General features: G+C 39.8%; 4 protein-coding genes across 5 annotated transcripts in view; 2 read left to right on the top strand and 2 right to left on the bottom strand.

Annotated features, from left to right (window-relative positions):
* Positions 1-4,515, top strand: part of LOC133545315 (oocyte zinc finger protein XlCOF22-like) — a 7,818-nt gene extending 3,303 nt beyond the window's left edge. The window contains exon 2 of the mRNA XM_061890773.1: positions 1,891-4,515. Coding sequence (XP_061746757.1) covers positions 1,929-3,575 — 1,647 coding nt within the window. The 5' untranslated portion in view covers positions 1,891-1,928 and the 3' untranslated portion in view covers positions 3,576-4,515. The remainder of the gene's footprint in view (positions 1-1,890) is intronic.
* Positions 4,516-24,175: 19,660 nt separating this feature from the next.
* Positions 24,176-34,082, top strand: LOC133545312 (zinc finger protein 391-like). Its single transcript, XM_061890771.1, has 3 exons — positions 24,176-24,382; positions 27,206-27,428; positions 32,562-34,082. Exons 1-3 carry the CDS (start codon positions 24,227-24,229, stop codon positions 33,884-33,886), a joined length of 1,704 nt encoding a protein of 567 aa, XP_061746755.1. The 5' UTR covers positions 24,176-24,226; the 3' UTR covers positions 33,887-34,082.
* A 7,772-nt stretch (positions 34,083-41,854) lies between these two features.
* LOC133545231 (gastrula zinc finger protein XlCGF17.1-like) lies at positions 41,855-52,697 on the bottom strand. Of its 2 annotated transcripts, none has more exons than XM_061890623.1 (2): positions 52,040-52,697; positions 41,855-44,646 (listed from the first exon to the last, which is right to left on the bottom strand). In XM_061890623.1, the coding sequence occupies exon 2, from the start codon at positions 44,429-44,431 to the stop codon at positions 43,460-43,462; it is 972 nt and encodes a 323-aa protein (XP_061746607.1). In that variant the 5' UTR covers positions 44,432-44,646; positions 52,040-52,697; the 3' UTR covers positions 41,855-43,459. The 2 variants fall into 2 exon arrangements, with proteins under 2 accessions (XP_061746607.1, XP_061746608.1); XM_061890624.1 differs by having other exon boundaries at positions 52,638-52,695.
* A 1,473-nt stretch (positions 52,698-54,170) lies between these two features.
* On the bottom strand, positions 54,171-70,724 carry LOC133545346 (gastrula zinc finger protein xFG20-1-like). The gene is made up of 2 exons (XM_061890838.1): positions 67,176-70,724; positions 54,171-56,777 (listed from the first exon to the last, which is right to left on the bottom strand). Exons 1-2 carry the CDS (start codon positions 67,297-67,299, stop codon positions 55,576-55,578), a joined length of 1,326 nt encoding a protein of 441 aa, XP_061746822.1. The 5' UTR covers positions 67,300-70,724; the 3' UTR covers positions 54,171-55,575.
* Between the last annotated feature and the right edge of the window lie 1,365 nt (positions 70,725-72,089).

The following is a 72,089-nucleotide window of genomic DNA, read 5'->3' as shown; positions in this document are numbered from 1 at the left end:
GTCTGGTGATAATATTCCCCTTTAATGGGTCCCGTTTTTATAGTCTTTGGTATGACTCGGCCCGGGTTTGAACTCACGACTTTCCAGTTTCAGGGCAGACACTCTAACCACAAGGCCACTGAGCAGCTCAATGGTTAATGCATCCTAAATAGAAAATAAACCTTAGGAAAAGTTAGCTAACAATTGAGTCATTGGTAGACAATCTATTCTGCCTATAAAGTCTTCTAAATAACATCCTAAAACCCCCTTCAACATTTTAAATACACACTGTAAGTATACATGTAATGTAATAACACTTTTAATAACATGTCATATTTAGATATCTTGCTCATTTTAAGCATACAATGTCTGCTCTCACTGGGATGCTGGCTGATGGGATGTTCAAATCTTCCTGTTTAGATGAAGAATTAATCCTCACAAAGGCTTAAAAAGGGTGGGCGTAAAAGAGCGTATTTTCTTGTCTTTCTTGCCATCTCCAGGTCTAAGTTGGATGTCAAAGTTGACCAAGTTCTCGGTTTATGTCCACAACCTTCTATTACATAAGTGAGAAGCATGATTTATAGGCTATAATTAGCTTTCACCAACTTAGAGGCGAGAAAGCAGCTCAGTATGTCAATATAGCAGCATAAGCTAGTTACTTCTGTGATCAATGCACCGCTAAAAGTAGGTCCTTAGCATTAGTGCGTAATGCTTATAATAACAATATCACTAATACTTGGTTAATATTCAGGTCACAAAATGTAAATGGAGTATTGTTGGCAGTTTTTGGAGGGTTATTCGGAGTACTTTCTGGGTCTAATAGAGTAGCTCCTATTGACTCCAATGTTAGCTGAGTTTTGCTCACATTTTTTTATGAAATACAATTCATAAAAATTTAAAACATATGTCTTACATAAGGATTGTGAATGATTGGCAACATTTTAAAAAAGTGGTGTTTCCTTCGAATTTGTCAGATAAGTAAACAACACTTCAAATTAAAGATGAAAAACAATTGAGGTTGTTTAGAGATATTATCCACAATGAAGTTACAGTAAAACTAAGCACACAAGGGAAAGTACATTCAAATACACATGAATTACACATATGTGTACGAATAGTGTTACCACCAAAATATTATATTATATTAAAATATTGTTTATCCTTTGTTGAGCTGACCTTATTGTCACACCCTTAGTTAAAAGCACACCATCCCCATGACAAGACACTTCCACGTGGAAGTACAGGAGTACAACATTTTAAACATACACACACATCTGAAGAATATAAAACAAATATAATTGGTGGGCCAAACAAAATGACTCGGCGAACCAATGTTTGGTATGGGTGATATGATCTAAAAACTATATCCTAATAACATTATATGTCACAATATATAATTTGGTATATGATTGATTATAGAATAATTTTAAAACAGGTTACAAAAGCTCCTAATTTGGCAGCTGACATATGCAGTAACATATTGTGTCATTTGTTATTGTATTATTTCGTCAAACAATTTTTATTAATGTACTTGTTTATTTACTGTTATTATCTGGTTACCGGTACTTTATTTAGGAAAATAATACTGGAAATGATGTAATATTTTACTGCATATTTCAGCAACTAAATTAGGAGCCTTTGTAGCCTGTTTTGAAATGGTTCTGTTAATAATTCAATATGAAATAATATATCGCAAAATCAATTTTAAACCATATCGTCTATCCATAGTAAAGTCCTGTCGTCCTGGTTTGTGTTTCTTTTCCTGTGAATAATGTTGTAAAGAGCAGCGTGATTTGTGCGTCACTGAGATTTCAAGACAGTTCATACGATAACTTGTTTTTCCTAAGTCCATGTAAAAGTACTGAATGCATTGTGTGACTGAGCAGAGATGGTGTGTTTGTCTCTTTGAAGAAAATCTTCACCCTGAGCAACAGAAGTGGAGCTTCAAGATGCGGTTTGAGGAGCCACAGCCCTCCCACATTAGGAAGGAAGCGGAATACCCATTGATCCCCCATTTTAAAAAGGAAGAGGGGGACCCACAGACTCCCCCTTTTAAAGAGAAAGAGGAGGACCCACTGACACCCCATTTTAAAGAGGAAGCGGTGGATCCACTGAGCCCTCATATTAAGGAGGAAGAGGTGGATCCACTGACACTCTTTTTTAAAGAGGAAGAGGAGGACCCACTGACACCCCGTTTTAAAGAAGAAGCGGTGGAGCCACTGAGCTCTCACATTAAGGAGGAAGAGGTGGATCCACTGACACCCTTTTTTAAAGAAGAAGAGGAGGACCCACTGACACCCCATTTTAGGGAAGTAGCGGTAGAGCCACTTAGCTCTCACATTAAGGAAGAAGAGGTGGACCCACTGATTCCTCATTTAAAAGAGGAAGAGGAGGACCCACCGACACCCCAATTTAAAGAGGAAGTGGTGGATCCACTGAGCCCTCACCTTAAGGAGGAAGAGGTGGATTCACTGATCCCTCATATTAAGGATGAAGAGGAGGACCCACTGACCCCTCACATTAAAGAGGAAGAAGAGGAACACAGCAGCAGTCAGCAGGGAGAGCATCTTGAAGGACTGGAGGAGGTTGATGTCACCAAGATGCCAGTGACTGGTGTCCCTGTGAAGAGTGAAGATGATGAGGTCAAAGGTGAAAGTGAGGAGAGGGGAGGGGCGGAGCCTCCAAGCAGCAGCTCAACACAACACATGACAACAGAAGCTGATGGAGACCACTGTGGAGGATCACAAGCAGACAAGCTCTTAGCTCCACTATCAGATAGTGAGGACACAACGTCACACTCTCCTGACACTGATGATGAAGACTCTAAAGATGATAAGACATGTCACACTGACAACACTCACTTTACATGTTCTCTCTGTGACAAAACCTTTAAATATCCTAGTGATTTTAAAATACACATGAGAATACACACTGGAGAAAAACCGTTTTCGTGCTCAGAATGTGGTAGAGATTTTAGACTCAAACAAATGATGAAAGAACACATGAAAACTCACACTGGAGAAAAACCTTTTTCATGTTCAATCTGCGGTAAAGATTTTACTCAAAGACAACATTTGAAAGTACACATGAGAACACACACTGGAGAAAAACCTTTTCCATGTTCAATCTGTGGTAAAGATTTTACTCAAAGCTCAAATTTGAAAGTACACATGAGAACACACACTGGAGAAAAACCTTTTACATGTTCAATCTGTAGTAAAGATTTTACTGGAAAGGAATATTTCAAGGCACACATGAGAATACACACTGGAGAAAAACCTTTTTCCTGCTCAGAATGTGGCAAAAGTTTTGCAATAAATCAAAGGTTAAAAGCACACATGAGAATACACACTGGAGAAAAACCTTTTTCCTGCTCAGAATGTGGTAAATGTTTTGCAATAAATCAAAGTTTAAAAATACACTTGAGAACACACACTGGGGAAAAACCTTTTTCATGTTCAATCTGTGGTAAAGATTTTACTCAGAGGCCACATTTGAAAGTACACATGAGAACACACACTGGAGAAAAAACTGTTTTTTATTTTCAATCTCCGGTAAATATTTTACTCATAGGCCCCCTTTCAAATCACACATGAGAATGCACTCTGGTGAAACACCATACTACTGTTCAAGCTGCAACAAAAGTTTATGTCACCTAAGATCTATTAAAGTGCACGTGAGATCACACACAGGAGAAAAAGTGTTGAGTTGCAGTGTGTGTGGTGAAAGATTCTCTTCTAAGTATCAGTGTAAGAAACACACGTGTGCTGGTGAGAACAGCAGCAGCAAATGAAGATGCAGGATTTGAAATAAATTGTCAAAACTTTAAGTTTGACTTTCTAACAACATCAGCACATGTAACATGTGTGACATCATTGTTGTGTGTGTAACACAATCGTGTTAATATGATTCTAACATTTATAGATTAGACACTTCAGATTAGTGCTTTTATTTCAGTCAAGTACATGAGTTAATATAGACATTTGCGTACTTTAAAATGAACACAACAATTTGACTGAAAAGGTGAGAATAGACAGTACATAAAATATGGTACATACAATAAACATTTAATGTTTAGATATTCATAATTCATTTTTATCCTTATTCATAATAGTGTTTTATTGTGTTTTATTGAATAATGAAGTGTTACATATTTTAATGTCTAATTGTAGATGATTCCATAGATGAACTCCTTTATATGATGTACATATTTGTTTTACATGTTGTCATACCTTTGCTTTTGAGTACACATAAATCTCTTTTAGTTCATATTTACTGGTTCACATCTGAAACATCTTCTGGACCACTTCTGGAAGCATATTATTATTTACTTTATACACCATTTCAGCAGTTGTCTTTTATACAAGATTATTTACTTTTAAAATGTGTGACATTATGAATCATTTGTTGGGTCTCTATCATCCTTTCTATTAATTGCCTTTATTTCTTTCTTTTGTAATATGAATATTGTTGTGTGATTGTTTTATATGTATGTATATCCCCAGACTTTTAAGCAATAAAAAATGTATGTTTCAACTGGAATTGGGTACAATAATTATAGTTAATATTTGTAAGTGTGTATTTTATTGTATTTCGTATTGCACTCCATTTTTTTCTGTTTTCTTTATAATATTTACATGTAGTGTCCAGCTTACTTCATCATCCATATTAACTCCTAAAAATGTGATTACCTTTATTCCTTTAATTGCAATATTATCCCTCATAATTTGGGTTTTACATTTTTACAACCTCTAAATATGATATATTTAGTTTCATTAATGTTTAGTGACAGTTTATTGATGTGCAGCCAACTTTTTTATGGTCAAGTTATCTCTGGATAAAATAAGATGAGAGTTAAATCAAGTGGTAATGAAAGTGAAGAATGGAAGATTATTATATACATAATTATACATAGTTACACTAAGTAGTGACAATTAAAGACACTTTCATCCTGTTCATTTGAGCAGATAAAAAGAGTAAAGTGTAATGTTCTAAACAATAGAAGAATATTAATATCAGCAGTCAATTATCCAACATTGTGAAGCTGAGCTATGGTAAAAAACATATTCAGTTTTAAAGGCTTTGTGAGAGTGATGCAATTATCAGAATCAGAAATACTTTATTAATAATCCCCGGGGGGAAATAAACATTTTCAGCACTGTTATAAACATGTGAATATTCAATGTATTAATTTATGATATAAATACCATAATAAAGTTGTACGTTTGGGGACGTGTAATGTTGTTTGTATGAACATCCTGAATGGTTTTGTGCTAGAAGTGTTTGAATTAGTAGAGTGTGAAAAAAATAAGGCAGTAATGATAATAATGGTTTGTTTTAAGCCTGTTTATGAATTATTAAAAATAATTAAAATACCAAAATGGAGCTTACATCCTCAGTGAGCTGAACTCCAGCTGTAAAAATGAGATAAATAATGTGAAAAGGTCAGAAGTCAAATGTTTCTTATGGTAATACATGGAGCCTCTGCTGCCACCAAGCGACCGTTGGAAAAAATGCATTCATTTTGTTTTGACGTCCCAAACCCGAAACCCACTACTACCGACCACGCAGTCTGATAGTTTATATATCAATGATGAAATATTAACATTGCAACACATGCCAATACGGCATTTTTAGTTTACTCAATTGCAATTTTAAATTTCCCGGGAGTTTCTTGTTGAAAACGTTGTTGAATGATGACGTGTCCGCGTGACGTCACGGACTGTAAGGAAATATTAGCGCTGCGCACACACACAGCTAAAATTTGTCTGCTTTAACCGTATAAATACAAAGTATTTTGGACATATGTGTTGCTGAATCTTTTACATTTTGTTCAATTAATAATGGAGAAGTCAAAGTAAAAAGATGGAGTTGGGAAGCTTTAGCCTTTAGCCACACAAACACACGGTGATTCCTTGTTTAAAATTCCCGGAGGTGAAGTTTTCCTATGGATCAGAGCGGATATGGATACCGACCAAATGTCAACCAGCAGTTTTCGGTGAGAAAATTGTGGTAAAAAGTCCCCACTTACCGGTGATCAGCTGAGCTTGTGCCGTCTATACAGCTGCCGTCGACTTCCATCAGACACTGGCCTCAAGACACCCATGGACACACCCTCCTGACTATCAGGTACTATTAAACTCACTAAAACACTAGCAACACAATAGAACTATAAGGGATTTCCCATGATCATCCTTGTAAATGTGTCTAAAAACATCTGAATCCGTCCCAATGCAATCTCGTATTTTTTTTTTTAACTTGATTTTTATTTATTTTTTCTAGTCCGTCGCTATCAATATCCTCAAACACAAATCTATCATCTTCGCTCAAATTAATGGGGAAATTGTCGTTTTCTTGGTCCGAATAGCTCGTTTTGTTGGATGCTCCCATTATAAACAATGTGAGGATGTGAGGAGCCATCAACGGGTGACGTCATCGTCTGCGACTTCCGGTAAAGGCAGGGCTTTTCTGTTAGCTACCAAAAGTTGCAAACTTTATCGTCAATGTTCTCTACTAAATCCTTTTAGCAAATATATGGTAATATCGGGAAATTATCAAGTATGACACATAGAATGGACGTGCTATCCCTGTTTAAAAAAGAAAATATCATTTTAGTAGGCCTTTAAAGCTGCTTTTTACTTTCTGTCCTGTTTATGTCCAAGTCTGCCATGTGGGACATAGGGCAGAAGGTGGACATTCTGTTAATAACCTGTGGAAGGCAGCAATACACCGAAGATGTTCTACTAGTTTACTGGAAATAGAAAGAAGACATACGTAATAAACTGTACAGAACAGGCAAGAAATAAGAGAGAGAAGATCAAAATAATCCTCAGAGCAGCAGCAAAGTTTTTAAATGTAAAACAATTATCGTGGGTACAGGTGCAAGGTGAACTACAGAGAGGAGACGAAACGGAGTCATGTGACCACAATCCAACGCCATGTTGATTGTTCAGGGTAATGCCAGAAGTCTAATAGCAAACGGACAGGAATTAAAGGGATATGTAGGAGCCAAATTTCCTTATTTGTTTATATATATATTTTACAAATATACTAGAATGAGTATCATTTTTACTGGTAGCTAATAATTCGACATTCAATAAAACTAAATACATCATATTTGGAGATTGTAAAAATGTAAAACACAAATTATGATGTATAATATTGAAATGAAAGGAATTAAGGTAATCACATGTTTAGGAGTTAGTATAGATGATGATGTAAGCTGGACACTAAATGTAAGTCATATAAAGAAAACAATGAAAAAATGGAGTGCAATACTAAATAGAATAAAAAACATACTTACAAATATTAACTACAATTATTGTACCCAACTTCAGTTGAAACATTCATTATTTGATGCATAAAGGTCTGGGGAAATACATATAAAACAATCACAAAACAATATTCATATTACAAAAGAGAGTAATAAAGATAATTAGTAGAATGGATTCTAGAGACCCAACAAATGATTCATAAAGTCACACATTTTAAAAGTAAATGATTTTGTATAAAAGACAACTGTTCAAATGATGTATAAAGTAAATAATAATATGCTTCCAGAAGTGGTCCAGAAGATGTTTCAGATGTGAACCAGTAAATATGAACTAAGAGGGATTTATGTGTACTCAAAAGCAAAGGTATGAACACATGTAAAACAAATATGTACATCATATAAAGGAGTTCATCTATGGAATCAAGTACAATTAGAAAATTAAATATGTAACACTTCATTAATCAAAAAACATATACAACCCTATTATGAGTAAGTATAAAAGTAAATTATGAATATCTACTCAGAATGTTTATTGTATGTAACATATTTTATGTACTGTTTATTCTCAGTTTTTCAAATTGTTCTGTTCATTTTAAAGTACACAAACGTGTATATTAACTCATGTACTTGACTGAAATAAAAGCACTAATCTGAAGTGTCTAATCTAAAAATGTTAGAATCATATTAACAAGATTGTGTTACACACACAACAATGATGTCACACATGATATATGTGCTGATGTTGTTAGAAAGTCAAAGTTAAAGTCTTGAGAGTTTATTTCAAATCCTGCAGTTTCATTTGCTGCTGCTGTTCTCACCAGCACACTTGTGTTTCTTACACTGGTACTTAGAAGAGAATCTTTCACCACACACACTGCAACTCAACACTTTCTCTCCTGTGTGTCTTTTCATGTGTACTGTACAAGATTGTCGGTGACAAAAGCTTTTGTTGCAGCTTCGACAGCAGTATGTTTTTTCACCAAAGTGCTTTATCATATGTAATTTTAATTGTCGTCTTACTATATAACTTTTACCACATACTGAAAATATAAACGTTTTTTTCTCCAGTGTGTGTTCTCTTGTGTACTTTTAAACTTTGATTTATTACAAAACTTTTACCACATTCTGAGCAGGAAAAAATATTTTCTCCAGTGTGTATTCTCATGTGTGCTTTTAAATGGGGCTTTTGAGTAAAATATTTACCGAAGATTGAACATGAAAAAGCTTTTTCTCCAGTGTATTGTCATGTGTGTTTTCAAATTTTGCCTTTGAGTAAAATTTCTACCACAGTTTGAACATGAAAATAGTTTTTCTCCAGTGTGTATTTTCAAATTTTGCCTTTGAGTATAATGTTTACCACATTCTGAGCAAGAAAAAGGTTTTTCTCCAGTGTGTATTCTCATGTGTACTTTCAAATGTGACCTGTGAGTAAAATCTTTACCGCAGATTGAACATGAAAAAGGTTTTTCTGCGGTGTGAATTCTAATGTGTTCTTTTATCATTTGTTTTAGTCTAAAATCTCTACCACATTCTGAGCATGAAAAGGGTTTTTCTCCAGTGTGTATTCTCATGTGTCTTTTCAAATCACCAGAATATTTAAAAGTTTTGTCACAGAGAGAACATGTGAAGTGAGTGTTGTCAGTGTGACATGTCTTATCATCTTTAGAGTCTTCATCATCAGTGTCAGGAGAGTGTGACGTTGTGTCCTCACTATCTGATAGTGGAGCTAAGAGCTTGTCTGCTTGTGATCCTCCACAGTGGTCTCCATCAGCTTCTGTTGTCATGTGTTGTGTTGAGCTGCTGCTTGGAGGCTCCCCCCTCCCTTCTCCTCACTTTCACCTTTGACCTCATCACCTTCACTCTTCACAGGGACACCAGTCACTGGCATCTTGGTGACATCAACCTCCTCCAGTCCTTCAAGATGCTCTCCCTGCTGACTGATGGTGTGTTCTTCCTCTTCCTCTTTAATGTGAGGGGTCAGTGGGTCCTCCTCTTCGTCCTTAATGCGAGGGGACAGTGGATCCACCGATTCCTCTATAAAATGGGGTGTCAGTGGGTCATCCTCTTCCTCTTTAAAATGGGGTGTAGGTGGATCCATTTCTTCCTCCTTTATGTACGGACTCAGTGGATCCACCGCTTTCTCTTTAAAATGGGGTGTCAGTGGATCCACTTTTTCCTCCTTAATGTGAGGGCTCAGTGGATCCACCACTTCCTCTTTAAAATGGGGTGTCAGTGGGTCCTCCTCTTCCTCTTTGATGTGAGGGGTCAGTGGGTATTCCTTTTCCTTCTTAATGTGGGAGAGCTGTGGCTCCTCCGTCCGCTTCCTGAAGCTCCACTTCTGTTGCTCAGGTTAAAGATCTTCTTCACAGACGTCTGCAAGACAAACACACCATCTCTGCTCAGTAACACAATGTATTCAGTACTTTAACATGCACTTGGGAAAAACAAGTTATCAAATAAACTGTCTTTAAATCTCAGTGACGCACAAACACGCTGCTCTTTACAACATTTTTCACCGGAAAAGAAAAACAAATCAGGACGACAGGACTTTTTACATGGTTTAAAATTGATTTTGCGATACATAATTTCAAATAGAATTACTAATAGAACCATTTTAAAACAGGCTACACAGGCTCCGAATTTAGTTGCTGAAATATGCAGTAAAATATTACATCATTTCCAGTAATTTTTTCTCAAATAAATAACCAGATATTAACAGTAAATAAACAAGTACATTAATAAGAATAATTATTTCTACAAAATAATACATTTAGAAATTACACTATATGTTACTGCATATTTCAGCTGTCAAATTAGGAGCCTTTGTAACCCGCTTTGAAATTCTTCTATTATCATTCATATACCAAATGATACATCGTGACATATATTGTTATTAGGATATAGATTGGAGGTCATATCACCCATACCAAACATTGGTTCGCAGAGTGATTTTGTTTGGCTCACCAAATATATTTATTTTTTATATTCTTCAGATGTGTGTGTATGTTTAAAAAGTTGTACTCCTGTACTTCCACGTGGAAGTGTCATGTCATAGGGTTGGTGTGCTTTTAATTAAGGGTGTGACGATGCGGTCAGCCCACCAAAAGATACCCGATATAGGCTTTAGGAGAACAAGACGATATTTTGGTGGTTAACATGATTCTTACACATATGTGTACGTCATGTGTATTTGAATGTACTTTCCCTTGTGTGCTTAGTTTTACTGTAACTTCATAGTGGATAATATCTATAAAAAAACCTCAATTGTTTTACATCTTTAATTTGAAGGACTGTTTACTTATCCGACAAATTCAAAGCAAACTGCACATTTTTAAAATATCGCTGATCATTCACAATCCTTATGTAAGACATATTATTTAGACTTTTATTAATTTTAATTAGTAAATAAACGTGAGCAAAAATCAGCTAACATTGGAGTCAATTAGAGCTCCTCTATTAGACCCACAAAGTCCTCCAAGAAACATCCAAAAACTGCCAACAATACTCCATTTACATTTTGTGACCTGAATATTAATATTAGTGATATTGTTATTATAAGTGCTAGCGTTAAGGACCTACTTTTAGCGGCGCATTGATCACAGAAGTAACTAGCTTATGCTGTTATATTGACATACTGAGCTGCTTTCCCGCCTCTAAAATGGCGAAAGCTAATTCTACATTATAAATCATGCTTCTCACTAATGTAGTAGAAGGTTGTGGACAAAAAACGATAACTTGGTCAACTTTGACATCCGACTTAGACATGGAAATGGCAAGAAAGACACAAAAATACGCTCTTTTGCACCCACCCTTTTTTAACCCTTTTTTGTGATGATTAATTCTTCATCTAAACGGGAAGATATGAACATCCCATCAGTCGGCATCCCAGTGAGAGCAGACATTGTATGCTTAAAATGAGCAAGATATGTAAATATGGCATGTTATTAAAAATGTTACTACATTACATTGTTGAAGGGGGTTTAGGATGTTATTTAGAGCACTTTATAGGCAGAATAGAGCGGCTACCAATGACTCAATTGTTAGCTAACTTTTGCAAAGGTTTATTTTCTATTTAGGATCCATTAACCATCGACCTGCTCAGTGGCCTTGTGGTTAGAGTGTCTGCCCTGAGACTGGAAAGTCGTGATTTTAAATCCTGGCCGAGTGATACAAGAGACTATAAAAATGGGACCAATTGCCTCCTTGCTTGGCACTCAGCATCAAGGGTTGGGGGTTAAATCACCAAATGATTCCCGAGTGCGGCCTCCGCTCCCCTCACCTCCCAGGGGCTGAACTTGGGGATGGGTCAAATGCAGAGGATAATTTCACCACACCTAGTGTGTGACTACCGCTGGGACTTTAACTTTAACTTACATAGGAACTGTGAATGATTCCAAAAAGTGCAGTTCCCCTTGAAATTAGAAAATAGAACAACAAGATATCATGTGAAGTGAATTATATTTATATAGCTTTTCTCTAGTGACTCAAAGCGCTTTACATAGTGAAACCCAATACCTAAGTTACATTTAAACCAATGTGGGTTGAACTGGGAGCAGGTGGGTAAAGTGTCTTGCCCAAGGACACAACAGCAGTGACTAGGATGGCAGAAGCTGGGATCAAACCTGGAACCCTCAAGTTGCTGGCACGGCCACTCTACCAACCAAACTATACCGCCACAAGTAACAAGAACAGAATATATTAATAATAACATGCCTTATAGCAAATATGATGAATTCATCTTAATACTGTCGTTTTTTCAGGCTTTCCCTTTTAAGGGGTCTGGTTAAAGTGAGGAGACTATAATTTAGGGAAACATTTTATTTACAAATGGACTAGGATAGGTCACTAATTTATACAGGTAGCTAAAGTTGGGATGTAATTAAGATAATGAAGGATGAAGTCATTAAGAAATGTTTAATATAGATTAGAATAGGCCGTGCAACTAATCATATGTCCTGTCATAACACCCAGTTAAAACTGGGTGTTAGTTGATGCCCACGCACATACACTCTTATCTCCCACATTCTTGCCACTGTTTACGTGGCTTCTTGGCAGAGGTCTGAAGGACAACACCAGATATGAAGTCGGAGTCCAGGGAGAAAAAAAGCACCAGTCAATATTTCACAGAAGGAACCTTCCTGGTGTTACCTGACGGCACGACCACCAAGCTGCGACACCACCACAAAGGCTTCTCCATGCTCGTGCTCGTACCACCTGGCCTGGTAGGTTCGTACCCGCCTACCAAGCCAAAGACTTAGGTCCAATGACGAAACAGGGCGTAGCTGCCGCTGATTGGACCGACACGCAAATACCACATTTTCACCACTCCTTGTTTTTGGTTAAAAACATAGCTATGGGCTGCACTTTGGACACACCTGCTGTAGGCTACGAGGAGCTAGCAGCTACACAACAACTAAGCTAAAACAACACATTTAAGCATATCAAATAATTATAGTTGCTTAATACGTACACAAAGTCTCCAAAACAGAAATCTGATAGAAAGTATCCAGTAATAAACGTGTCCGCAGCGTTCAACTTTCTGCCCCATGAGCTTGACTTAATGGATTATTGTGGCCACTAGGTTAAGTTAAGTTAAAGTTAAAGTACCAATGATTGTCACACACACACTAGGTGTGGTGAAATGTGTCCTCTTCATTTGACCCATCCCCTTGATCACCCCCTGGGAAGTGAGGGGAGCAGTGGGCAGCAGTGGTGCCGCGCCCTGGAATCATTTATGGTGATTTAACCTTGTTGTGAAAGATCAAATCAAACAATTGCAAAAGCATCAGTCATAAGGTTAGTGTTTTTTATATATTTGTGTCAATATGTATAAGCATCCTCACCCTTCCTGGGAAGGTCTTTTCAGGTGTACTGGAGAGGAGTTTATGCCGCATAGTCGAACCTCGGATTCAGGAGGAACAGTGTGGTTTTCGTCCTGGTCGTGGAACTGTGGACCAGCTCTATACTCTCGGCAGGGTCCTTGTGGGTGCATGAGAGTTTGCCCAACCAGTCTACATGTGCGCTGTGGACTTGGAGAAGGCATTCGACCGTGTCCCCCGGGAAGTCCTGTGGGGAGTGCTCAGAGAGTATGGGGTATCAGACGGTCTGATTGTGGCGGTCCACTCCCTGTACGATCAGTGTCAGAACTTGGTCCGCATTGCCGGCAGTAAGTCGGACACTTTTCCAGTGAGGGTTGGACTCCGCCAAGGCGGTTCATAACTTCTATGGACAGAATTTCTAGGTGCAGTCAAGGCGTTGAGGGGATCCGGTTTGGTGGCTGCAGGATTAGGTCACTGATTTTTGCAGATGATGTGGTCCTGATGGTTTCAACTGGCCAGGATCTTCAGCTCTCACTGGATTGGTTCGCAGCCGAGTGTGAAGCGACTGTGATGAGAATCAGCACCTCCAAGTCCGAGGCCAAGGTTCTCGTCCGGAAAAGGGTGGAGTTCCCTGCCCCAAGTGGAGGAGTTAAAGTACCTAAGAGTCTTGTTCACGAGTGAGGGAAGAGTGGATTGTGAGATGGACAGGCGGATCGGTGCGGCATTTGGAGTAATGCGGACGCCGTATCGATCCGTTGCGGTGAAGAAGGCGCTGAGCCGGAAGGCAAAGCTCTCAGTTTACCGGTCGATCTACGTTCCCATCCTCACCTATGGTCATGAGCTTTGGGTCATGACCGAAAGGATAAGATCACGGGTACAAGCGGCCGAAATTAGTTTCCTCCGTTTGGTGGTGGGGCTCTCCCTTAGAGATAGGGTGAGAAGCTCTGCCGTCCGGGTGGAGCTCAAAGTAAAGCCGCTGCGCCTCCTCATTGAGAGGAACCATATGAGGAGATTTGGGCATTTGGTCAGGATGCCACCCGAACGCCTCCCTAGGGAGGAGTTTAGGGCACGTCCGACTGGTAGGAGGCCACGGGAAAGACCCAGGACACGTTGGGTAGACTACCGTATTTCCTTGAATTGCCGCCGGGACACTAATTAATTTAAAACCTCTTCTCACTCTTGCGCTTGCCAAAGGCATGCGGTAAAAGTAAGCATGCGCTAATAATTTTAAAACCTCTTCTCACTCCGGCACATACCAAAGGCATGCAATAAAAATTTGAGTGTGATGTATGCTTGGACCTTAAATCCTACTGAATAGCTCTTAATCTTCTTCCCTTTATGCAATTTCAAATTACCGGTATTGAAATCAGCCTCTTCCATTTTGAAAATGATGACAGGGGAAGTGTCACTCGTGACTTAACGAGTTTGACCCGGCGGTAATACTAAGCATGCGCTAATTATTTCGCGAAGCGAGTTTGACCGGGCAGTAATTCAAGGCAGGCATTAACTACATGCCCTGAGGCAATTCAAGGAAATACGGTATGTCTCCCGGCTGGCATGGGAACGCCTCGGGATCCTCCGAGAAGAGCTGTACTAAAAGGCTAGGGAGAGGAAAGGCTTTGCTTCCCTACTTAGGCTGCTGCCCCCGCGACCCGACCTCGGATAAGCATAAGAAGATGGATGGATGGATGAATGGATGTGTAACACAACTTGATGTTTCTTGAAAACAGCGTCCAGTAGTTGATATTGTCACTCCTTCTCCTCTTTTGTTGGACAAAATTCCTCCTTGTACTCTGCTATCGTTTTTTTTTTTTTCTAACATCACAAATATTTCTTCAATAGCAGCAGTTAGTCGCTGAGTCACCAACACCCACATCATTTGTAAAGTAGACATGTTCACACAATGAAAACACTTTACACTTACATTGGATCTCTGCTTTGATGTGTCGATCACCTCCGCCTCTCTTTGTCAGCAGCTAACAAGCTAAGCTAACCAGCAGGCTCGGCTAGCACGTCAAAGTGCACACAGACTAATGTATCCGCATACAAACAATTAATAACGACATTTACTCTGTTAAACGACACACATGTGCACATGTACGTTGTAATCTTCTTCTTCTTCTTTTGTTTTTATGGCGGTTGGCAATCAACCTTCTGGTGTGCATTACCGCCACCTACTGTAATGGAGTGTGGACCGAGGTGGATCCCTACTCTATATTCTTTTATTTAACCCAGTGTTTTTTAAATATGTGTATATTGCTTTATATCCTATGTTTTCTGAATGCAATCCTAATATACCTCCCACTTCTAACCTTATATTTTCTTTTGCTAACTTATTTTCCAGTAGTTTTCTTTCTCTATTGTATTTCCTACATTGTGTTAAGACATGGTCAACATTTTCTATCTGATGGCAAAAATCACACAGCCCTGTAGTATTTTTCCCTATCAATTTTAGTGAACTATTTACTATTTAGATATGTATGTCCTAATCTCCTTCTAGTAATATTTTTTTTTTAATTGAAATATTTATTTCAAACCTGCACAGTACAACTAAACAGAGTTTTTGGTTTTTTTTACATGTTGGCAAAGATATTTATGCAAGGCTTGAAAAGGGGTTGGATGAAGCAGCTGCTTATAATAGCCCAACCCCTCTCACTCATTCCACATTTGTCATAAACAATATAACACAAAAACAATACTCTATAAACAAAACAAGAAAAGCTCCTGTACACTAACAATACCATGAGACAAGACAAGACGAGACAAAACACACACATGCATACACACACACACACGGGCCCAAACACTCTCCAACCATACACCTCTCTTCCATCGCTCTGTGCTGAGGGCATCACTCTCTTTCCTCATCGTACTTCTTCAGTACTTCTTTTTTAAACAGTGTTTTAAATTGAATCATGCTAGAACACGTTTTTAACTCGTCTCCTAAGTTGTTCCACGGACTGACTCCACGCACTGAAATGCACATTGATTTTAAAGTGGTTCTAAATTTAGGCAAATATAATTTGTTGTTTCCTCTTAAACTGTAACTATGGTGATCATCTCTGTCATGGAATAGGTTCTGTATATTGGATGGTAGAGAGTTTTGGGATGCCCTAAACATAATTTGAGCAGTTTTAAAATTGATCACATCGTTCAGTTTAAGTTGCTTTAAGTTCCTAAATAGTGGATTTGAATGATGTCTGTAGTGAACATTGGAAACAATCCTGATGGCCTTTTTCTGCAGAGTGACTAAAGGTTGTAGATGTGATTTATAACAATTTCCCCAGACTTCAACACAATAGGTTAAATATGACATGATAAATGAATGATATAACAACAGCAGAGCATTGGGGTTCAATAAATGACATGATCTCCTCATCATTCCAACACATTTAGCAACTTTTTTCCTCAGGTAACTTATATGAGGCTTCCATGAGATATTTTCATCTATTACTACTCCTAAGAAAGAATTTTGATGAACATATTCTATTGGTGTATCATCAATAACAATCCTGATCGGTATATTACTTTTGCGATTGCTAAAGAGCATTATTTTGGTCTTCTTTAAATTCAAAGACAATTTGTTCGCATTAAACCAAGTTTTTAACTTGATCATCTGCTCAGTTGCAGAAGTCAGAAGTTGCTTCACGTCGTCACCTGCACATGTAATTGTTGTATCATCAGCAAAAAGGATGAATTTCAGCAGCGTTGATACTTTACATATTTCATTAATATATATTATAAATAGTGTGGGTCCCAGTATCGAGCCCTGAGGAACTCCACAGGTTATGTTCATCAGTGTAGATTGATGTTGGTCCATCTGAACAATCTGCTGTCTCTCATTTAAGTAGCTCTCCAGCCATTTCCCTGCCAATCCCCTTATGCCATAGTTTTCCAGTTTATTTACCAAAATCTGGTGGTCAATGGTATCAAAAGCCTTTTGCAGGTCAATAAAAATTCCTATAACAAATCTATTCTTCTCGATGCCATTAGTAATGTTCTCTAATAAATTAATTAAAGCTAATGAAGTTGATCTATTTTGTTGGAACCCATATTGACAATCAGATAATAATTTGTGCTTTTCAATGAAGCCACGAAGTCTATTATCGAATGATTTTTCCAATATTTTTGATAACTGTGGCAGAAGGGAGATCTGGAGACAAATGATGTTTGTCTCCAGATTTGAAGATGGGGATGAATTTCGATAGTTTCATTTGTGAAGGAAATTGTCCAAGTCGAAAAGATAAATTGCAGATGTGTGTGAATGGTTTGATGATTTCTTCCGCTACGTTCCGGACTGTCCTCATGTCGAGGTCATAGATGTCACGTGATGTTTTGTTCTTGCTTTTCTGAATGACCTCCAAGACTTCCTTTTCGACAGTTGGAGTAAGGAACATCGAATAAGGATTTTTTTCAATAAATTCCATGGGCTGTTCATCATCAATTGGTATTTTTTTTGCCAGCTTAGGCCCAATATTAACAAAAAACTTATTGAAGCCGTCAGCAATCATTTTCTTGTCAGTTATGATTAGGTCGTTCTCAACAAAAAACTCCGGATAACAAGGACTATTTGAACCATGCCCAATAATTGTATTTAATACCTTCCAAATTCCCTTTATATCATTTTTCTTTTGGATTAATAGTTTGGTGGTGTATTCTTTCCTGCTTGCTCTTAATATGCTGGTTATTTATTTTTATATATGTTGTACTTTTGTTCTGTTTCTATGGTTTGTTGCCTAAAAAAAGTCCTATATAAATAATTTTTCTTTTTGCAAGCGTTCGCAAGCCATTTGGTTATCCATGGAGTTTTTTTGGAGTTACTTATAGTGCATTTTTTGATGGGGCAGTGTGTATCATAAAGTGAGAAAAAAATGTCATGAAATAAATTATAAGCTGCATTTATATCTGACGTTTGAAAAACAGAATCCCAGTTTTGTTTCGCTAAATCATTTTTAAGTGCTGTTAATGATTGTTCTGTTGTGGCTCTTTGATAATATTCACTCGTTATAGGTTTGGATGTTTTGCAGTTATTATTGTACACCATGAACACCGGTAAATGATCACTGACGTCACTCACTAACAAGCCTCCAGTTACAGTCTGATCCACAATGTTACAGAATATGTTGTCAATAAGTGTGGTGCTGGGTGTGGTGATTCTTGTGGGTCGTGTAATCAGTGGGAATAAGCCCATGGAGAACATGGTGTCAACAAATTCTGCTGTGCGTTTGTGTTTATTAGGATTCAAAAGGTTGATATTAAAGTCACCGCATACTATATATTTTTTGTTCCTCTTAAATAATTTTTCCATCCATTCAATAAATATTTTCAAGTCGGATCCTGGTGTTCTATAAATGCAGGTTACAATAATGTGTTTCCTATTTGAAAATGATAATTCCACAGTGACGCATTCAAAGAGTTCCTCAACAGCTAAACACATATCATTTACAGTTGATATTTTTGTCCACATACAGAGCCACACCTCCTCCTCTCTTGGTTTTACGGTTGGTGCAAAACATTTCATCCCCATTTAATTCAAACTCATTGCATGTATTCTCATTCCTCCATGTCTCTGAAATACCTATAATATTAAATGGAGATTTGAAATGACTCAAATAGTCCAGGATATCATCAAAATGAGAGTATAGACTCCTGCTATTAAAATGTACCAGTGATATATTATCATCTTGCATAAATGTTTTATCAAATGTAACATCAGTATAATATAAACAATCATTGGTGGTGTTTTGAGGAGCATTTCTATCTGGATCCAATCCACTCATAAATATTTGTGATTTGTAGTTGCTGTGATCTGAGAAATAGATTGATTCCAAATTTTGGGAGTTTATCAAATCTTCATTTTCCTCTATTTCAGAGGAGAATTCACTATCAGAACTATGCATATCGAGTTATCTCAGGGACATGGAAAAAAGGAAGATGGTGTGTGATTATGGTCAGATTAATGATTACTTTGTTCATGAAACATGAACAAGAGACGAGGGCATATGGTCAAGGACTGTGGGCCACAGACACACAACACAAACATGCACACAACAACTCGACCATTTAAACAAACACATAAACAATAGCTCATCCAAACACACAGAAACATACACTCACGAATTGCAGGCAATAAAATAAACATGGAAAAACAAAAAGCTCCCCCCAAGAGCTTCTAAATATCCGATCACAAAAGTAAAAAAACAAAGAAGTAATATTAACCAAATATATACATATATATATACATATACATACACACACATACACATTTATATATACATACAAATATATATACACATATGTATGAGGTGTGGCAAGTATCACATATTTAATATGGAACAACTTCAAAATTCAAAAATAATTTCCTAGATAATGTCTTTTCTTTTTCCTATTTCTACCCCCTCCTCTCATGACACCTACTCTCCTCTGGACTTTGTAAAACTCTCTACCTTTTATTTGCTTATTCCAATTATCCTGCCACTTTTTATTGTGTTCTATCTTAATTATGCTCTTCACTTCTTCTTTACTGTGCTTAATCTCCATGTTTACTTCTGTTTTAGTGGTTGCTTGTTTTGCGTATCTATCAGCTAACTAATTTCCCTCAACTCCTACATGAGCAGGAACCCAGAGAAATGTTACCACACCTCCTGCTTTATTTATTCTGTAGATTGCCTGAACTATTTCATAAACTATATCTTGTCTTGTTTCTGATGCTATGTGTTTTATGCTCGTCAAAGCACTGCTGGAGTCCGAGCACACGACTACTTTCCTTGCTTTGTTTTCCTCTATCCAGTTAACTGCCATATAAATTGCTACCAATTCGCCCGTAAAAACAGATAGTTTATCACTGATTCTTTTATTTAATACTATATTTCCTTGTGGGATAACTGCAGCAGGTAACTATTTAAATGTCTATTCTTCAGTAATTGCATGTTTACCTTTGGGTTGTCATACATCCACGGTGGTATTGCAGGAATTGGTACTGTAGGGCTAACTTTAATATTGTCAATTTGTGTTTTGTTCCATATATCTCCTATTATCCACCCAAAACTATTCATTTTTTTCTTCTCTTTTTCTTGGCAATTTAGTAGCACTTGACGGGTTGGATGTCCTTGCTTGGACCCTTTTAAGTTTGCCCAATAAACTGCTGAGAGTTGATCTCTCCTCATGTCCAAAGGTTTTTCGTTCATTTCTACTTGTAATGCTGCCACTGGAGTAGATTTAGTAGCTCCACAACATAATCTTAACGCCTGCGACTGGATCCGGTCTATTTTCCCAAGTAGTGTTTTTAAAGCAGATTGATAAATAATGCATCCGTAGTCGATAACAGATCGAATTAAAGTGATATATATTGTTTTCAATGTCAACCTATCAGCCCCCCCAATCTTTACCCCTCAAAGCCCTCATTATATTTAACACCTTTTTACTTTTCTCCACTATTTTGCTGATGTGGGTTGACCAGTTCATATTTTTATCAAACCATATTCCTAAATATTTAAATACTTGTACCTCTTTTATGTTTTCTCAATAGAGTTTTATTTGGAGCTTGTTTTGTACTTTCCTCTTCGTAAAATGTATGACTTTTGTCTTTCCAACAGAGAATCTTAAACCCCAAGCCGTTCCCCAGTCTTGAAGATTATTTACCGCTTTTTGAATCTTTTTTTCTATATGATTTGTATTTCTACCTTTCTTCCACATCACTCCATCATCAGCAAACAATGCCACCTCCACTAACCCTTCCACTTCACTAAAAACTTCATCTATCATGATGGAAAATAGTACTGGACTTATTATACTCCCTTGTGGGGTCCCATTTTCCACTTCGTATTCTCTGCTATATTCATTCTCTATTTTTACTAATAATGTTCTACTTGTTAAAAAGTCTTTTATCCATCTGTACATTCTTCCTCTAATCCCAATCCTATTTAGTTTCATCAGCAACCCCTGTTTCCACAACATATCATACGCTTTCTCTATGTCAAAAAATACCGCAATTATACTTTCTTTATGTATTTGTCCCTTTCTAATTTCCTCTTCCAGCTACACTGCTGGGTCATTTGTGCTTCTTGCTTTGCGAAAACCACTTTGGTAGTTTTTTATAATTTCTTTTGACTCTAAATAATATATTAATCTTTCATTAATCATTTTTTCCATTACTTTACCCAAATTTGAGGTCAATGCTATCGGCCTATAATTTCCTGCCTCTTCCGGATCTTTCCCTGGCTTGCATATTGGAATTATTACAGCTGTTTTCCACTCATCTGGTAATTTTCCTTCTTCATATATCCTATTATATAATTTCAAGACCACTTCTTTGCCGATGCTACCTCAATTTTTGATCATTTGATAACTCACCGGGTCTTTCCCTGGCGTCGTATTTTTAACTGTTTTTAAAATTCGAACCATTTCATCCAAAGACAATGTCATATCCATAGTGTTGGTAAAACTATTATCGTTGTATTCCTTCATTTCCTCAATATTTAAACTAATTGTTTCTTCTCTCTTTTGTTTTTCTACATTTCTCAAATAATCATTACTGTGCACTTTAACAAAGGTTTTTGCTAAAAGTTCAGATTTTTCTTTATTTCCTACCACACTCCGCGTTCCATCTTTCATCACATGATTTTTAGGTTCTTTTCTGACCCCTGACATTCTCTTGATCATTCCCCACACTTGGCTTAAAGGAGTAGTTCTATTTAGTGTTTCACAAAAAGTTCTCCAATGGTGTTTTCTTGTTTTTTGAATAACATACCTTACTCTAGCTTGATGCCTTTTATATTGGATCATGTCTTGGAAATTATGTGTTCTTCTCAATATTCTAAATGCTCTATTCCGTCCTTGTATTGCATCTGTGCACTCTTGTGTCCACCACGGCACTATCTTCCTTCTTCTCCCTATACTATTCCTTGGTATGCTCTGTTTGGCTGCTTCTATTATGCACTTTGTAATATCTGTATTTAATTGTTCAATATCTTGATTTATATCTACTTCCTTTAAAGTTATGTTGGTAATTTCCCTAAATTTCCCCCAGTCACCATGATTATACTTCCATCTTCCTTCTATCCTAGTGCTTTCTGTCCTTTGATTTATGTTTATGTGAATGAAGATTGGATAGTGATCACTTCCCATTGTGCTGTATTTATTTACTTCCCACTCCACCTTTCCTGCTAACCCTTGTGACACTAGTGTTAAATCTATTGCTGTTTCTTTACCCGTGACGACATCTAACCTTGTTCCCGACCCATCATTCACACACACCAGTTCTTTTTCCTCCAAAAGTGCTTCCAATGTTTCCCCATTCCAGTCATCCCTTTCACCCCACATTGTGCTATGTGCATTAAAGTCACCACACCAAATAATATTGCCACTCCAGTGCTCGATTATTGTTTCTAGTTGGTGAATTTCTAATTTCTTGCATGGATTATAGAAGTTTAGTACTTTGTACCTTTCTTTATTATTCCATACTTCTACTCCTACTATCTCTAGTTCTTGTTTTACTTTTAATATTGAATAATGCATATCTTCCTTAATAAATATGGCACATCCTCCTCCTTGCCCATCATTCCTATCTTTACGTATCGTTATATATCCTTTTATTATAAAGTTTAATTTTGGCTTCAGCCATGTTTCTTGAATACATATTATATGTGGTTTATTTTTCATATTATTAATATATCCCTTTAATTCCTGTCCGTTTGCTATCAAACTTCTGGCATTCCACTGAACAATTAACATGGCGTTGGATTGTGGTCACATGACTCGGTCTCGTCTACTCTCTGTAGCTCACCTTGCACCTGTTCCCAGGATAGTTCTTTTAAATTTAAAAACTTTGCTGCTGCTTTGACAATTATTTTGATTTTCTCAGTATTGTTTCTAGCCTGTTCTGTACAGTTTATTACATAAGCCAGGAATACAACTAGTTTGTCCATGGAAATTCCTGTATTTGCTGCCTCTTGTTTTTTATTTCTTGAACTATTTTCACTTCTGTCCTGTTCTGCACTTTCGTGATTTCTTATTTTAACTGCCTCTGCGTATGTAATATTTCTTTCAACTCTGATTTGCTGTACTTCTGTTGCCTGTTTTCGTATGATGCAGCCCCCATACACTGCTGTGTGATTCCCGCCACAATTACAACACTTGACCTGTTCATTTTCTCCACATTGTCCATATTCATGCTCCCCTCCACACCGTCCACATCTCATCTTAGCATGACACACACTAGCTATGTGCCCATAGCGTTGGCACTTGAAACAACGTACTGGGGGTGGCACGTAAGCTCTAACATAGAAGCTTAGATACCCAATCATGATTCTCTCTGGTAGGACCTCCTCTGCAAATTGCACTAGCACGGATTCGCTCTCAGTCTTTTCACCGTTCCTAAATGCCATCATTCTTTTCATCATAGTGACAGTTCCTCCTTTTATTTCTCTTTTCAGATCATCTAAATGTTCTCCTCTTGGGATTCCTGTCACGACGCCTCTTGCCCCCTTTCGTTTTCCCACTTCGATTTTTTCCTTTATTATTTTGTTGCACAGTTTTTGCAATCGCATTGCTTTGTTCTTTTGCTCTCCATTTTTGCATTTAATCAACAGCCGTCCGTCCCTGAGCACCTTCGCTATCTCCACCTCTCCAATGTCCTTCTTTAATCCCTTAACCATTGTCATCAAACTAATGTCATTCATATCTTGGTTTGATTTAAATGTATAAATGATCTTATATTCATCCACCATAACCCTTTTCCTCTTATCAACCTCTTCATCGTCTTCATGCACTCTTTTAGCACTCGACTTTCCTTCACTCCCTCCTCTCCCCTTCTTTCTTCTCTCCCCTCTAGTCCTACCCATTTCCATACTATCCTCATACATCCTGTCACTATCCCCTTCCATCTCGATCCAGTCACAAAACAGCTTATGCTCAACCGCCAAAACAGATTTAGACACTCTCGCCGCCGCCAAATTCACTTCAAATGTTTGGTAGTTCCGCGTCTCTCCTTCCGGAAGCTTCCTCTCCTCAAGCCCCAGTCTGCTCGCAAGCCTGTACGTTGTAATTAAGACCTAGAAACCATAAGAACCAAAACAACGTATTCTCCGCCAGACGCCATCTCGTTTTGTTCTTCCTCCTGTGTGACGTCATCGAGGTGTTCTCAACCGCGGAACAAATGTTGGCCAAACACTTGTTTCACTGGGACAATATTGATTGGTGCACACTTCCTCCGCCCAGCCACAGAACAAAAAAAAAAGTCCCATTTAAGAGTTGCTGGTGTAACAATAGGAAGAATATATTCCACTCCTCTCTTCTACACGCGGCTTATGAGGTAATATAAATTATATATTTTTATATTATTTCTGTTATTTACTTAATATGTTGTTCGAAGCTAACTTGCTAGCGTTAGCCCGCTAGCAGGCCTTTGTAGCAAATGCGAGCGTTTTTTTTTTTTTGAGGAGTGTATTTTATATGTTCTCTGTGAGAATTATAGATAGATAGATGGATAGTACTTTATTGATTCCTTCAGGAGAGTTCCTTCAGGAAAATTAAAATTCCAGCAACAGTGTACAGAGTTGAGATAAATTAAAAAAAAAGTAAATAATGGGGGTTTAAATGGAAACAAAATAGAGAAATATTACAATAACAGTAAAAAATAAAAAGCAACAACGGGAATAAAAATATAACAGTAAAATAAGAATATAACAAGAGAAAGTAGGCAGTAGTGACCATGTCATGAAAACGTATTGCACTGTTATTGTTTTGCATCCCCTGTCATCCTAATACCCCCCGCCCCAGAGAGGAGTTGTACAGTCTAATGGCGTGTGGGACAAAGGAGTTCTTGAGTCTATTAGTCCTGCACTTGGGATGAAGCAGTCTAGCACTGAACAGGCTCCTCTGGCTACTGATAACGCTATGCAGAGGGTGACTGGCATCATCCAGGATGCTCACTAGTTTGTCCACAGTCCTCTTCTCTGCCACCGTCACCAGTGAGTCCAGTTTCCTTCCGATTGTAGAACCAGCCCGCCTGATCAGTTTCTCCAATCTGCAGCTGTACTTCTTAGTTGTACTGCCCCCCCAGCACACTACCATGTAGAGCAGATATTGACTTATTTAATACTTTTAACTGTTTTTTTGTTCTATATTACAGTCATGCTTAACATCATTAAATATTTGTTACTAGAAAGGAACAAACGTCTCGTAATTTAAGTCTGGAATAAGTCACATGGTATAATAATAATAATACATTGTATTTGCTATAGCGCTTTTCAGTGTACTCAAAGACGCTTTACAGGATAAAAATACAATCATTAAAATTATTTGTATTTTTATTACGACAGTGTAATATAATATATTACACATATATTGCATCTGTATGTGTTGGTGCTAACTTGGGGTTGCAGGGGGGGGGGGTGCGGGAGTCTATCTCAGCTGCATTCGGGCAAACATATCATGGAAAGTATATCAACTGATGCATGTTATTACGAATACACTATTTGCACAATTGTAAGCAATTAATGCTCATTCAGTTAGACCAAAATAAATATTTAATAAAATAAATGTCAAATATTAAAAATGGCTTTAATGTACTGCACACAAATTGAACGTGCATCAATATTTTATTTGTAAACAAAGCATGATGTACCCAAATATTCGAATATATATATATATATATATATATATATATATATATATATATATATATATGCATACATACATACATGCATACACTATATTGCCAAAAGTATTTGGCCACCTGCCTTTACTCACATATGAATTTGAAGTGCCATCCCATGGAATTGTACAACATGTTTTGGTATCCAGGAGCATTCAAAGTTCCCTTCACTGGAACTAAAGGGCAAAGCCCAACTCCTGGAAAACCAACCCCACATCATATTTCCTCCTCCACAAAATTTCACACTCGGCACAATGCCGTCGGAAATGTAGCGTTCTCCTGGCAAACTCCAAACCCAAACTGGTCCATCAGATTGCCAGATGGGAAAAGCGTGACTCATCAGTCCAGAGAAGGCGTCTCTACTGCTCTAGAGTTCAGTGGAGATGTGCTTTACACCACTGCATCCCACCCTTTGCATTGGACTTGGTGATGTATGGCTTAGATGCAGCTGAACGGCCATGGAAAGCCATTCCATGAAGCTCTCTGCCTACTTTACGTATGTTAATTGGAAAGTCACATGAAGTTTGGAGCTATGTGCAGAAAGTCTTTGCATCTGCTGACCCCTCTCTGTCCGTTTACGTGGCCTACCACTTGATGGTTGCTGTTGTTCACAAACTCTTTACTTTTCTTGTAATAAAGTTGGCTTTGGAGTATTTAGGAGCGAGGACATTTCACGACTGGTCTTGTTGCACATGTGGCATTCTATGGACAGTTCCACGCTGGAAATCACTGAGCACGGCCCATTCTTTCACAAAATGTTTGTAGAAACAGTCTCCATGCCTAACTGCTTGATTTTATAAGTTATTAGAACACCTGATTCTCATCATTTGGATGGGTGGCCAAATACTTTTGGCAATATAGTGGGTATATATATTCTCACGCCAGCACAATTCTTAAGGTGTGAGTGAGGTTCAACCAACATACTATTGCACGGCCACACTCGCTGGCACTTGTTACACGTGCTTCGCTGCACTTCTGTTTGTTTTCTGTTGGGTTAACAAATGTTGGTTTCGTAGCAAGAAGAACAGGGAGAGGATATTGCGCGTAAAAGTAAAGCCAACCGGCCACAGCTCTGCAGTCCTGGTCACCGTTGACGTGAGGTGGGACTATTTTGGAGGTGCACGTCAAGGTTGGCTGGTAGGTTGGTCGTGGGAGGAGTGAGTTGGCGTCACTTGATGCTGCAGCACAATGAAACTTTTATACGTGCAGACTGACTTAATGCAGTCATGACGGTATTAAAATCCCAGCAGGAGGTTTTTTATAAGTTGTTAATTTTTATCAATAATTAATGTAAATGCAGAAAACAAGATCAATTACACAATTCATAATAATCAATAACTGATGATTATTCCATGTGTAGAAGAATATCACCACAAATTGGTGTCAGTCCACTTGGAAAATATTATATTTGATAGACAAAAAGATATTTGACACATCTGAGCTGAAGTTTGTTTGTGTTGTCTTGCGGACGTCCAACAGATGGACGCTCGTCAAGAAGAACGTCCCCTTCAGCAGCAGGAGGATCCACAGCCCCCCCACATTAAAGAGGAAGAGGAGGCTCTCTGGTTTACTCAGGAGGAAGAGTTTCTTCCAGGGCAGGAGGAGGCGGATCTCACCAAGTTTCCACTGACTGTTGTCTCTGTGAAGACTGAAGAGCATGAAGACAAACCACCTGAGTCCTCACAGCTTCATCACAGTCCAAGTAAGCGCAACATTTAGATGTCATCCAATATGTATGTTAAATAGTAAAAAACTGCTAGTACAAGGCGGCTAACATTATAGGTAATGGTAATCCTCTATTGTGCCTTTAAAGCCCCTTTAAATCACCAACATTACTCCATTTACTTGTAGTGACCTGTATATTAGCCAAGTCTTAGCAGCATTGTAATAGTTATAGCTAACTTCGAGGAACTACTTTTAGTCAAACGGCTCCGTGCTCGCAGAAAGGTAGACTAGCTAGTGAGCTGCTGCTGCATCGCCTCTGAGTTGGTAAACGTTTGTTTTAGATTATAAATGCTGCCTCACACTTGTAACGGCGAAGGTCGTGGCCATACACCGAGAAGTTGGCCAAATTAGTTATAAACCCAAAGATGTCGCTAGGAAGACACGGCAAGATGCTCATTTAGCAACAAGCTGGACGAGCTGAAGCTGCAGATTGCGACAAATAAGATGGTCGGGGACAGCTGCATTCTGCTCATCACGGAGACATGGCTTCACCCGCTCATCCCGGACACGGCTATCGAGCTAGCGGGCCGCACAACACATCGGCATGACAGAACCAAAGACTCCGGTAAGAGCAGAGGAGGGGGGCTATGCGTCTACGTCAACAACAGCTGGTGCACCAACATCAAGACTGTTACCAGTCACTGGAGTACGTTACTGTGAAATGCAGACTCATCTACCTTTTACATACTAGTACGGCACTCAGGGTGTTACATGACTCCATTAGCAGTCAGCAAAGTGCGTACCCTGAGCGCCTGCACATCATTGCTGGGGACAAAAAAGGCTACCCTTTTTTGATTTTAGCTCTGCGTTCATTACCTTCTTCCCCCAAAGACTGGTGCCCAAACTGGATCCTGGACTTCCTGACAAATCGCTCTCAGAGGGTGGAAGTAGGCTCCCACCTCTAAGCATCCATCAGCATCAGCAACGGCTCCCCCCAGGGCTGCGTGCTAAGCCCCCTACTCTACACCTTCCACACTCATGCCAGCAATACCACTATTAAATTTGCAGACGACACCACAGTAGTGGGACTCATTTCTGTGAGGGATGATTCTGCCTACAGCAATGAAGTAGAGCGGCTGACTGGGTGGTGCAGGGAAAACAACCTGGTCCTTAACACTACCAAGACGAAGGAGCTGATCATGGACTTCCGGAAGTAAAATTTGGTAAACATCCAACTACTGTACATCAACGGGGACTATCTGGAAAGGGTCTCTAATTTCAGATTCCTGGGCATCCGGATCGAGGAAGATCGATCGAGGAGTGCGAACACTTCAGTGACCATCAAAAAGGCATAGCAGAGACTTTACTTTCTGAGACTCCTCAAAAAGAACCACCTGTCACAAAAACTTCTTGTGTCCTCCTATCGCTGCTCAATAGAGAGTGTGCTGACATACTGCATGTGTGTGTGGTATGCCAGCTGCACGGCGGCAGAGAGAAATGCACTTCAGAGGGTCATAAAAACTGCCATGAAGATAACTGGCTGCTCTCCTCCCTCCTTAGATAAACTGTACAGTGTCAGGTGCCTCTAAAAGGCCCATCATGAGGGACCCATCTCCCCCCGGACATCAACTTTTTGAACTGCCGCCCTCGGGCAGGAGATACAGGACAATAAAATGCCGGACAAACTAATTTAAGAACACTTTTTACCCGAGAGCAATAGTGTCGCTGAACACAAGGCATGAAAAAGAACGACTGTGCATGTGAACTGTGCGCTTGGTATTTTTATGTATATTATGTATTTTTTTCTATTTAAAAAAACTAGAGGTGATTGGCTACAATACCCAGCAATATGTTTGGAGGAAAAAAAGGTGAGGCCTTTAATTCCAGGAACACCATGCCCACCGTCAAGCATGGTGGTGGTAATATTATGCTCTGGGTCTGTTTTGCTGCCAATGGAACTGGTGCTTTAAATGAGACAATGAAAAAGGAAGATTGCTTCCAAATTCTTCAGGACAACCTAAAATCATCAGCCTGGAGGTTGGGTCTTGGGTGCAGTTGGGTGTTCCAACAGGATAAGGACCCCAAACCCACGTCAAAAGTGGTACAGGAATGGCTAAATCAGGCTAGAAATAAGGTTTTAGAATTGCCTTCCCAAAGTCCTGACTTAAACGTGGACAATGCTGAAGAAACAAGTCCATGTCAGAAAACCAAAAAATGTAACTGACCTGCACCAATTTTGTCAAGAGGAGTGGTCAAAAATTCAAGCGGAAGCTTGTGGATGGCTACCAAAAGCTTCTTGTTGCATTGAAACTTGCCAAGGGACATGTAAGCAAATATTAACATTGCTTTATGTATAATTTTGACCCAGCACATTTGGTCACATTTTCAGTAGACTCATAATACATTCATAAAAGAGCCAAACTTTATGAATGTTTTTTGTGACCAACAAATATGTGCTCACTCTTTCACAAAAAAACAAGAGTTGTAGAGATTATTGGAAACTTAAGCCAGCCATGACATTATGTTCTTTACAAGTGTATGTAAACTTTTGATCACGACTGTATATACGTCTGGTACTTGCAACCGCGTGGTTGTCTTTGTTCTGTCGAATTTAACTATCCGTAAAAATAAGTTACCTATGCCAGTCCATTTGTAGAATAAACTTAAATCAATGCTTGTGCATATTCAGAAAAAAAAACGTACCATAAATAAATACATGCAGTTATACAAATATACTTTAAAATGCTTCTACACATTCTATTAAAGGCACAAACAACATCCATCCATCCATTTTCTACCGCTTATTCCTTTCGGGGTTGCAAAGGGTGCAGGAGCCTATCTCCACTCCATTCGGGCAGAAGGCGGTGTACACCCTGGACAAGTTGCCACCTCATCACAGGGCCAACACAGATAGACAGACAACATTCACACTCACATTCACACACTAGAGCTCATTTAGTGTTGCCAATCAACCTATCCCCAGGTGCATGTCTTTAGAGGTGGGAGGAAGCCGGAGTACCCGGCGGGAACCCACGCAGTCACGGGGAGAACATGCAAACTCCACACAGAAAGATCCCGAGCCCAGGACCGAACCCAGGCCCTTCGTATTATGAGGCACACATACCAGTGTTTCCATATATAGGATTGATGCCTAACCAATCCTAGGTGTAGTTCTGTTATCTATATAATAAAACCATTCTCGGACCCTGCAGTCTACATATAAACTTAAAGGCCTACTGAAAAGAGATGTTCTTATTTAAACAGGGATAGCAGGTCCATTCTATGTGTCATACTTGATCATTTCGCGATATTGCCATATTTTTGCTGAAAGGACTGAGTAGAGAACAGCGACGATAAGGTTTGCAGCTTTTGGTCACTAATAAAAAAGCCTTGTCTTTACCGGAAGTAGCAGACGATGACGTCACCGGTGTGAGGGCTCCTCACATCCTCACATTGTTTATAATGGGAGCTTCCAACAGCAAGAGCTATTCGGACCGAGAAAATTACAATTTCCCCATTAATTTGAGCGAGGATGAAAGATTTGTGGCAGAGGATATTGATAGAGAAGGACTAGAAAAAATTAAAAAATAAAGTTTAAAAAAAAATGGCGATTGCATTGGGAGCGATTCAGATGTTTTTAGACACATTTACTAGGATAATTCTGGGAAATCCTTTATCTTTCTATTGTGTTGCTAGTGTTTTAGTGAGTTAAATAGTACCTAATAGTCGGAGGAGTGTGTCCACGGGTGTGTTGACGCCAGTGTCTGAGGGAAGTCACGGCAGCTGCATGGACGGCGCAAGCTCCGCAGATATCCGGTAAGAGGCGACTTTTTACCACAATTTTCTTACCGAAAACTGCTGGTTGACAAATGGTCGGGATCCATGTTCACTTGACCGCTCTGATCCATAGTAAAGCTTCACAGCTGGGAATTTTAAACAAGGAAACACTGTGCGTTTGTGTGGCTAAAGGCTAAAGCTTCCCACCTCCATCTTTCTACTTTGACTCCTCCATTATTAATTGAACAAATTGCAAAAGATTCAGCAACACAGATGTCCAAAATACCGTGTAATTGCGCGATGAAAAGAGACGACTTTTAGCCGCAAGTGGCGCTGGCTAATATGTCCCCTCCAACTCGAGACGTCACGCGCACGCGTCACCATACGCGTCATCATTCCGCGACGTTTTCAACAAGAAACTCTGCGGGAAATTTAAAATTGTAATTTAGTAAACTAAACCGGCTGTATTGGCATGTGTTGCAATGTTAATATTTCATCATTGATATATAAACTATCAGACTGCGTGGTGGGTAGTAGTGGGTTTAAGTAGGCCTTTAATCCATTCCATAATTTAATTCCACATACTGATATGCTATGGGTTTTAAGTGTTGTACGCACATACAAATGTTTTGAATTAGATCTTCCTCTAAGGTTATATTTCTCCTATTTAGTTGAGAAGAATTGTTGTACATTCTTTGGTAGCAGGTTATAGTTTGCTTTGTACTTCATTTTAGCTGTTTGCAATTTTACCAAATCACCAAACTTTAATATTTTTAACTCAATAAATAAAGGGTTTGTATGTTCTCTATAACCAACATAATGCATCAGTCTAATTGATCTTTTTTGTAACACAGTTAACGAATGTAGCGCACATTTGTAGTTGTTTCCCCATATTTCTGCACAATAACTCCGGTATGGTAACAATAGCGAGCAGTAGAGAATATGAAGTGCTTTTTGGCCCAGGACGTATTTTTCTTTATTCATTATTGAAATGTTTTTTGCCACCTTATGTTGCATATTGTGTATATGAGATTTCCAGTTAATTTTATCATCGATTAAAATTCCCAGAAATCTGTTTTCTTTTACCCTTTTAATGTCTACTGCGTCTATTTGTGTTTGTGTATGATGCTCTTCTCTACTGTTACAGAATAGCATTATTTTAGTTTGACTGAGATTCAAAGATAGTCTGTTTTTAATAAACCATTTTTTTAATTTCTTCTGTTATTATTTGTTTTATCTTCTGTGTGTTCTCTCCTGAACAGAAAATCAGTTGTGTCGTCTGCAAATCAAACAGGCCGCTTCATGTAATAACTTGTTTTTTTTTAAGTTCATGTGAACTTACTGACTAAATCTGGACATTTCTCAAGCATGTTTGTCATTTTGTGTCTTGCAGACGTCTGTGAAGAACAACTTCTGCCTGGAAAACAGGAGTGTAGCTTCAGGATGGTGAAGGAGCATCCATCAAAAAAAAAGACCGGGTGCCACGGACCCTCTGGCGTCTCCTTTTCCTCTTTGACACAGACCCTCTCCTGTAAAAAGGAAAAGGAATACTTGCTGATGCCCCACATTAAAAAGGAAGAGGAGGAACACCGCATCACTCAGCCTAAATGGTTGGAGGAGTTCCCAGTGACTGGTGTCCCTGAAGATGATGAGGTCAAAGGTGAAAGTGAGAAGAAGAGAGAGGCGGAGCCTCCAAGCAGCAGCTCAACACAACACATGACAACAGAAGCTGATGGAGACCACTGTGGAGGATCACAAGCAGACAAGCTCTTAGCTCCACTATCAGATAGTGAGGACACAACGTCACACTCTCCTGACACTGATGATGAAGACTCTAAAGATGATAAGACATGTCACACTGACAACACTCACTTCAAATGTTCTCACTGTGACAAAACCTTTAAATACCATTGTCACCTGAAAGTACACATGAGAATACACACTGGAGAAAAACCTTTTCCCTGTTCAATCTGTGGCAAAAGTTTTATACAAAGTCCCCATTTGAAAGTACACATGAGAACACACACTGGTGAAAAACCTTTTTTTTGCTCAGTATGTGGTAAAAATTTTGTTTTAAGTAAACATTTGAAAGTACACATGAGAACACACACGGGTGAAAAACCTTTTGTCTGTTCAATCTGTGGTAAAGGTTTTACACAAAGTAACACTTTGAAAGAACACATGACAACACACACTGGTGAAAAACCTTTTGTCTGTTCAACCTGTGGTAAAGGTTTTACACGAAGTCAATATTTGAAAGTACACATGAGAACACACACTGGTGAAAAACCTTTTTCCTGTTCAATCTGTGGTAAAGGTTTTACAGAAGGTCGACATTTGAATGTACACAAGAGAACACACACTGGTGAAAAATCACATTCCTGTTCAATCTGCAACAGAAGCTTTGGCGACCGATCAAACCTTGTAGCACACATGAGAACACACACTGGAGAGAAATCACATTCCTGTTTAATCTGCAACAGAGGCTTTTGTGAACGATCAAACCTTGTTAGACACATGAGAACACACACTGGAGAGAAATCACATTCCTGTTCAATCTGCAACAGAAGCTTTTGTGAACGATCAAACCTTGTAGTACACATGAGAAGACACACAGGAGAGAAAGTGTTGAATTGCAGTGTGTGTGGTGAAAGATTATCGTCTAAGTACCGGTGTAAGAAACACAAGTGTGCTGGTGAGAACAGCAGCAGCAAATGAAACTGCAGAATCTGAAATAAACTGTCAAGACTTTAATTTTGATGTTTTATATTAGTGCTTTTTTCAGTCAAGCACAAACATTATTAGTATGCAACATTGTGTACTTTTGTTAAAAAATGGACAGAACAATTTGAGTAAAAAGTTGAGCTTAAACAGTACGAGACTTCTTTTACATGCAATAAACATTGTCAAGTTATGTTTGTTTGTTTTTGTTCTCCCCTAACTTGAAAAGGGTTTTGACACTTTGACCAGGAGTTTCACTGGGACTTCACTCTTTGTTTTAATCAAATGATGAGACAGATTTTTGTTTCTCCTTTTATTTTGGACTTGATTGTCTCTTTTTATTTCATATATATATATATATATATATATATGTATATATATATATATATATATATATATATATATATATATATATATATATATATATATATATGTGTATATATATATATATATATGTGTATATATATATATATATATATGTATATATATATATATATATATGTGTATATATATATATATATATATATGTATATATATATATATATATATGTGTATATATATATATATATATGTCTTGATTGGATTATCCAGAGAATAGTGCTCGATACCGTGGTAGAGCGCAATATGTAGGTGTGGGAAAAAATATCACAAGACTACTTCATGAAGTAGTCTTGTGATTTTTTTCCCACACCTACATATATATATATCCACCCATCCCCTTTTGGGGTCGCGGGGGGTGCTGGCGCCTATCTCAGCTACACTCGGGCGGAAGGCGGGGTACGCCCTGGACAAGTCGCCATCTCATCGCAGGGCCAACACAGATAGACAACATTCACACACTAGGGCCAAATTAGTGTTGCCAATCAACCGATCCCCAGGTGCATGTCTTTGGAAGTTGGAGGAAGCCGGAGTAACCGGAGGGAACCCACGCATTCACGGGGAGAACATGCAAACTCCACAAAGAAAGATCCTGAGCCTGGATTTGAACCCAAGACTGCAGGACCTTCGTATTGTGAGGCAGACGCACTAACCCCTCTGCCACCGTGAAGCCCATATATATATATATATATATATATATATATATATATATATATATATATATATATATATATATATATATATATATATATATATATACATATATATATATATATATATATATATATATATATATATATATATATATATATATATATATATATATATATATATGTATTTATGTATTACATATTTTATTTCTAATTGTTAATAATCCCATAGATTAGCACCTTTAAATAATATACATATTTACTGGTTCACATCTGAAACATCTTCTGGACCACTTCAGGAAGCATATTATTTTTTTACTTTATACATCATTTGAACAGTTGTCTTTTATACAATTTTAAAATGTGTGTCTTCTTGAATCATTTGTTGGGTCTCTATATTCTATTTTATTCATTATCGTTATTACTCTGTATTACCTTTATGCAGTATAAAAGTGAGAGAAAATGGCAGATTTTTTTGTGAAAGGGTGGTTTTGTTTTCACAAACTTACATTTGTGGATATATCAAATAAATCCAGTATTGTGTATTTTAAAAAAAATTTAATGGTTTTTTTTTTTGTTTTTCATCATCCCCAAAACAACATCAGTATCAGTCAAAGTTTGGAGTGTCAGGAAAAAGCCAATATTGTACATCATCCCACAGAGATTTACTTTGCATACATTCTTAAAATAAACTGTTTATTTTGTTTCCCTATCACAGAACGAACAAGTGTTGTATCCAATTGCAAAACAACATCCGAAATATTACTTTAAGTGGTCAATTCCGTCTTTTTTTTTCTTAAATTAACTCTTTTGCCTTAGAAAGAATGGACACGTTTAAGTTATGAGTATTTTTCTTGTTCCAGGTTGCACTTAATGAAATCTTCAAATAATAAACTTTTTATCAGTCAATAAGTGCATCAGTGACCAAAGGCCTTTTTCTAACCATTGCTGTACAAAGATGGATTTGTTTCTCATTTTAATATAACAACAATTCCATAGTGGAGTATTGTTTGTGATGAAGTTGTGTTTGTAAATTAGTTTGCAGTACAACACTTGCTGGCGTAGGAATGGGTACTGTTCACTTTTCAACCGATTCGGAATAAATTCCACTACCTCGAAATCAATACCAATCCTCAACGGTACGACTGTTTGGTACTTCTGTGTGTGTCAATGATATTGATCGTTTGTGATAAATTTGTATTGCAACATTTAAAAACAAGATTATTATTGATAACTGCGGTCCTTTTGCTACCCTTTGTTTTTTTGTTTTGTTTTCATATCATCATTTGCATGTAGGTTTATTTACATTTGCAAGTCCAGTACGCTAGATGGCTGTAGTGTAAATTCATAGTGTTTTTTGTTGCGCCCAAAAAAGTGTTATTACTGTAAATATTGGATTTATTATGCACTAGCTGTTTGATTCTAACATTCATCTTAGTTATAGTTTTATTTAACTCATTTTGTTGGTGTTAACGTCATGAAAAATTGCTAATGCTAATCCTTAGCATGTCAATAGCAAAGCCAATACATATTAGCATCAAGCTACCATAACTTTTATAGCGTTTTTTTTAGTCCATTTCTTTGTTGGCATTGACAATTGCAACATTTACCTGAAGGTAGTTTGACTCAGTCTGCTCTCAGTGCTGCTGGAGTGATCACCAACTGCCGAACAGAGGTCAAATTAGTTTGAAGTGCAATAATAAACAGACATTCAACATCCAGCCAGGCTGACTGTTTGTCCCCGGCACTGAAAACTCATGCCACGTCTGTCAGTCCCTGCTGACAAGCTTTACTTTAAGGGACCGTCAATAAAGTACTTGTCATTGGCTCATAAAGAACATTTCAATTGTTAATAGCTGTAGTCATGTGACCTAGAAATTCAAACCTACTTTCATATTGTTTGTTCATCACTGCTGTAGTTAGCTCATGCGTTGAATTGTCCAGTTTTAAAGGATAAGCAGTAGAAAATGGATGGATGGATGTTTAGTGACAGAGTGGAAACTGTCAAATCTCAAGCCCGCCAAGTGCTTGAACCCAAAGCAGTTTTGGGAGAAAAGTTTACTGGGCAGATGAGACTTTGCCTCACCTCCAATCAAGAGTGAAAAGGCTGATCTTTGTACACAAGCAGGTTTTCCAACCATAAAACAATATTAAACACTGCTTTCAAAGGGTTTCAGGCAGGTTTCTGGAATGTCCGTTCCAGAGATTCGACCTTAAAGGGGAACATTATCACAATTTCCGAAGGGTTGAAACCAATAAAAATCAGTTCCCAGTGGTTTATCTTATTTGTCGAATTTTTTTCAAAATTTTACCCATCATGGAATATCTAGAAAAAAGGCTTTAAAGTGCCTGATTTTCGCTATCTGTATATCCACCCGTCCAGTTTCCTGTGATTTCAGCGGCTTAAGCGATTCAACAGATTACGCATGTATTGAAACGGATGGTTGGAGTGTGGAGGCACATAGCGAAAACGAAATTGAAGAAGAAACTGAAGCTATTGAGCGAATAGCTATTGAAGCTATTCGGCGATCGCCTTCTAACCAACAATTGCATCTTTTGACCACTGGAGCAAATTAAATCTGTCGATTGGTAAGTGTTTGTTTGGCATTAAATGTGGGTGGAGGGAAAGGCTGGATGCAAATATAGCTACAAATGTACATACAGCTAGCCTAAATGGCATGTTTGCATTGATTAGCTGGCAGTAATGCCGTGACCTCTTGGTGGCCCGATCAGACCGTTCGTATCTGCTGTACTTTGGCTCAGCTTTTGTTGGGAGACGGATATGCTTCACCTCGCTTCTGAGAAAGTCAGATAGCTCCTCTAAACTGGCTGCTGGCTGATCGGGATGGAGCTGGTCGTGGTGCCGCCAGAACCTCTCCTCTCGGTGTCTGGGTAGCTTCCTTATGAAGCGCTCCACGGTGGAACCTGTGTTTAGTTCCCTGGCTCCAGTCGGTCCCTGCAGCTTTAGCATCGTGACCAGTGAGCGGATGCAAAGGGCGTAGTCATCCAGGGCTACGTCGGTTCTGATCTCGGTTAACTCCCCAAGGGCTTCAACCTCGTCGAGAATGTGGTCCCATGGACATCCCCAGCGGCGATCTAGCTCGCTGATGCTGTCGGTGTAGGGGGTGAGGGACTTGGCCTGGGAGAAGCAAAGTCTCTTAGCTATCGGTAGCTTTCAATGAAGATAGAGCGTGAGCCACTTTTTTCTGCTCACTGCGGTTCTCCTAGCAGGTACTCCAGGCTCAGCCGCATCTCCCTGTTGTTCTCCCTGCTGTCTTGGGCAAAGAAGGGAACATTGGAGCTAGGCGGGTGGAGAGGAAGCGGGTCATATGGTCCGCATTACAACGAGTTGATTGCGATGGTGAGGAGGGGGGAGGGGCATGTGCATACTGCACCCTACGATCCAGAAGGGAGTCCAAGCGTTCGTCAGGCTCCATTTCCTCCTCGTCTGCGCTCTGGGTTTCTGGGTCCATGGCTCGAGACCTCTCTATACTCCTCTCTCTTTCCTCTGGCGAGCCAGGCCTTGAGGGCGCTCTCGATATCCGGCCTGGGGAGAAGACCTCTGGTTAGTGGGATAATGCGAGCTTAGCGAGCTCCAGGCTCTGGACGGCAGCCTTCTGTAGTGCCTCAGCAGATGCCTGAGTTTGCCTCTCCAGGCGCTCCTTGTCAGTGCGGTCCTCTTCATGCAGATGCTCCTCTCTAGCACGGGCTTCTTCGCGTAGCTTCTGCTCTTGTAGCTCTTGGTGTTTCTCTTTGGCAAGGGCGTCCTGGCGTAGGTTCTCCTGGTTGTCAATCAACTGCTGGATTAACTTCTCAGAGAGTAGACTCGCAATGCTTGACCGCCCTGAGTGGCTGCTACGGTGACTACCTGTACGGCTCTACTCCACTATACTAGATCTACTATATCTACTCCAATACACAATATTCTACTATATCTACTCCACTATACTAGACTTTACAATATCTACTCTATCTACTCCACTATACTAGATCTACTATATCTACTCCACTACACAATACTCTACTATATCTACTCCACTATACTAGACTTTACTATATCTACTCTATCTACTCCACTACACAATACTGTACCATATCTACTCCACTATACTAGACTCTACTATATCTACTCCACTACACAATACTCTACTATATCTACTCCACTATACTAGACTCTACTACACTTACTCCACTACACAATACTCTACTATATCTACTCCACTATACTAGACTTTACTATATTTATTCTACTATATCTACTCCACTATACTAGACTCTACTATATCTACTCCACTATACTAGACTCTACTCTATCTACTCTATCTCCACTTTACTAGATCTACTATATCTACTCTACTATATCTACTCCACTACACAATACTCTACCATATCTACTCCACTATACTATACTCTACTATACCTACTCCACTATACTAGAATCTAGCATATCTACTCCACTAGACTCTACTACTGCGATGAGGTCGCGACTTGTCCAGGGTGTACACCGCCTTCCGCTCGATTGTAGCTGAGATAGGCGCCAGCGCCCCCCGCGAGCCCAAAAGGGAATAAGCGTTAGAAAATGGATGGAATGGATGGACTCTACTCCACTATGATACATCTACTATATCTACTCCACTACACAATACTCTACTATATCTATTCCACTATATTAGACTTTACTATATCTACTCCACTAGTCTATACTATATATATTCCACAATACTAAACTCTACTATACTTACTCCACTAAACTAGACTCTATTATATCTACTCCACTATACTAGATCTACTCCACTATACTAGACTCTACTATATCTACTCCACTATACTATATCTACTATATATACTTCACTAGTCTATACCATATCTATTCCACTCTGCTAAACTCTACTATACTTACTCCACTACACTAGACTCTACTATATCTACTCCACTTTACTAGACTCTACTGTATCTACTCCACTATATTAGACTCTACAATATATACTTCACTATACTAGACTAAACATTACTAGACTCTACTATATCTGCTCTATAATTTACTCATTAACTCCACTATACTAGACTCTACTATACAATCTACTCAATGAACTGCATTACACTGGACTCTACTATATACACTAGCTACCCTACTATATCTACTCAATTAAACTGTGCTGTACCCTACACTACTACATCCCCTCCACTAAACTGTACTAGCCTTTACTATATCTACTCTAGATACTGTATAAATGGTAAATAAAAAGAGAATACAACGATTTTGCAAATCCTTTTCAACTTATATTCAATTGAATAGACTGCAAAGACAAGATATTTCATATTCACACTGAGAAACTTTATTTTTTGCAAATATTAGCTCATTTGGAGTTTGATGCCTGCAGCATGTTTCAAGAAAGCTGGCACATGTGGCAAAAAAGACTGAGAAAGTTGAGGAATGCTCATCAAACACTTATGTGGATCCTCCCTACAGGAGAATAGGCTAATTGGGAACAGGTGAGTGCCATGATTGGGTACAAAAGTAGCTTCCATGAAATGCTCAGTCGTTCACAAACAAGGACGAGGCGAGGGTCACCACTTTGTCAACAAATGACTGAGCAAATTGTTTATGAACAACATTTGTCCACCAGCTATTGCAAGGAATCTAGGGATTTCACCACCTATGCTCCATAATATAATCAAAAGGTTCAGAGAATCTGGAGAAATCATTGAATGCCCGTGACCTTGGATCCCTCAGGCGGTACTGCATCAAAAAGCGACATCTGCGTGTAAAGGATATCACCACATAGGCTCAGGAACACTTCAGAAAAACCACTGTCAGTAACTACAGTCAGTCGCTGCATCTGTAAGTGCAAGTTCAAACTCTACGATGCAAAGCCACAGCCATTTATCAACAATACCCGGAAATGCCGCCGAACTCATCTAAGATGGACAAGTGGAAAAGTTTTCTGTGGGTCTGACGAGTCCACATTTCCAATTGTTTTTTGGGAACTGTGGTTTCTCTTGAGATGGCTTCAACAGTGTGACACATTTTAATATTGTACAGAGTGTTTGAAGAAATCTGGAGCACCTGATCCAAAGATTATTCGAGTCGTAGAATAACTTAATTTTCGGGTTGCTCCAATTGGACCATCCATCATTTTCCAAACAAAGAGTCGACCATCAGTGCCTCTCTATGTGTCGATCCAAAGAAGACAAGAAAAAACCGCTACGCTGCACACTGAGCAACTGAAAGGTTTTTCCCCCCGTGTGCGTCTTCATGTGCGAGAGCATGTTCACCTTTTGGGAGAAGCTCTTGCCACAGTCCGAGCAGCTGAAGGGTTTCTCTCCGGTGTGCATCCTCATGTGCCGGTTCAGAGAGGACGTCTGGGCGAACGCGCAGCCGCACGCTGAGCAAGTGAAGGGTTTCTCCCCTGTGTGCGTCCTGGCGAAGGAGAGCACGTGCGCCCGTTGCGCGAAGCGCTTGCCGCAGACCGAGCAGCGGAAAGGTTTCTACCCCTTGTGCATCCTGACGTGCGCCAGCATGGTTGTCTTCTGGGAGAATTGTGAGGCTCAAACGGAACATCTGAACGGTTTTCTTTGGGCGTGCGTTCTCGAGTGAGAGTCCGCGTTTGCGTGGGTGTGCGACGTTGCGTCGTCGCTTTCTGGTAGTGGAGCTAAGAGCGTGTCCGTGTGTTGTGTTGGAGGCTTCGCCGCTCCCCGCTCCTCATTTTCACATTTGCCCTCACCATCTTCACTTTTCACAGAGACACCAGTCACTGGGGACCCCTTTGGTCCGTCAAGATGCTCTCCCTCTCCTCCTTTTCTTCTTTAACGTAGGGGGACTGATGCTTCTACTCTTCCTCTTTAATGCCGGGGTACCATGGCTTGAGAGGAAGATGTTCTGCATGGACACAAGGACAAACGCACCAACCAAAAAAAAAGGAAGCACAGGCGGAGGCAGCATCATGCTATCTTTTATTTGGATGGTAGGATAGAAACAAATACAGGGAAATTAAGGGTGTTTAAATGTGGTGATATCCTTTACACACTGATGTCACTTTTTGATGCAGTGATTTCCACAGATTCTCTGAGCTTTTTGATGATATTACAGACCATAAATGGTGAAAACCAAACTTCCCGCATGATGATGCAAGTTTTGGGTGTATAAAATATACATGTTTCATATTAGGAAAAATATTTTTTTCAGATAGCAGGTGTCAAACTCACGTCAGAGGACCGCTTGTATGAATATCTCGTTAAACAATTATACCTAATTTTCAAGTATTTTTTTTGCGAACCAAAAATATATTGTAGATGATTAGGAATATTTTGTGAAAGAATAAATTAGTTTAGCATGGAAGTGCTTTTATTGAGGCACATCATCATGAGGGCCACATTAAATGGAGTGGCGGGGCAGATGTGGCCTTGAGTTTGACACTTGTGTTGTGTACAGAGCGGTCAAGTGAACGTGTTTTTCTACGTCAACCAGCAAGTTTTTGTATGGGAAAAATTTAGACATTAAGTCGGCTCTTACCGGAGACTTCAGTGGATTACTGGACCTCCTCCTGCAGCTCAAAAAGGCAGCTGTGATTTTGGCTCCTCGGCTTCTCTCGGAGACACTGGCGTTCACCGCAGCCATCCGACTTTGAGGTAAGACTTTAGAATCTCACTAAAATACTATTAACACAATAAGCAGATAAGGGATTTTCCAGAATTATCCTAGTAAATGTGTCTAATTACATCTGAAACGCTTCCACTGCCGCCGCACGGAGCAGTCGCTTTTTTTTGTGTGCTTCATTCTAACTTTCCTCATCCACAAATCTTTCATCCTCGCTCAAATTAATGGGGTGATCGTCGGTTTCTCGGTAAGAATAGCTCTTGCTGCTTGAGGCTATGATTATATACATTGTGAGTATGTCGGGAGCCCTACAACCCGTGACGTCACGCGCACATCGTCTGCTACTTCAAGTAAAGGCAAAGCCATTTTATTATAGACCAAAAGTTGCAAACTTTATCGTCCATGTTCTCTACTAAATCCTTTCAGCAAAAATATGGCAATATCGCAAAATGATCAAGTATGACACATAGAATGGACCTGCTATCCCCGTTTAAATAAGAAAATGTCATTTCGATAGGCCTTTAAATGCTTCTACCGAGGAAGCATCTGTAACTGTTACTGAAAGGGCATTCCAGAGTAAAAAACGGTCTATAGTGAAGTGAAGTGAATTATATTTTATATAGCGCTTTTTCTCTAGTGACTCAAAGCGCTTTACATAGTGAAACCCAATATCTAAGTTACATTCAAACCAGTGTGGGTGGCACTGGGAGCAGGTGGGTAAAGTGTCTTGCCCAAGGACACAACGGCAGTGACTAGGATGGCGGAAGCGGGAATTGAACCTGCAACCCTCAAGTTGCTGGCACGACCACTCTACCAACCGAGCTAAACCACCCCACCCTATAGCCCGCAGACTTCTTTTGGGCTCTGGGGATCACTAATAAACTGGATGTTTGCTATTAAAACAATTGAAAAGTAACTCAAAGTTAATGAAACTTTCAGGCCATGTCAGAAATGGGATAAGGAACAAGTGATTAGACTTTGCTGTTGGTCCCGATCGTCATTTGAGTTCTGCCTGAGAGACGCGGAGCGCTTTTCGACTTTACTGCCGCCCTTCTCATCAGCACACACGCGTCCGTCAAGTTGGTACCCATCAAATAATCTTTCATCACACACGCTGCAAATCAACACTTTTCCCCCGGTGTGTCTTCGCAGGTGTTTCTTCAAAGAGTTTCTCATTTTATAGCGAGCGCCGCAGATGGAACAGGAATGAGGTCTTAATCTGCTGCGTTTTTTTGCGTGCACTTCCAAAAGATCCTTCCTCGTAAAAGAGGAGTTGCAGATTGAGCAACGGAAAGGTTTCTCCCCGGTGTGCGTTTTCATGTGTCGATTCAGCGTGGCGCTTCGAACGAAACCTTTCCCGCACACCGAGCAGGTAACAAGTTTCGCTGCGGGGTGTGTTCTCATGTGTATTCTCAGACTTTCTTTCCGTGTGAATGCCACGCCACACACTGAACAGGAAAAACGTTTCTCTTGTGTGTGGGTTCTCGCGTGTTTTGTCAGGTCCGCTTGTACGCTGAACACTTGACTACACGCCGAGCACGGGAAGGAATTCTCTCCGGTGTGATTTTTCCTGTGTCTCTTTAAAGACTTTTTGAGGGCAAACGTTTTGTCACAATGAAAACACTCGAAGAGAGTTTCGTCAGGGCCCCACGTCTTGTCGTCTTTACGGTCTTCAACATCGGCGTCGGAAAAGTGCCACATGGTCTCCTCGCTATCTGATGGTGGAGCTGCGATCTTGTCTGCTTGTGATCCTCCATCAGCTTCTGTTGTCATGTGTTGAGTTGGAGGCTCCGCCTCGCTCTTCTCCTCACTTTCCCCTTCAACCTCACCATCTTCACCCTTCACAGGGACACCAGTAACTGAAGACTCCTCCAGTCCTTCAACATCCTCTCCCTCCGGACTGATGCTGTGTTCCATCGCTTCTTCTTTAATGTGGGAGGGCTGGGGCTCCTCTGCTTCTTCTTTAATGTGTTGGAGCTGGGGCTCCTCTGCTTCTTCTTTAAAGTGCTGGCGCCGTGGTACCTCTCCTCCCTCTTTAATGTGTCGGGAACGTAGTACCTCTTCTTCCTCATGTATGTGGGGGAACTGTAGTACCACCTCCGGCTCATGAGGTAGAGGTTCTTCATCGAGGTCTGCAGGGACAGGGGAAAACATACATTCTTTAGAAAAAGTCCAGCTCATCAGGTCCCCCTCACAGCAGTCAGGATACTTCCAGCTTACACATGGAGAAGACCTTCGGGGGAATGCCTTCCCAGGCCAACGTCCAATCCACCTTATTCATATAAAAACATCCTAAAAGTCATTGCTGCACTCTTTAATGGTCGACGCCCTATGTGAAAGTGTTCCGTTCTTCCTCTGAATAAGTCATACACACACAGGAAATAATGTACCTCATGCCAGCCTGCACGCAGTAGTACTAGTGATGAGCTCCCCCTGCTGGTGAACTATAATTTGTGATTTTCACATTCATCCTAAGAGACATGTCTGCCCTGAAAAAAAAAAGCCTTAGGGCTGGGGTTTTGGGGATGAAGAAAATTTACAATCAAATCAAATTACCGTAATTTCCGCATTATAAGGCGCACCGGATCATAAGGCGCACCTTCAATGAATGGCCTATTTTAAAACTTTGTTCATATATAAGGCACACCGCATTATAAGGCGCATAGAATAGATGCTACAGTAGAAGCTGGGGTTACGTTATGTGTCCTTTAGATGGAGCTGCGCTAAAGGGAATGTCAACAAAACAGTCAGATAGTCAGTCAAACTTTATTAATAAATTACAAACCAGCATTCTAACAACTCTGTTCAATCCCAAAAAGAATAAACAGCTGTTTTACAAACCCCGTTTCCATATGAGTTGGGAAATTGTGTTAGATGTAAATATAAACGGAATACAATGATTTGCTAATCATTTTCAACCCATAGTCAATTGAATATGCTACAAAAACAACATATTTGATGTTCAAACTGATAAACTTTATTTTTTTTGCAAATAATAATTAATGTCATGGCTGCAACACGTGCCAAAGTACTTGGGCAAGAGCATGTTCACCACTGTGTTACATCCCCTTTTCTTTTAACAACACTCAATAAACGTTTGGTAACAGAGGAAACTAATTGTTGAAGCTTTAAAAGTGGAATTATTTTCTATTCTTGTTTTATGTAGAGCTTCAGTCCTTCAACAGTCCGGGGTCTCCGCTGTCGTATTTTACGCTTCATAATGCGCCACACATTTACCATGGGAGACAGGTCTGGACTGCAGGCGGGCCAGGAAAGTACCCGCACTCTTTTTTCACGAAGCCAATTTGTTGTAACACTTGTCTTGCTGAAATAAGGAGGGACATGATAACGTTGCATGGATGACAACAAATGTTGTTCTAAAACTGTTCGACAATTTGCTTACAAAGTGGTAACTCTCGCCCCATCCTTTTTTGTGAATTACTTAGCATTTCATGGAAGCTGCTTTTATACCCAATCATGGCACCCACCTGTTCCCAATTAGCCTGCGCAACTGTGGGATGTTCCAAATAAGTGTTTGATGAGCATTTCTCAACTTTATCAGTATTTATTGCCACCTTATCCAACTTCTTTGTCATATGTTGCTGGCATCAAAGTTTAAAGTTAATGATTATTTGCAAAAAACAAAATGTTTATCAGTTTAAACATCAAATATGTTGTCTTTGTAGCATATTCAACTGAATATGGGTTGAAAATTATTTGCAAATCATTCTATTCCATTTATATTTACATCTAACACAATTTCCCAACTCATATGGAATTTTGGCTCCAACACACATATATATATATATATATATATATATATATATATATATATATATATATATATATATATACACATATATATATATATACATATATGTCACGTCCGTTGTGTCCTGAGCAAGACACTTCACCCTTGCTCCTGATGGGTGCTGGTTGGCGCCTTGCATGGCAGCTTCCTCCATCAGTGTGTGAATGTGTGTGTGAATGGGTAAATGTGGAAGTAGTGTCAATGCGCTTTGAGTACCTTGAAGGTAGAAAAGCGCTATACAAGTACAACCATTTATATATATTCATATATATATATACATATATATATACACATATATATACATATACATATATACACATATATATACGCATATATACATATATATACATATACATATATACACATATATATACGCATATATACACATATATATACATATACACACATATATATACATATATATATATATACATATATATATACATATATACACATATACATACATATACATACATATACATACATACATACATACATACATACATATATATATATATATATATATATATATATATCTTGATGGGCTTCACGGTGGCAGAGGGGTTAGTGCGTCTGCCTCACAATACAAAGTTCCTGCAGTCCTGGGTTCAAATCCAGGCTTGTGATCTTTCTGTGTGGAGTTTGCATGTTCTCCCCGTGAATGCGTGGGTTCCCTCCGGGTACTCCGGCTTCCTCCCACCTCCAAAGACATGCACCTGGGGATAGGTTAATTGGCAACACTAAATTGGCCCTAGTGTGTGAATGTGAGTGTGAATGTTGTCTGTCTATCTGTGTTGGCCCTGCGATGAGGTGGCGACTTGTCCAGGGTGTACCCCGCCTTCCGCCCGATTGTAGCTGAGATAGGCGCCAGCACCCCCCGCAACCCCGAAAGGGAATAAGCGGTAGAAAATGGATGGAGAAAATGGATGATTGGATTATCAAGACAATAGTGCTCGATACCGCTTTATACCTGATGATTGAGGGAATCCCTCATGAAACAGCTCTGTAGAGATGAAGTAGTCTTGTGATTTTTCCCACACCTACATATATATATATATAAATATATATAAATATATATATACATATATATATATATATATATATATATATATATATAAATTGCGTATATGTATTGCCCTTACCTCTGGGCTGACACTGAGGGCAACTGTGTTGACCAGTTTGACGCGTGTAAATGATGACAATCCCTTTATTTCTAAGCTAACAAATTAAACCAAATGTATGCTATATAACAAAAGTATGCTGACCTTGGCTGGCATATTGACACAGCATTGTCACAAAAACTTACGTCAGTCACGGCACGACACGACACGTTCAATGACACGGTCGAAAACTGTTGTCTTCCAATCGCCCCGCCCGTGCTCACACCTGTACCCAATTCAAAAGAGGTTACCATGTTAACCACCCCGTATCAACAGTCCCCTCCCTGTCAACACTTCCTGATACTTAACAGGAAGTGGGCGGAGCAATCCATCACCAAAGGAAATTCCGTCTGGGCTGAGGCCAGCATTCAATTAAAGAAAATACAAAAAACAATAAAAAGAAAAAGGAAATTTGGCTCCAACACTCCGGCCCCCAATTGAGAAGGGCAGGATGCCATGAACAATTAAAAATAGAAACAATGGAGCCACAAATATAAACAAATAATCATCTTTAAGTTTGGTTTTTCAGAGCAGCTTTAATGCGCACAATTTCCTGGTCCACATCGTCATCACTTTGTAGTTTCCTCTTGACTCATCTTCAGTCGAGTCCTTATTTCAGGATCCAGGCAACTGACCTCTCAGGGTCTTCCGCTGCGATCCCGTACTCCAACATATCAGCTGGCCATTCCTCCTCTGTTTCTTCAGAAACATTCCCTGATCCACTTCAACTCCTCTTGAGGCTTTGTCTGCAGGATTTTGAGTGGTATTTATATATCGCCATTGTGTGACAGATGTTTGAAATCTTTTATCATCTTTCCCAAACCTCCCTTTCTGACCAAGTATGCGTTGCCTACCAATGCACTGATTGTTAGGCAGGGACACATCATCCTTCTTTTTGAAGGGAAGTTCCAAAGTTTAGTGTCCATCTTGAAGCTTGTACGTATCAGTCTTGACCTTCATGAACTTCAAGCCATCTCCAAAAATGTCCTTTGTGCCCTCCGATGACTGGTTGTTAAAATCATGGTGGTATTGATTGTGCAGCAGCTCCTCCAACTTTGCTATGGAGATCCTGTTGACAGTAGTCGTGGATCAGCCAATCTTACTCCTTTTCTTACTGTGATCAGGAAGGCCGTTAAATGACCCACCCCAATAGTGTCTTAGCGGCATACGTTCCATTTCCACGACTGTTGACCACTTCCCAGGGTTCAAGCAGTTTAGATGCATTGGTTCCAATAAACAGATCTACTTTGGCTTGAATACGAGGAAGAGTGGCGTCATCCAAGTATGGCCATTTAACCAACTCCTCCTCTTCATTGATGAGGTGGTTTGTAGTTACAGGCATCCGTTTTTGGGTGTAGACCTTCAGAAGGTCGTAGAACTGTTGCGCAGGAAGGCTGGAAATCTTTAAGTCTGTCAGCATGTAACTGGAAACTGATGTTGTTTGGCCCATGGTTGGGAGACGGATTTTAGTTTTTCTTAGTTTCAAGTTGAGCTTTGTCATCAAGCTTTCAGAACAAAATGTATCCGTGCTGCCCGGATCCAGGAATGCATAGGTTTGTATGACTGTCTCCTTTGCTGGACTTTATCTCTACAGGCAGAATTGACAGAATTCCGTTTCTGTTACCAGCCCCCTTTTGTCTACATGTTTGCAGAGATATTTGTGCATTACTCACAGACAGTTCCATTGCCTTATTTTGGTTTGCATTTATGTTGTTTGGTCAGAAGGAAAGAACAGACTTGAATGGTTTTGCTTGCATATGTTGCAGGTCAAGCGCTTGTCACAATGCCTGCTAAAGTGTCCAACATTAAGACACCCAAAACAGATTTCTTTCTGTCGTATGAAGGTTATCTTCTCCCTGTGGGTCTTCTCCTCCAACTGAGGACACTGGTCAAGAGTGTGATCCTTAGAGCAGCAAACACAGGAGTTGGTGGTACGAGCAGATGTACTTTGTTTTGGAGCAGGTTTGAATCTGGTTTGATATTCTGCTTCAGGGGTTTTGATATTAACGGTCGTGGAAAAACTGCTACCTTGGAATTTGGGTTTACCTTGTGATTTTATTCCTATCACAGGTTTACTTCCTGTATCTGTGGTGTATTCCTAATGTCTCCAAAGACTGGGTCAGAGACAATTTTCACCTGTCGCTCAATGAATGCAACAATGTCTGAGAACTGAGGTCTGCGATGGTGGTTTTCCAATACGTTGCATGCAAAGACTCTCCAGCTTTCTCGCAACTCGTACGGCAGCTTGAAGATAGCAGTTTTCATGTTTGCTGGCATATTTAGTTACTGCATGTACTGCACGTTTTCCATGGCAGTGCAACATTCTCAAAGGTACAGTGAGTAGGCTTGCAGAGCTCTCACATCTTCAGACTTCACCAAAGGCCAGTTAAACACTTTCTTTATGTAAGCTGCTGTTATCTGGTACTGGTCACCAAAGTGTTTTTCCAACAAATACTTTGCCATCTCATAGCCTCTATCTGGGGGCATGTGTTGACAGCTACGCACCAGTTCTTTAGGTTGACCCCTAGTGTACATTTACAGACAGTACAGACAGTCTCCTTTGTTGCTTGCGTTTTTCTCAATGCATTGCACAAATGCTCTGACAAAGGTTCTGTACAGTAATGGATTACCATCAAAATAGGGAATCTGCCTTGGTGGGAGTATAGATGAGAAGTTTGCAACGACATTTGCAATGTTGCAATCTCATTTTGCCTGTGCAATAAATCATGTAAAGTGGGGTTGCCATTGGTTGGAGGGGAAATGTTAGTTTGCCTTGATTGCTGTACAGGAGGTTTCCATGTGGGTTGTAGGGCTATGGTTCTGTACTGTATTCCAAGAGACCTGCTGCTGTTTTGGTAAAGAAGGTGGTGGTTGCAGTTGTACCTGAATGGGTTTAGGGTGCGAAAGCATTAACTGTTGCTCCTGCCAAAATGTGGGTGGTTGAATGGGAGGTGGTGTCCTATATTGTAGTTGCCATGCTGTTATTTGTTGTTACTCAGATGGATGGTGTAAAAACTGTGGTGGAGGTGGTGGTGAAGCTTGGCATGACTGCTGCTGTGTGAGGGGTTGATAGTCTTGAGCCTGGGGTATTGAGAGTGACTGGTGGTTCCTTGGTTCTTTTTAAGTAGGAGCTCATGCCATCAGATGCTGTTTGTGAGGAAGACTAAATGCTGGAAGCTTTTAAAACTGCTAATTTTGCATCAGCAGCTGCCAATTGAGCATCCAGGTCCATCATTTCCTTTTTCTTTCTGATCTTTTCTTCCTCCTCTTCCAATTTCCTTTTGATCTGTGACTCATCTTCCAATTTCTTTTTGATCTGTAGTGACTCTTCTTCCAATTTCCTTTTGATATTTTCCTCGTCCTCTTCCAAGGCATGTTTTTCTTTTAGAGCTGCAGAACGGTCAGCGAGGGCAGCCCTTTCGGCCTCTGCCAGTCTACGAGCTGAGGAGGTGCAACTCCAATGTGATTTGTGACTTATAACATTACTAATGCTGTCATTTGGATACATTTCGATTTCCAAATCTTTAAAATTTTCCAGGGTTGGTGTTTTCATCCAGGTGTTAACATGCTCAATAAAGTCATTTACATTGATTAATTTGGCTTTGTAAAATATGTCGTGTTTGATTTGGTCCTCCTTAGGTAGAATTGGTCGGAGAGATTTGTGTGCACTTGCAGCTTCCTTTATAACATTGAGATATTTGGTGAAAGCAGATTGCACTTCCATTTTGTCCTCTCCATTTTCCATCATTTCCATGATATGTTTCTGCATGTTGCTTGCCTTGTTTAATTTGGATCTTCTCTCCTTCTGAAGTGTTTCAATTCTGTACATCAGGGCTTTTGGTGTCATTTTCACTGTGCGTTTTTTTTACATCAGATGTTTGATCTGTCTCCACCTGTTTTTCCATCTCTGCAGGCTGTGACAGATTTTCAATCATTTCTGACAACTCAGCCTGTTAGGGTTCCATTTGACCTTTAATTGTGTCACCAATTGAATGTGATACTTTTGACTCCAATAACGCATGATCATGCATTTCCAAAGCATCATATTTTCCTTTCCCAGGTTCAATGATTATACACAACGCACAATTCAAAATCAGATCAAATATATGGAAACCTTGTTAATGTCACTCAAAACACCAAACATCAAAACCACAATTATTCATTTGCATTTGTTCAAACCAAAACCTCACCCACGAACGGGGTTGCACAAGGTATCATAAAACACCACCTTGTATTTTAAATGTACCCACGAACGGGTTGCAATCATGCACAAAACCTCATAGAAAATACCCACTCACGGGTATTTCATTGCTTTCGTCCTCTCCAAAGTTCTCATAGTCATCATTGTCACCGACGTCCCACGGGGTGTGAGTTTTCCTTGCCCTTATGTGGGCCTACCGAGGATAATTTAGGGCTATATAAGTAGACATTGATTGATTGATTGATAATTAACAATGAATATAAACCACCAATGCATTGGATTTTTTGTTGCTTGTCTTTGTGTGCACACACTGTTATATGGCCATATATTAACCCGTGTAGTGCGCTACATACCTTTACTTGATGCTGGCTCGTGACTTTGTTCTTGTATTCAAAATATTGTCTTCGAAAAGAGTACACAACTTCAAACAGCGCTGCTCAGCTGTCCTTCCAAACTGTGAGGGCCGTGGCCGCCGTGGCTGTTGTTCGATCAGTGCGGCGTCCTCAATCTGCCTGCCGCTGCGTTGCTCCTGGCTCGAAACGACGATCCCGTCCTCTGTCCTCCCGTCTCCTGGTCCAAACAAGGCGCAAAGAGCCGGCTTGTGGCCGAACACCGTCAGACAGCGTGCGCTCCAGGTGCAAACGCTGCGCGTTGATGCAGTCTAATTACTTCCTGTCTTTAATGAAGTGTCCACTGTGTGTCTTACTGATGTTCAAACTTAGTCCTTTTCCAAAACAAACGAAGACTAAAGTTTTCGACTTACTTGTACAGCCCTTACCTCTGGGCCGATACTGAGGGCTACTGTGTTGACCAGTTTGACGCATGTAAATGATAGAATGTCCAGTAAATGATAGAATGTCTAGTTTTGTGTTTGGATATGACAATCCTTTTATTTCATGCTATCAAAATTAAATCAAAATGTAGGCTACATATAACAAAAAGTATGCTGACCTTGAATGGCACATTGTCACTGCATTGTCACGACAAGTCACGGCACGGCACGGCACGGCACGGCACGGCACGGCACGGCACGACACGGACACGGCACGCTCAAAAACTGTTTGTCCTCCAATCGCCCTGCCCGTGCTCACACCTGGACCCAATTTAAGGAGGTTACCATGGTAACCACACCATAGCAACAGTCCCATCCCTGTCAACACTTCCTGGTTCTTAACAGGAAGTGGGCGGAGCAGACCGCCGAAAAGGAAATTTCACATGAGCTGCGGCCAGCAATCAATTAGAGAAAATAAAATAAAAACAATATAAACAAATAAGAAGATTTGGCTCCAACACTCCGGCCCCCAATTGAAAAGGGCAGGATGCCATGAACAATTCAAAATAAAATCAATACAAACAAACAAGGAATTTTGGCTCCAACATATATATATATATATATATATATATATATATATATATATATATATATATAGGTGGCAGCAGAGGCTCCATGTATTACCTGAAGAAAAATTTTACTTCTGACCTTTCCACATTATTTATCTCATCTTTACTGCTGGAGTTCAGCTCACTGAGGATGTAAGCTCCATTTTGGTATTTTATGTATCTTTAATTATTCATAAACAGGCTAAAAACAAACCATCATTATCATTACTTCCTCATTTTTTACACTCTTTACCAATTCAAACAATTCCAGCATGAAAACATTCAGGATGTTCATACAAACAATATTACACATCACAAAACGTACCACTTTAATACATGATCAATGATAAATGGGTTGTACTTGTATAGCGCTTTTTTACCTTCACGGTACTCAAAGCGCTTTGACACTACTTCCACATTTACCCATTCACACACACATTCACACACTGATGGAGGGAGCTGCCATGCAAGGCGCTAACCAGCACCCATCAGGAGCAAGGGTATTATGGTATTAATATCATACATTATTACATTAAATATTCACATGTTAATGAAAATGTTTATTTCCACTCAGGGATTAAAAAAGTATTTCTGATTCTGATAATTTCATCACTCTCATAAAGCCTTTAAAGATGAATATGTTTTTTACCATAGCTCAGCTTCACAATGTTGGAATATTGACTGCTGATATTAATATTCTTCTATTGTATAGAATATTACACTTTACTCTTTTTCTTTGCGCAAATGAACAAGATGAATGTGTCTTTAATTTTCACTACTGAGTGTAACTGTAGATAATTATGTATATAATAATTTCCATTCTTCACCTTCATTACCGCTTTATTCAACTCTCCATCCATCCATCCGTTGTCTACTGCTTATTCCCTTTGGGATCGCGGGGGACGCTGGTGCCTATCTCAGCTACAATCGGGCGGAAGGCGGCGTACACCCTGGACAAGTCGCCACCTTATCGCAGGGCTGATTCAACTCTCATCTTATTTTATAAGATGAGAGATATAAGATGAGACCATAACAAAGTTGGCTCCACATCAATAAACTGTCATTAAACTTCAATAAAACTAAATATATCATTTTTGGCGGTTGTAAAAATGTAAAACACAAATTATGATGGATAATATTGAAATTAAAGGAATAAAGGTAATCACATTTTTAGGAGTTAAATAGATGATGAAGTAAGCTGGACACTACATGTAAGTCATATAAAGAAAACATTAACAAATGGAATGCAATACACAATTGAATAAAATACATACTTACAAATATTAACGACAATTATTGTACCCAACTTTAGTTGAAGCATACATTCTTTATTGCATAAAGGTCTGGGGACATACATATAAAACAATCACAAAACAATATTCATATTACACAAGAGAGTAATAAAGATAATTAAAATAATGGATTATAGAGACCCAACAAATGATTAATAAAGTCACACATCTTAAAAGTAAATGATATTGTATAAAAGACAACTGCTCAAATGACGTATAAAGTAAATAATAATATGCTACCAGTATCTCATCTTTTTTGCAAGGGGGGCTGGAAGCCGGCAGACCCGTCAGCGATCCTGTTCTGTCTCTCTGTAATGTTTGTCTGATCTTGAATGGGATTTTGCTGAAAATTTTATTTTCCTGAAGGAACTCTCCTGACGGAATAAATAAAGTACTATCTATCTATCCATCTATCTATCTATCTATCTATCTATCTATCTATCTATCTATCTATCTATCTATCTATCTATCTATCTATCTATCTATCTATCCATCCATCCATCCATCCATCCATCCATCCATCCATCCATCCATCCATCCATCCATCCACCCATCTATCTATCCATCTATCTTTCAAAAAACATATATAAAACACTATTATGAATAAGTATACAAGTGAATTATGAATATTTACACATTAAATGTTTATGTTATGTAACATATGTTTATTTTATTTATTCTCACATTATCAGTCAAATGTTTCTGTTCATTTTAAAGTACACAAATGTGTATATTAACTCATGTACTTGACTTAAATAAAAGCACTAATCTGAAGTGTCTAATCTATAAATGTTAGAATCATATTAAAAAGATGGTGTTACACACACAACAATGATGTCACATACAGTATGTTATAAATGCTGATGTTAGAAAGGCAAAGTTAAAGTTTTGACAGTTTATTTCAAATCCTGCATCTTCATTTGCTGCTGCTGTTCTGACCAGCACACTTGTTTTTCTTACACTGGTACTTATAAGAGAATCTTTCACCACACACACTGCAACTCAACACTTTCTCTCCTGGGTGTGTTCTCATGTGTACTGTAAAAGATTGTCGGTGACGAAAGCTTTTGTTGCAGCTTGAACAGGAAAAATAATTTTCCCCAGAGTGCGTTCTCTCGTGTAATTTTAATTTTTGTTTTTCTATATAACTTTTATCACATACTGAACATATAAAAGGTTTTTCACCAGTTTGTGTTCTCATGTGTACTTTTAAACTTTCATTTATTACAAAACTTGTGTATTCTCATGTGGGCTTTGAAATGGGGCTTTTGAGTAAAATCTTTACCACAGATTGAACATGAAAAAGGCTTTTCTCCAGTGTGTGTTCTCATGTGTACTTTTAAATTTTCATTCAATACAAAAGTTTTACCACATTCTGAGCAGGAAAAAGGTTTTTCTCCAGTGTGTATTCTCATGTGTACTTTCAAATGTTGCCTATGAGTTAAACCTTTACCGCAGATTGAACATGAAAAAGGTTTTTCTCCAGTGTGTATTGTCATATGTGTTTTCAAATTTTTCCTATGAGTAAAATTTTTACCACAGATTGAACATGAAAAAGGTTTTTCTCCAGTGTGTATTCTCATGTGTGCTTTGAAATTGTGCTTTTGAGTAAAATCTTTACCGCAGATTGAACATGAAAAAGGTTTTTCTCCAGTGTGAGTTCTCATGTGTACTTTCAAATTATAAGAAGATTTAAAAGTTTTGTCACAGTGAGAACATTTCAAGTGTGTTTTGTCAGTGTGACATGTCTTATCATCTTTAGAGTCTTCATCATCAGTGTCAGGAGAGTGTGACGTTGTGTCCTCACTATCTGATAGTGGAGCTAAGAGCTTGTCTGCTTGTGATCCTCCACAGTGGTCTCCATCAGCTTCTGTTGTCATGTGTTGTGTTGAGCTGCTGCTTGGAGGCTCCGCCCCTCCCCTCTCCTCACTTTCACCTTTGACCTCATCATCTTCACTCTTCACAGGGACACCAGTCACTGGCATCTTGGTGACATCAACCTCCTCCAGTCCTTCAAGATGCTCTCCCTGCTGACTGATGCTGTGTTCCTCCTCTTCCTCTTTAATGTGAGGGGTCAGCGGGTCCTCCTTTTCCTCTTTAATGTGAGGGCTCAGTGGGTCTTCCTCTTTAATGTGAGGGCTCAGTGGATCCTCTTCTTCCTCCTTAATGTGAGGGCTCAGTTGATCCACTGCTTCCTCTTTAAAACAGGGTGTCAGTGGGTCCTCCTCTTCTTTTTTAAAATGGGGGCTCAGTGGGTCCTCCTCTTCCTGTTTGATGTGAGTGGCCTGTGGGTCATCCTGTTTCTCTTTAAAATGGGGGATCAGTGGGTAGTCCTCTTCTGTTTTACTGTGGGAGGGCTGTGGCTCCATCCTGAAATTCCAATTCTGTTGCTCAGGCAGAAGATGTTTTTTACAGACATCTGCAGGACACAAGAAAACAAACACATTTTAGAAAACTCCATCTCTGCTCAGTTACACAATGCATTCAGTACTTTTACATGTACTTACAAACCACGTTTCCATATGAGTTGGGAAATTGTGGTAGATGTAAATATAAACGGAATACAATGATTTGCATATAGATGATAAATGGGTTGTACTTGTATAGCGCTTTTCTACCTTCAAGGTACTCAAAGCGCTTTGACACTACTTCCACATTTACCCATTCACACACACATTCACACACTGATGGAGGGAGCTGCCATGCAAGGCGCCAACCAGCACCCATCAGGAGCAAGGGTGAAGTGTCTTGCTCAGGACACAACGGACGTGACGAGGTTGGTACTAGGTGGGAATTGAACCAGGGACGCTCGGGTTGCGCACGGCCACTCTCCCCACTGCGCCACGCATTTTTTTTTTTTGCAAATAATCATTAACTTTAGAATTTGATGCCAGCAACACGTGACAAAGAAGTTGGGAAAGGTGGCTAAATATAGTGATAAAGTTGAGGAATGCTCATCAAACACTTATTTGGAACATCCCACAGGCATGCAGGCTAATTGGGAACAGGTGGGTTCCATGATTGGGTATAAAAGCAGCTTACATGAAATGCTAAGTCATTCACAAACAAGGATGGGGCGAGGGTCACCAATTTGTAAGCAAATTGTCGAGCAGTTTTAGAACAACATTTCTCAACGAGCTATTGCAGGGAATTTAGGGATTTTACCATCTACGATCCATAAAATCATCAAAAGGTTCAGAGAATCTGGAGAAATCACTGCACGTAAGCGATGATATTACGGATCTTTGAGCCCTCAGGCGGTACTGCATCAAAAACAGACATCAGTCTGTAAAGGATATCACCACGTGGGCTCAGGAACACTTCATAAAACCACTGTCAGTAACTACAGTTGGTTGCTACATCTTTAAGTGCAAGTTAAAACTCTGCTATGCAAAGCGAAAGCCATTTATCAACAACACAAAGGAACGCCACCGGCTTCGCTGGGCCCGAGCTCATCTAAGATGGACTGATGCAAAGTGGAAAAGTGTTCTGTGGTCTGACGAGTCCACATTTCAAATTATAATTGGAAACTGTGGATGTGGTGTCCTCCGGAACAAAAAGGAAAATAACCATCCGGATTGTTTACAGGCGCAAAGTTCAAAAGCCAGCATCTGTGATGGTATGGGGGTGTATTAGTGCCCAAGGCATGGGTAACTTACACATCTGCGAAGGCACCATTAATGCTGAATGGTCTATACAGGTTTTGGAGCAACATATGTTGTCATCCAAGCAACGTTATCATGGACGCCCCTGCTTATTTAAGCAAAACAATGCCAAGCCACGTGTTACAACAGAGTGGCTTCGTAGTAAAAGAGTGCGGGTACTTTCCTGGCCCGCTTGCAGTCCAGACATGTCTCCCATCGAAAATGTGTGCCGCATTATGAAGCGTAAAATACGACAACAAGACCACGGACTGTTGAACAACTTAAGCTGTACATCCCTCAGGCGGTACTGCATCAAAAACAGACATCACTCTGTAAAGGAGATCACCACATGGGCTCAGGAACGCTTCATAAAACCACTGTCAGTAACTACAGTTGGTTGCTACATCTGTAAGTGCAAGTTAAAACTCTGCTATGCGAAGCGAAAGCCATTAATCAACAACACCAAGGAACGCCACTGGTTTCGCTGGGCCCGAGCTCATCTAAGATGGACTAATGCAAAGTGGAAAAGTGTTCTGTGGTCTGACGAGTCCACATTTCAAAATATATTTGTAAACTGTGGACGTGGTGTACTCCGGAACAAAGAGGAAAATAACCATCCGGATTGTTTACAGGCGCAAAGTTCAAAAGCCAGCATCTGTGATGGTATGGGGGTGTATTAGTGCCCAAGGCATGGTTAACTTACACATCTGTGAAGGCTCCATTAATGCTGAATGGTCTATACAGGTTTTGGAGCAACATATGTTGTCATCCAAGCAACGTTATCATGGACGCCCCTGCTTATTTAAGCAAAACAATGCCAAGCCACGTGTTACAACAGTGTGGCTTCGCAGTAAAAGAGTGCGGGTACTTTCCTGGCCGGCCTGCAGTCCAGACATGTCTCCCATCGAAAATGTGTGGCGCATTATGAAGCGTAAAATACGACAACAAGACCCCGGACTTTTGAACAACTTAAGCTGTACATCAAGCAAGAATGGTAAAGAATTCCACTTTCAAAGCTTCAACAATTAGTTTCCTCAGTTCCCAAATTTTTATTGAGTGTTGTTAAAAGAAAAGGTGATGTAACACAGGGTTGAACATGCCCTTTTAAAAACTACTTTGGCACGTGTTGCAGCCATGAAATTCTAAGTTAATTATTATTTACAAAAAAAAAATAAAGTTTATGAGTTTGAACATCAAATATCTTGTCTTTGTAGTGCATTCAACTGAATATGGGTTGAAAAGAGATTGCAAATAATTGTATTCCGTTTATATTTACATCCAACACAATTTCCCAACTCATATGGAACGGGGTTTGTATTTGATGTTCAAACTCATTAACTCTATTTTTTTTTTGCAAATAATAATTATCTTAAAATTTAATGGCTGCAACACGTGTCGAAGTAGTTGGGAAAGGGCATGTTCACCACTGTGTTACATCACCTTTTCTTTTAACAACACTCAATAAATGTTTGGGATCTGATGAAACTAATTGTTGAAGCTTTGAAAGTGGAATTCTTTCCCATTCTTATTTTATGTAGAGCTTCAGTCGTTCAACAGTCCGGGGTCTCCGCTGTCGTAATTTACCCTTCATAATGCGCCACACTTTTTCGATGGGAGACAGGTCTGGACTTTAGGCGGGCCAGGAAAGTACCCGCACTCTTTTTTTTCACGAAGCCAGGCTGTTGTAGCACGTGCTGAATGTGGCTTGGCATTGTCTTACTAAAAGAAGCAGGGGCGTCCATGAAAAAGACAGTGCTTGGATGGCAGCATATGTTGTTCCAAAACCTGTATGTACCTTTCAGCATTTTTGGTGCCTTCACAAATGTGTAAGTTACCCATGCCTTGGGCACTAATACACCCCCATACCATCACAGATGCTGGCTTTTCAACTTCGCGCCTATAACAATCCGGTTGGTTATTTTCCTCTTTGTTCCGTAGGACACCACGTCCACAGTTTCCAAATATAATTTGAAATGTGGACTCGTCAAACCACAGAAATGTTTTCCACTTTACATCAGTCCATCTTAGATGATCTCGGGCCCAGAGAAGCCGGCGGCGTTTCTAGATGTTGTTGATAAATGGTTTTTGCTTTGCATAGTAGAGCTTTAACTTGCACTAACAGATGTAGCGACCAACTGTATTTGGTGACAGTGGTTTTCTGAAGTGTTCCTGAGCCCATGCAGTAATATCCTTTAGAGATTGATATCGGTTTTTGATACAGTGCCGTCTGAGGGATCGAAGGTCACAGTCATTCAATGTTGGTTTCCAGCCATGCCGCTTACGTGGAGTGATTTTTCTAGATTCTCTGAACCTTTTGATGATATTATGGACCGTAGATGTTGAAATCCCTACATGTCTTGCAATTGCACTTTGAGAAACGTTGTTCTTAAACTGTTTGACTATTTGCTCACGCAGTTGTGGACAAAGGGGTGTACCTAGCCCCATCCTTTCTTGTGAAAGACTGAGCATTTTTTGGGAAGCTGTTTTTTACCCAATCGTGGCACCCACCTGTTCGCAATTAGCCTGCACACATGTGGGATGTTCCAAATAAGTGTTTGATGAGCATTCCTCGACTTTATCAGTATTTATTACCACCCATCCCAACTTATTTGTCACGTGTTGCTGGCATCAAATTCTAAAGTTAATTATTATTTGCAAAAAAAAAGAATAAAGTTTATCAGTTTGAACATCAAATATGTTGTCTTTGTAGCATATTCAACTGAATATGGGTTGAAAAGGATTTGCAAATCATTGTATTCCATTTATATTCACATCTAACACAATTTCCCAACTCATATGAAAACGGGGTTTGTAGAAAAAACAAGTTATCTTATGAACTGTCTTGAAATCTCAGTGACGCACAAACACGCTGCTCTTTACAACATTATTCACAGGAAAAGAAAAACAAACCAGGATGACAGGGCTTTTTACTATGGATGGACGATACGGTTTAAAATGGATTTTGCGATATATTATTTCATACAGATTTACTAATAGAACCATTTTAAAACAGGCTACACAGGCGCCGTATTTAGTTGCTGAAATATGCACTAAAATATTACACCACTTCCAGTATTATTTTCTCAACTAAAGTAAACAGACATTAACAGTAAATAAACAAGTACATTAACAAAAATTGTTTCGACAAAATAGTACAATTAGAAATTACACAATATGTTACTGTATATGGCAGCTGCCAAATTAGGAGCTTTTGTAACCCGCTTCATATACCAAATGATATATCGTGACTTATATTGTTATTAGGATATAGATTTGAGGTCATATCGCCCATACCAAACATTGGTTCGCTGAGTCGTTTTGTTTGGCTCACCATATATATTTATTTTTTAATATACTTTAGATGTGTGTGTATGTTAAAGGCCTACTGAAATTAGATTGTCTTAATTAATCGGGGATAGCAGGTCCATTCTATGTGTCATACTTGATCATTTCGCGATATTGCCATATTTTTACTGAAAGGATTTAGTAGAGAACATCGACGATAAAGTTTGCAACTTTTGGTCACTAATAAAAAAGCCTTGCCTTTACCGGAAGTAGCAGACAATGACGTCACCGGTGTGAGGGCTCCTCACATCCTCGCATAATGTGAGCCTCCAGCATCAGGAGCTATTCGGACCGAGAAAGCGACAATTTCCCCATTAATTTCAGCGAGGATGAAAGATTTGTGGATGAAGATATTGATAGTGACGGACTACAAAAAAAAAAAGGCAATTGCATTGGGAGCAAATCAGATGTTTTTAGACACATTTATTAGGATAATTCTGGGAAACCCCTTATCTTTATTCTTTATTTTGTGTTGCCAGTGTTTTAGTGAGTTAAATAGTACCTGATAGTCGGAGGGGTGTGTCCACGCGTGTGTTGAGGCCAGTCTCTGAGGGAAGTCACGGCAGCTGCATGGACGGCGCAAGCTTCGCTGATCTCCGTTAAGAGGCGACTTATTACCACAATTTTCTCACCAAAAACGGCCGGTTGACAAGTGGTCGGGAACCATGTTTGCTTGACCGCTCTGATCCATAGTAAAGCTTCACCTCTGGGAATTTTGAACAAGGAAACACTGTGTGTTTCTGTAGCTAAAGGCTAAAGCTTCCCACCTCCATCTTTCTACTTTGACTTCTCCATTATTAATTGAACAAATTGCAAAAGATTCAGCAACACATATGTCCAAAATACTGTGTAATTACGCAATGAAAAGAGACAACTTTTAGCCGTGTGTGGAGATGATCTAAGATGTCCCCTCCAACCAATAACGTCACAAACACGCGTCATCATAAGCATCATCATTCCGCGACGTTTTCAACAGGAAACTCCGCGGGAAATTTAAAATTGTAATTTAGTAAACTAAACCGGCAGAATTGGCATGTGTTGCAATGTTAATATTTCATTATTGATATATAAACTATCAGACTGCGTGGTCGGTAGTAGTGGGTTTCAGTAGGTCTTTAAAGGGGAACATTATCACAATTTCAAAAGGGTTAAAAACAATAAAAATCAGTTCCCAGTGGCATGTTGTATATTTTAATTTATTTTCAAAATTTTACCGGTCTTCGAATATCCCTAAAAAAAGCTTTAAAGTGCTTGATTTTCGCTATTTGCGATGCCACTATCCATTTCCCTGTGACGTCATACAGTGCTGCCAATGTAAACAAACAATCGCGAATAGCACAGCAAGATATAGCGACATTAGCTCGGATTCAGACTCGGATTTCAGCGGCTTAAGCGATTCAACAGATTACGCATGTATAGAAACGGATGGTTGGAGTATGAAAGTATTGAAGAAGAAACTGAAGCTTTTGAGCGAATAGCTATTGACGCGATTCATAGCCATAGCATGGCCGAATAGCTGCGTTAGTATCGCCGGTAAAATTTGTGGACCAAACGATCAGGACTTTCGCATCTTGTGACACTTGAGCAACTTAAATCCGTCGATTGGTAAGTGTTTTTTTCGCATTAAATGTGGGTGGAAGGAAACATAATATAGTTGCAAATGCATCTGCAGGTTATCCATACATCTCTGTGCCATGTCTGCTTTAGCACCGCCGGTAAATAGCATGTTGGCATCGATTAGCGTAGCATGTTAGCATCGATTAGCTGGCAGTCAACATCAACAAAACTCACCTTTGTGATTTCTGTGACTTCATCGTTACAAATGCATCTGCAGGTTATCCATACATCTCTGTGCCATGTGTGCTTTAGCACCGCCGGTAAATAGCATGTTAGCGTCGATTAGCGTAGCATGTTAGCATCGATTAGCTGGCAGTCACGCCGCAACCAAATATATCTGATTAGCACATAAGTCAACATCAACAAAACTCACCTTTGTGATTTTGTTGATTTTATTATTGCAAATGCATCTGCAGGTTATCCATACATCTCTGTGCCATGTCTGTCATCGCCGGTAAAATGTGCAGACACTTTGGTACATTCAATGGGGGTCTGGCGGCAGACACTTTCGCATCTTCGGGCCAGTGGTGCAACTTGAATCTCTCCCTGTTAGTGTTGTTACACCCTCCGACAACACACCGATGAGGCATGATGTCTCCAATGTTCCAAAAAATAGTCGAAAAAACGGAAAATAACAGAGCTGAGACCCAATGTTTACAATGGGTTGAAAATGAAAATGGCGGCTGTATTACCTCGGCGACGTCACATTCTGACGTCATCCCCTCCAGAGCGATAAACAGAAAGGCGTTTAAATCGCCAAAATTCACCTATTTAGAGTGCGGAAATCGGTTGAAAAAATATATGGTCTTTTTTCTGCACCATCAAGGTATATATTGACGCTTACAGAGGTCTGGTGATAATGTTCCCCTTTAAAGTGTTGTACTCCTGTTCTACATCACGTGGAAGTGTCATGTCATGGGGATGGTGTGCTTTTAACTAAGGGTGTGACGATACGGTCAGCTCACCAAAGGATACTCGATATTGGCTTTAGGAGAACAAGACAATATTTTGGTGGTTAACATAATTCTTACACATATGTGTACTTCATTTGTATATGAATGTACTTTCCCTATAAACAACCTCAATTGTTTTACATCTCAAATTTGAAGAACTGTTTACTTATCTGACAAATTCAAAGGAAACTGCACTTTTTAAAAATACTGCCTGTCATTCATAATCCGTATATAAGACATATGCTTTAAACATTTATGAATTCTAATTAGTAAATAAACGTGAGCAAAAATCAGCTAACATTGGAGTCAATAGGAGCTCCTCTATTAGACCCACAAAGTCCTCCTGTCACAGGTCTCCAGTCATCATCGTGTGGGTTGTGGTGACCATCGATGCAAGACGCATGGTAGCAGGTTTGACTCGGGTTTATTATTTCAATAAACATACTTTCTTAACAGTCGGTTGCGCCGATTTCCAGCTCGCCGGCTCTTCCTGCTTGTCGCGGCGCACCTTTCGGTGGCCGGTGGCTAAATCTGCTGCGGGGGCTCATCATGATCTGGGTCTCTCTTGTTGCATTTGTGATCTTCCTTCTCGGGTGGTTCCTCCCCTACTTCTGCCCGGATTGTTCCTCCTTTTCCCCTTTTATGCTGCAGCAGAAGATGCAGAGATTGCAAGCAGGTGTGTCGCTTACACACGTGACTCGGCTTGCTGCAGCGTCGCTCCGAGTGCGCCACGCCTCTCTTCGCTGCTGCATGCTCCGCCTCCTGGCCTCCATCTTGGGTAGGACAGCCATTTTTCCTAGCCCGCTGTCGGCTCGTCAGCTCCGTCTCCCCACACCTCCAAATAACCATCCAAAAACTGCCAACAATACTCCATTTACATTTTGTGACCTGAATATTAACCAAGTATAAGTGATATTGTTATTATAAGCGCTAATTCTAAGGACATACTTTTAGCGGCGCATTGATCACAGAAGTAACTAGCTTATACTGCTATATTGACATACTGAGCTGTTATCTCCCCTCTAAGACGGTGAAAGCTAATTCTAGATTATAAACCATGCTTCTCACTAATGTAGTAGAAGGTTGTGGACATAAACCGAGAACTTGGTCAACTCTGACTTCTAATTTAGACCTGGAGATGGCAAGAAAGACACAAAAATGCTCTTTTGCACCCACCCTTTTTTAACCCTTTGTGAGGATTAGTTCTTCATCTAAACGGGAAGATATGAACATCCCATCAGGCGGCATCCCAGTGAGAGCAGACATTGTATGCTCGAAATGAGCAAGATATGTAAATATGACATGTTATTAAGAATGTTACTACATTACATTTATATTTACAGTATGTATTTAAAATGTTGAAGGGGCTTTTAGGATGTTATTTAGAGCACTTTATAGGCAGAATAGAGCGGCTACCAATGACTCAATTATTTTCTATTTAGGATGCATTAACCATCGACCTGCTCAGTGGCCTTGTGGTGAGAGTGTCTGCCCTGAGACTGGAAAGTCAGGAGTTTAAATCCTGGCCGAGTGATACCAAAGACTATAAAAATGGGAGCCATTGCCTCCTTGCTTGGCACTCAGCATCAAGGGTTGGGGGTTAAATCACCAAATGATTCCCGAGCGCGGGCTCCGCTGCCCTCACCTCCCAGGGGGTGAACTTGGGGATGGGTCAAATGCAGAGGATAATTTCACCACACATAGTGTGTGACTACCGCTGGGACCTTAACTTTTACTTACATAGGGACTGTGAATGATTCCAAAAAGTGCAGTTCCACTTAAAATTAGAACATATATTTCTCTCGTGACTCAAAGCGTTTTACATAGTGAAACCCAATACCTAAGTTACATTTAAAACAATGTGGGTGGCACTGGGAGCAGGTAGGTAAAGGGTCTTGCCCAAGGACACAACGGCAGTGACTAGGATGGCAGAAGCTAGATCGAACCAGGAACCCTCAAGTTGCTGGCACGGCCACTCTACCAACCGAGCTATACCGCCCCAAGTAACAAGAACAGAATATATTAATAATAAAATGCCTCATAGCAAATCTGATACATTCATTTTAATACTGTCCTTTTTGGCTTTCCCTTTTAAAGGGCAAAGTCCTCGCAGGGTCTTTTGTTCTAATGACTGTCTGGTTTAAGTGAGGAGACTATAATTTAGAAAAACTATTTATTTACAAATGGACTAGGATAAGTCACTCATTTTTACAGGTAGCTAAAGTTGGGATGTAATTAAGATAATGAAGGATGAAGTGTTTAAGAAATTTTTAATATAGATTAGAATAGGCCGTGCAACTAATCATATGTCCTGAGTTCCAGTTGAAACTGGGTGCAAGTTCATGCCCACGCACATACACTCTTATCGCCCACATTCTTGCCACTGTTTACATGACTTCTTGGCCGAGGTCTGAAGGACAACACCAGATATGAAGTCGGAGTCCAGGGAGAAAAAAGCACCAGTCAATGTTGCAGAGAAAGAACCTTCCTGGTGTTACCTGGCGGCACGACCACCAAGCTGCGACACCACTACAAAGGCTCCTCCATGCTCGTACCACCTGGCTTGATAGGCTCGTACCCGCCAACCAAGCCAAAGACTTAGGTCCAATGACGAAACAGGGTGTAGCTGCCACTGATTGGACTGACACGCAAATACTACATTTTCAACACTACCGTTCAAAACATAGCTATGGGCTGCACTTTGGACACACCTGCTGTAGGCTACGAGGAGATAGCAGCTACATAACAGCTAAGATAAAACAGCACATTTAAGCATATCAAATAATTATAGTTGCTTAATACGTACACAAAGTCTCCAAAACAAAAGTATCCAGTAACCAACGTGTCTGCATTGTTCAACGTTCTGCGCCAAGAGCTTCACTTCATGAATTATTGTGGGCACTACGTGTTGTGAAAGATCAATTTACCATTGCAAAAGCATCCGTCATAAATTTAGTGTTTTTCTTATATTTCTGTCAATTTGTACAAGCATACTTTGTGGCTTTCACCAGTAGGGTCGCTATCGCTAGAAGGGTCAGTCGATATCGCTTTGGGGTCCGCAACCCCCACCTCGGATAAACGGAAAAAGAGTGATGGATGGAGGAAATGACTGCTGTCTGATAATCACATAAATAACACAATAACAATCATGTGTCTGAGTACACCTACGTACTAATCAAAATTATTCTAACACGTCATTTTCATGTTAATGATGAAATATAAAGTTGGTAAACATGTGAGAGTAAGAAGTAAACAAACCTGTTCTGTGTAACACAACTTGAGGTTTCTTGAAAACAGCGTTCAGTAGTTGACGTAGTCTCTTGTTCTCTTCTTTTGTCCGAGAAAGTTCCTCTTCGTACTCGGCTATTGTTCTTTCGCACATTTTCACGCAATCACAACACTTTACACTCACACTTGATCTTAACTAAGCGACGTGTTGATCAAATCCGCGTCTCTTTGTTAGCTGCTAACAGGCTAAGCTAACTAGCATGCTAAGCTAACTGGCGCAGTAAAACAACTAGCAAGCTAAGCGGGCCTAGTAATCTCCAAAGTAGACAGAGACGAGTGGAGTTTATCCTGACACGGAGGATGAATAAAGTGTAGTTAGTAGATGTGCCGAGGCTTAGAAGCGTGTGTGGAGTAAAGGAGGACTTTGCTGCAATGCGCATATCCTCCATGCATGCGTCACTTAGGGGCGGGGCCAACGAGTCATAGAGATGGGCAAATCATGAACGATTCATTCTAAATGCATGTTTTCATGGTGTCTACACAAAAAAGCACGGCAACAAATTATGTATCTACCGCGTGTCCCTTTCGGGGTCGTGGGGGGTGCTAGAACCTATCTCAGCTGCATTTGGGCGGAAGGCGCCGTACACCCTGGACAAGTCGCCACCTCATCGCAGGGCCAACAAAGATAGACAAAGAAGTATATAAACTGTATTTGACTTTAAATCAGATAAATATCATTCAACAGCAACACAATTTGCAGACTATAATTACTGGTTTGCTGGTTTGCTGCTTTTACTGGTGTAAAATTCTGCATCTGAGAGAACACAACCATTGCAGCCATGCGTCCAAAACGTAACATCATCTTGCAGGGACATAAGGACAGGCAAAAGTTAAGTTTCTGTTGTTTTACAATGTAATTATCTATTTAATAACAACTGTTCAGAGAATACCTTTTTTTTGGAGTAATTATTGGAGGCCTCAAAAGACAAATGCCGTCTGTTCACAGGAGAGTGTCGGAGAGGAACACAGCTTTTATCTTAGCTCAGGAATGCGTGGGGGAAGGGTTGGAGACAAGCGGGAAACTATTAGTTAGGAAAAGTGTCGCTGCTGACAGAAGCACATTGTATATATGTTGTATTATTTCATTTTTGGTTGGAGTAAATAAATACAATGTATAAATATAAGTTCATATTTACATATAATGTGATTAGAAATGTGTTTTCTTTGGTTAATTCCTGCAAGTATATATTAACTTGATTTTTGTTTCAAAACCCATGTCAATTGGAGGGGAACATATTTCTTTTTCCGGTTTGGTCACATTGTTCTGTCTCGTTTGTTGAATTTATTGATAGTATATGTAAAGCCAGTGTTTAAAGGGGAACATTATCACGATTTCAAAAGGGTTAAAAACATAAAAATCAGTTCCGAGTGGCTTGTTTTATTTTTCGAAGTGTTTTTCAACATTTTACACCTCTCGGAATATCCCTAAAAAAAGCTTTAAAGTTCTTGATTTTCGCTATTTGCGATGCAACTGTCCATTTCCCTGTGACGTCATACAGGGCTGCCGAAACAAACAACATGGCGGTTACCACAGCAAGATATAGCGACATTAGCTCGGATTCAGACTCGGATTTCAGCGGTTTAAGCGATTCAACAGATTACTCATGTATTGAAACAGTTAGTCGGAGTATGGAGGCAGATAGCGAAAACGAAATTGAAGAAGAAATTGAAGCTATTGACACTATTCGGCCATAGCATGGGTGTACCTAATGAAGTGGCCCATAGCATGGCTGCCTTATTAGCATCGCCGGTAAAATGTGCGGACCAAACGATCAGGACTTTTGCATCTTGTGACACTGGAGGAACTTAAATCCGCCGATTGGTAAGTGTTTGTTTCGCATTAAATGTGAGTATCTAGTTTCAAATGTACATACAGCTAGCGTAAATAGCATGTTAGCATCGATTAGCGTAGCATGTTAGCATCGATTAGCTGGCAGTCATGCCGCGACCAAATATGTCTGATTATCACATAAGTCAACAACATCAACAAAATTCACCTTTGTGATTTCGTTGACTTAATCATTGCAAATGCATCTGTAGGTTATCCATACATCTCTGTGCCATGTCTGTCTTAGCATCGCCAATAAAATGTGCAGACACTCTGGCAAATTCAATGGGGGTCTGGCGGCAGATTTATTGCCAGTGGTGCAACTTGAATCCCTCCCTGTTAGTATTGTTACACCCTCCGACAACACACCGACGAGGCAAGATGTCTCCAAGGTTCCAAAAAATAGTCAAAAAAACGGAGAATAACAGAGCTGAGACCCGGTGTTTGTAATGTGAAAATGAAAATAGCGGGTGTATTACCTCGGTGACGTCACGTTCTGAGGTCATCGCTAAAAGACCGATAAACAGAAAGGCGTTTAACTTGCCAAAATTCACCCATTTAGAGTTCGGAAATCGGTTAAGAAAATACATGGTCTTTTTTCTGCAAAATCAAGGTATATATTGACGCTTGCATATGTTTGGTGATAATGTTCCCCTTTAAGTTCACTTTGAAATTCAATAGTGAGGTGCACTTCCTCCTTTAGACAGCAGGAGGCAGCATTGCCTAGTTTACATTAATGTCCATGTTAACAGGGGACAACAAGTAGTTCCTTTCAAGTCTACTTCATGCTAGTTCGGTGACGATTGCAAACGTGTTCATTTGCTCGAATCTCATGCCAAACAAAGTATCATCGGTATGTATCGTTGAGTAGTATGTTAATATTTGATTGAGTTCCATTATTTGTTGGCTGTGGTGTAATTTGGGACGTTTTATGGCCAAAAGTCAGTCATGCTAATTTTCGCAATTCATACAGTGAAGTGAATGTTAACATAGTAAGCTAGTTTGCTATAGAGCACTTAGATTACATCTTTTGTGGCATGTATTTATCCATTTAAGTTCAATACACAGCATAATTCATGTTTTATTGTAGCATACTTGTGTGTGTAAGTGGCTGTGTGTGCATGTCTGTAATGTAAGCATCCTTTCTGCTTGTATGCTTTCAGTTTTACCCTTTTTACGGTCAATAAACCTGTGGACTAGAAGACGTTTTTCAGAGTGTTTGATCAAGAAAACGTGTTAGGGTAAAGCAAAGATATTTCTACATATCGAGGGCGGCACAGTAAAACAATGTCTTTAACACAGAAGATAAGACAGCATACACAAGAACAAATGATGGATTGCACAGAAAGCTCAATACGGACAAAATCTACCACTTCACGTGCGTCAATGAGGTCACAAGCTTGCTCCACCGAGGCTGCAGCTGCCAGAGCACGCGAAAAAGCAGAGGCAGCAAAAGTACGTCTGTCTTTTGCACAAAGAGAAATGGCACTCAAAGTGGAAAAAGCACAACTAGAAGCTAAAATGGACATGCTCTTACTGGAGCAGGACGCAGCAGCTGCACTCGCCAAAGCGGAGGTCTTGGAAGCCGCTGTGGAAGGAAGTGATCGAAGCAGCTCCTATCTTCACATCAAGCAGTTGTTTGAACATTCAGTTGACACATTACAGCGCACAAAGGAATACATAGCCACTCAGGCCCAAGAGAAAAGTCAAATAAAAGTTGAATCACCACATTATAAACCACCAGATGTGAACTCTGTTCAACACCCACATCTCTAGACAGAGCACAATCAACACAGAGTTGGCTTTGTTTCTACCATACAACAAAGGATGACACCTTCACAGCCAGACGTCACATCAGTCACCAGTCCATCTTCAAACAACATACGAGACAATCACCAAGATTACCAGTCAAGCTACAATTCTCCTTTGCATCCAATGTCCAGCCGTACACCTTGTCAGCCTGTCTACGATCAAGGGAATGTGGCAGACTTTGCAAGATATCTGGCTCACCGTGAGCTAGTCACAACGAGCCTGATAAAGTTCAGCGACCAGCCATGCAGTTTCAGGGCATGGAAACAGTCCTTTGTGAACACAGTCAGAGGCCTCAACATAACGTCCAGTGAAGAAATGGATTTGTTGGTCACGTGGCAAGGAAAGGAGTCGGCTGAGCACGCAAAATGCATCAGGGCTGTCCATGTCAACTCCCCGGACAAAGGCCTAAAAAGGATATGGAACAGACTGGAAACCTGTTACGGCGCACCCGAAATGGTGGAGGATTCACTGTTTAAACTGATCCACAGCTTCTCTAAAATCATCAACAGAGACTATTCAAAGCTCCATGAGTTGAGTGATTTTCTCATAGAATTGGAGGCAGCTAAGGAAGATGGAGACCTGCCTAGCCTTGCAAAATTAGACAGCGCGTGGGATAAACCCATTAGTTCAAAAGCTACCATTCAACCTTCAAGAAAAGTGGTTCAACGTTGGCACAAACTACAAATTACAGCAAAATGTAACATTTGCCCCCTTTGAAATTTTTTTTTACTTCATTGGAAAACAAGCTTTAGTTAGGAATGACCCAGGCTTCAAGTTTGCGGGTGAAATTGACACCTCAAAAGCAGACAGTCCAATGGAAGCAGATCCAAAATAGGGAAGTCACAGTTCATAAGATCGATTTCCAGTCTAATGATAAACAACACTTTGAAGCTGATGATCCCGAGAAACAATGCCCTATTCATAAAAAGCCTCACATGCTCCAGAAATGTTGGGCCTTCCGTACAATGCCGTTGGAATAACGCAAGGAAATCCTGAAAGAGAATGGCATATGTTTTAAGTGTTGCACATCCACTCAACACATAGCAAAACACTGTAAATTTATTACTAAGTGCACTGAATGTGAGAGCGCAAAGCACATTTCTGCACTTCATCTTGGACCTGCACCATGGATCCAGGTCCCAATCCCCCTGACACAGCTCTGCGGGGAGCAAGACTCAGAACCTTCAACTGAGGTCAGTGCTCAATGTACAGATGTATGTGGTGGCAATCAAAGCTACAAATCC

This window comes from Nerophis ophidion, linkage group LG28 (genome assembly GCF_033978795.1).
Source record: "Nerophis ophidion isolate RoL-2023_Sa linkage group LG28, RoL_Noph_v1.0, whole genome shotgun sequence".
In the NCBI taxonomy this organism is placed as follows: domain Eukaryota; kingdom Metazoa; phylum Chordata; class Actinopteri; order Syngnathiformes; family Syngnathidae; genus Nerophis; species Nerophis ophidion.
This window is presented reverse-complemented; position numbering and strand designations above follow the sequence as displayed.

Coding starts and splice junctions, on each gene's coding strand:
- LOC133545231 (XM_061890623.1), bottom strand. CDS start 44,431: ATGGAACACAGCATCAGTCCGGAGGGAGAGGATGTTGAAGGACTGGAG.
- LOC133545312 (XM_061890771.1), top strand. CDS start 24,227: ATGTTGGCCAAACACTTGTTTCACTGGGACAATATTGATTGGTGCACA. Junction 24,383..27,205: donor TTCTACACGCGGCTTATGAG/GTAATATAAATT, acceptor GACGTCCAACAG/ATGGACGCTCGTCAAGAAGA. Junction 27,429..32,561: donor ACAGCTTCATCACAGTCCAA/GTAAGCGCAACA, acceptor TGTGTCTTGCAG/ACGTCTGTGAAGAACAACTT.
- LOC133545346 (XM_061890838.1), bottom strand. CDS start 67,299: ATGTGCGAAAGAACAATAGCCGAGTACGAAGAGGAACTTTCTCGGACA. Junction 56,778..67,175: donor AGTTGTGTTACACAGAACAG/GTTTGTTTACTT, acceptor TGTGTCCTGCAG/ATGTCTGTAAAAAACATCTT.